General features: G+C 40.0%; 3 protein-coding genes across 3 annotated transcripts in view; all 3 read left to right on the forward strand.

Moving 5' to 3' along the window:
* The first annotated feature begins 9,317 nt into the window (after nt 1–9,317).
* LOC306880639 (uncharacterized protein) lies at nt 9,318–30,921 on the forward strand. The gene is made up of 8 exons (XM_079434287.1): nt 9,318–9,421; nt 10,755–11,069; nt 25,151–25,468; nt 25,551–25,619; nt 29,982–30,041; nt 30,186–30,266; nt 30,381–30,634; nt 30,770–30,921. Exons 1-7 carry the CDS (start codon nt 9,361–9,363, stop codon nt 30,434–30,436), a joined length of 960 nt encoding a protein of 319 aa, XP_079290413.1. The 5' UTR covers nt 9,318–9,360; the 3' UTR covers nt 30,437–30,634; nt 30,770–30,921.
* A 6,506-nt stretch (nt 30,922–37,427) lies between these two features.
* On the forward strand, nt 37,428–49,515 carry LOC306880631 (uncharacterized protein). The gene is made up of 10 exons (XM_079434274.1): nt 37,428–37,496; nt 38,478–38,792; nt 38,899–39,204; nt 41,900–41,968; nt 42,347–42,436; nt 43,786–43,875; nt 44,652–44,673; nt 44,805–44,873; nt 49,042–49,110; nt 49,286–49,515. Exons 1-9 carry the CDS (start codon nt 37,436–37,438, stop codon nt 49,058–49,060), a joined length of 1,041 nt encoding a protein of 346 aa, XP_079290400.1. The 5' UTR covers nt 37,428–37,435; the 3' UTR covers nt 49,061–49,110; nt 49,286–49,515.
* Nucleotides 49,516–70,440: 20,925 nt separating this feature from the next.
* Nucleotides 70,441–72,089, forward strand: part of LOC306878800 (obscurin-like) — an 11,158-nt gene continuing 9,509 nt past the window's right edge. Inside the window, exon 1 of the mRNA XM_079431335.1 lies at nt 70,441–70,510. Within this exon, the coding sequence (XP_079287461.1) occupies nt 70,450–70,510 (61 nt within the window). The 5' untranslated portion in view covers nt 70,441–70,449. The remainder of the gene's footprint in view (nt 70,511–72,089) is intronic.

The following is a 72,089-nucleotide window of genomic DNA, read 5'->3' on the forward strand; positions in this document are numbered from 1 at the left end:
GTGGTTAAAAAATGCACTGTAGAATCGATATTTTTATGTGAGGATCGATCCTTTCGATACAACATCAGTATCGAAAGTATCAATACTTTAGCATCGATCCACCCACCCCTAACAGCCGGTTTTAAAGGGTTAAACAGGACTAAAGTGTGTTTTTTAAGTATTGCAGCTTGAGTGTTACAGACAGTAAGTCATTTAAGATTAAAACCCTGTTTTTTCTAGGTTCCAGTGGAGCAGAAGTGACTCGTGTGTTCTGCAGTTCTGGTGAAGATGTGCGTCTGTCCTGTAATAATGCTCTTCCTGGCTGCACATCAACTACATGGAACTACATCAGACAGTCAGCAGCAGTTGAACTGATTAATTTAGGGATAAAGAAGAATAACACAGAGAGACATGAGAGACTGAGTCTGGGCTCTGACTGCTCTCTGAACATCAAGAAAGTCACAAAAGAAGATCGTGGATATTACACCTGCCAACAATATGAGAATGGAGTACAAGGATCTGATGCAGCTGTTTATCTGCACACTGTAAAAAAGTGATGTTGACTTAACTTTAAAAAATTTAGGAAACCTGTTGCCTTAAAATTATTAAGTAAATAATAATAAAAAACAATTCACTGAGAACACATGCTCCACTGAGAACTCCACTTACCGGCAGCCGCGGACGTTATTGAAGGCATCCTGAAGGTATCTGAACGTAAGGGATCGTCCCGGATGAGATCGTCAGGCGAAAGGTCATCATGTGGATAATTTAATTTACGGCTAAACTATTATTAATTATTTTTTTACTAATAGTTAGATTGGGCAGGCCTTCACAAAAGGGCATTTAATAAAAAAAAAAAAAAAAAAAAATTGCCTTGACAAAAGGGCACTTTGGGCATCAAGGGGAAAAGGGGCAGGTGCTCAAGCACCCACCGCACCCCCCTCTGCACGTGCCTGCACTTTCATAATTTGCGATATAAAGTAGCATTTTTTTTTTAAGGCTATCATATGCTCTCGCGGGCCACATAAAATGATGTGGCGGGTCAGAATAGGCCTGCGGGCCTTGAGTTTGACGTGTGATCTAGACTTTCAGTGGATGGACAAAAATAAAAAGAGAATATTAAACATTGATAACACTTCAGAATACTGTTCCATCATTAATGAATGAAACACAGGAACAAATGAGTAACACAATGTTGTAATAGTTTTACGTTCACATTAGTTCCCTGTAGTATAATGTACGATAATTTCTGAATTTTGTGACACTTTAAATGATATTGTTGTAATCATAGGGCTTCTTATCCTCATTGATCGAGCAAACCTCAGAGTGTGTTAAGAAAGCAGGAGGGTGCCCTGCATGTAGTCAACGAGCACTAGGTTGCGGTTCATGAAGGCATTAAATCTGTGACGCAAAAGGATCCCCTCAACATCTGGAAACACGCAGGCTTCTGATGACAGTGACTCAGATGTGGAGTTTGGATCCTCTTAATAAAGTATGCCTAGATATTTATCTATTGTGGTAATTTAGATCGTGTCAAAAAGTTGTGGGTACATGTCGTAACGTGTCCCGTGTTGGTCAAAGAGAGGTGGTAGATAGGCTCAGGACTCAGATATCATCCAAAGAGGACTTTTATTAAATGCCAGTGGAGAAGTAGGGCTATACACATTCACAGTAAGTGAGGGAAAAATATAATCAGAATTAGGAAACTAATCAAACAAAAAAATATACATTTTCAAAAATATATAGGAACTTAACTCAGTGTACCCTTTGCCATTAAACGACCAAAGAAAACAAACTGTTACAGGCAGCAAAATCTACATCGGACACTTTAAGCAGTATGCGCCCACCTTGTCCTCCCAAAGTTCATCTTAGACTGGTTTATATAGCCTAAGACAGACTCATTACACCTAAGACCAAACCAACTACAGGGGCACCAATATCAGAAAACTTAGAAGCTAAACACAAGCTCTTTTAACCATTTACATCCTTAAACATAAGCCCCCTCCTTATTAATAAAAACGGTTTAACCCAACTCCACAAGAGTCACAAGACCAGGATATGGTGAGTACACAGCATGCAAGGTAGCGGTTTACAAATGTACAAATAAATACAGACTTGAAATAATAAATAACACAACTACACCTCGTCTCTGTGTGGTTAATGAGAAAATAATGATAAGGGAACAGTAGTAGACATGACACGTTGCGATAACCACTGATGTGTGCACCTATCTGCAGTCAACACAAACCGCATGATATCTGTATTATACATTACCATTAAAGGATAATGAACCTAATAAACTACAACCTAGTCAACAGAAATGCAAAAACATTAATATCAAATGTAAAGAGATATACAACAGTTACTTGTGCAGACTTCACATGCTCCCGCCACCGCGGTGGTGATGATGTCACCCCAGCACCCGTCATCACAGTACATAAATAGCTGTATTCTGTATGTTAGACTCTTGAACTATAATGTTCTTCCAAATACCATAATTTTGAGCTTGTATGATACTTGGACATTTCCAATCTGACAACACTAGGTAGAGACGAAGCTTTGGGCAGGAAGTAGTGTGCTAAGCAGATAGGATGTCTTCTTCCTAGGGGTGGGCGGATCTATCCTAATATCGATACCAATGTTGGTATTGGTTTCAGATCAATACTAGCCACATAAGATCGATACTTTACGTTAAGTTTCTCTCTTATACACTTAATACATTGCTTAATGCATTTAACAAAGTGTAGACATGTCTGTGGCTGTATATGCTGGTCTTTTCACATCTCGTATGCAAACATTGTAGCTCCTCTCCTGCTATGCTGTATTTTGTTGTCATGCCATAATGTGACTCCAAGTGCAAACGCATACTTTTGTCTACAGTGAGAGATGGAACGTAGAAGTCTGAGCTACAAAAGAAAAAATGAAAAGGGGAGGAAGGAAATCACAAGTCTTTTTTTCTTTATAACACGTTTCTATGGGAGGAAAATGCTAAACATGACACAGTGCATTGCTTTGACTCCTCTGCCAGCAAAGTCCTTTTAGAAAGGCAAAGAATAGCCACGTAGCTTGAAGGTTAGAAGTTTGACTAAGTCTTGATAGTTGTTCAATGCTCGGCCAGATGTTAATGGCTGGAAGCGCGTAGCAGCGCGATCAGAGCAGGAGCCGAAGTTTCAAACAGCGCACGAGCAAGCAAAGAGAGCACTCCCCAAAGCTGGGTCTCTGTCTTGTAACGAGCTGACTTCAGTCCGCCCCTTTTGCTGTTTGATCCAATCACAAGTGTCTCTGTAGGGCGGAGCCCCGCCCCACACTGCACAGGTTTCCGTGCATAACTCCATTGCTGCATTATTAAATAAAATAAAGAACATATCCTAGCCGATTCCTATAAGTGTTTTAATCATACATTATGATGCGAGAGGTCAATTTTCATCTAAACCAAATTATTGCTGACGCAACTAGCTTTCATTCGAAATCAAACAAAGTATTTTGCATACCCAAAGTACATATATCAATTTGATCTATTACGCGGTTAAGGTATAGATTAAACGATCCTTAATTCTAAATAATCACACCAAGCATGTGAAACTAAACAATAGTGATCGGGAAAAATTAGACTTCAAAAGATTACAATAATACCATAGATTCAATAACACAGCAAGCTTAATTTCATGAAATACAACCTGAATATATATTGTAAATATATGGTAAATATTGCTTTTGAGTATATTGCTTTAATAGCAGGAACAATTATAATTAGTTCTTTTTGGAATCCTTAAGAAAGATTTGAGTCTTTTGAGAAGAAAAGGCGCGTTTCCTCCGAATGTGAGGAGGAGTTTGTGAAGATCTGGAGATTTCCTTAGCTGGGACGTCGGCTGTAAAACCGTCTCTCCTGGTTTAATAACATTAATTAATGTATGCGTTAATGGTCAGGAGATATCCGGGAGGGTTGGTGCTGGAGCCGTTCCAGACACCAAGGTCTTCGTCCTGTTTCTGGTTGAATTATGCTTAAGTGATAAGAAACAAACGTGAAGTCCTGTTTTATTCCAGATTTTTCCACACATATGTCCTGTGTTTTTAGGGGTCTCGTGAGACGTTAAGGAAAGCAGAGCAGGATGCTTGGGCGCAGTGCTGGTCGTTAATTAATTTTACGGCCACAGATAGTGAAAAGAACACATTTCTTTTCAAAACACGAGCAGGAGGGCTAAAGTTATTGCGCACTAATATTACGTCTGCTTGTACTCACTGCTGTTGTTTCTTTTCGTGTTATCAGAAAATAATACTTCTGATTAGGCCCGTCAAAGTTTAAATCCCATCTGATAAGAGCACATCCTTGTACGTCTCGCAGTGATTACGTATTAGGTCAGTAGGTGGGGAGTAAGCGGTCTTTTGTATTTAGCCTGGCCCACTTGTGATCCGATCGGGCAAAACACATATCAAGACCAAGTGTAAACAGGGCCTCAGTTGTGTTCTGAAGATGAATGAAAGTTATACAGATTTGGAACGACATGAGGGCGAGGGAAGGATGTGTCACGGTGCACACACGAGGGAGGAACCAGGAACACGCAGACGAGGATATAAACTCAAATAACAGACTTTAATCACGGCGGAGCTCAGGAGGCCATGGCGGGTGGTATTTGTGGCCGTGGCATCTTTCATCGGCCCGCCCACCCCACCCAGAGCTCTACTACCCCCCCCCCAAAATTTCCATGGGGAATCCAGGGGGTATCAGGAGCCCTCCGGGGCCAGACAGACAGGAACAGGGACAGGACAGGAACCCGATAGCCCTCCGGGGCTAAACTCACAGACACAGGAACAGGACAGGACCGGACAGGACCGCCCACAGGAACAGGAGCCCACCTGGGCTAACTCGGAAGTAGAGGCTTCTTAATGGGCATGACAAGGAGTCAGGGGCCCTCACAAGGTTCCCTCAGCAACCGCTTCCACTTCCGCGACAGGGGGGTCGACGAGTCTCCAGACGAGTCTCCATGGACAAGACATGACAAGGTAAGTTAAAATGTTCCTGTGGGCACAACAAACACAAACACGGCTCTCCTGGCCGTGACGTGTGGACTTGATCCACGGAGAGGATAATGGCGGCCGATGGGCATGAGTCAGCGGCAATCCGGCGGGCTTGAGTCAGCGGCAATCCGGCGGGCATGCAGTCAGAGGACACAAATATGGACACAAGGGGCAGGAACACATGACACACACGACAGAACCCTGACAGGATGACAGAAACCATTATTTTTAGGTGAACTGTCCTTTTACTTGTGATTACCAGATATCAGTTTGGGATATTTATTTCATATTAACTGTCTGTTTTACAATAAACTAGCCTCTTTATATTAATTCAGGATGATGCATGGATCTGTGTGCTTGCACAAAATTGAGAAAATGAAATAGTTTCTCTCTTAGATCATTCTCGTTAAATTATCCAGTTTCTTGAGGCTTTACTGCAGACTAATTAACTTACAGTTTGTGCTAATTAACAAAATAGGCAAAGACACTTGATGTGTTTATAACAATATGTAAGAAATAATAATTTGATGTTTGAACCTCTTGAGCAGCTGCTTTTAATAAAGATTGTAACATTTCATTTGTCAAAAATACATGTATGATATGTGTAATATTTCTATACCGGTATGGGGGATTAAAACCTGCTATTCATATCTATATTTCTCAGAACAGGTCCATAATAGACAATTCTATAATTACCTTTCTGTTGAATAGATGCTGAATGAAGTTTCAAGTCTCTCCTTCCGGTGTCCGTGCTAGTTCAGCCAGGTTCGGACCACTTGAAGCTCAAGATAAGGATTTATTCAGGTTCTGATAACTAGTTATTTAATAATTAATTACTTGGATAATATAATCACTATTTTTAAACCATGGAAAAATTGTAACACCCTGTACATCACATACACATTTGTGGATGTAGGTGTCTAAACCACACGCCTCGTATGCCTAGCAGGTGTGAACAACACCTTACGCCTCGGTTTTTAACTAAGTTCCATTCTGCAAATGCAAACCTACAAATGCTAAATGCATCCTCTTGTTAGCAACCGTCCTTTTGCAAAGCAAGCATAATAAACATAGCATTGATAACTTCAAAGCAATTCATATCTGTGCTTATCTTGTCATATCATATGACAAAAGCATTTCAATTAAGATATACATCATTAAATTCAAAAAGTCTGGCTGTGCTTAATGGGTACACTTTTGTGCCCTTTAAGCACACCCCTAGCTGTTCCGATTAAGCTCAAATCATATTTTATTAAAATTTTTTGTTTATTTTAAGAAAAAAAAATGTTTTAGCTACAAAGTCAATCAAAAAACCCAGAACACTAAAATCAAGCAACAATGCATTATGTTTGATCAGTTATATATTCATAGTGAAGTGTCATCTAAGCACATTGCAACATCTGTACTAGTCCACCTTCAGCTCAGTAACACATTCAAAAATCAAATCAAATAAACCAATAAAACATGTTTCATGGGGATGAACACAGAAATATAGTGTCTTAAGGATGGAATACACTACACAATGTTTGCTCTGATTTTCCACAGATTTACAGTCTGGAGAAGTTGATGCTAGATGCCAAAGATCAGAGCCAGTCTGTAGATTTGGGTTCACAGATTCCAGAGTGAACACATGGAGACCCATATCTCAGCGTGCAATGATCTGATTGACATGAAATTACAGGAGGTATATAGTAACAAACATACCAAAAAAGCAATATTATTATGAAATGAAACAATTGTATTTTTACGCTGTAATCCAAATCTTCCAAATCCATACGACTGCGAGGAACAGACCCAAATCCAAGCTTTTATTCAGCGATCTTCATCTCCATCCAAGTCCAGCGACAGTAAACACCAAATTCAAATGTTGCCACTTCAAGCGACAGGTTTTACGGCAGGATAATCGAACGCTCATTGGCTCTCGCCTGCATTCGTCACAGATTGTGACATGCCGTGTTTCAGGTGAGGTGTGTTTGAATGATGCAAGCGAGCCTTCACGAGTTCATGAGTGGATTGGGAAAATAAGCTGGATACTATTTTCAGTGATTATTCTGCTCTGTACCTCACACAAACCTACTGGATTCCGCCAGAGAGGACTGCGGCTGCAACGCATCGTCATTTTGATTAATTTTGGTACTGCTTTTGACATTTTTGCAATAAATGAATGATTAATTGCATTTATCGGTCTGTCATTTTTTCTTATACTGTACAGAAATAGTTATGTTTAAGTTTAAAAGTAGGAGTGGGATTAGCGACTATAAAAATATTTTTAATCCTAACGTTATATTGTTACTAAAATGGTTATTTTCCTGCATATTTCGGTCAATTGCGTTTTATATCCGCTATAATATGGGTTTAGGTTTGGGGGTAGGTTAATGGGTCTTAAAATATAAATCGCTTATTGATAAAATGATAAAAATGCATTTGATACGAATATCATAATGATATAGCCTAAATGTCAGGAGTCCGGGTTCTGCAGTTCTTCCTTTCTCCACCAGAGGTCACCATCTCCTGTCCTCCCTGACTCCATTCCCCTAACTCCACACACCTGTCGCATATCACACACACCTGTCACAAATTACACTCCCAGCTGTTCCCCATTGTCATGGACTATTTATACACCACACTCCCGCTGCTCTGTCTGGGTGAATTAGTTGCAATTTACTGTAATTGTTGGAGTGTTCGTTCATCTCTGGGGATATATGCATTGCTTATTCTGCTTTGTTTTTTGCCTTGTTTTGGTTTATTAAATATATCCTTACCTGCACTTGGACCCAGACTTTGTGTTTTCCACGGCGCTCTCTCAGTGTTCCGTGACACTTTTTATTAATTTTTTTTTAGCTAAAAACACAGCAATTTGTAGGTTTTAAATGTTTAAATACGTCTAAACGTTGTTTAAGCATCAATAAAAACGTGCAAAAAATTATGTTTTGTGCTTTTAAATGTTATGTATTAATACCTACGTATAAGCAATGAGAGCAGGCTGACTAAACACATTTGATTCATGTAATCAGCTCATTAATAAAGACTCCAAGAGCTGAAATGGTTGTTCCATTTAAAGGAAACATTCAAAATGTGCACTATTGGGAAAACCACTACTCAAATGTGCAAAAAAATTAATAAAATAAAAATAAAAAAGCTACATGCACAGAATCATGCTTTACATCTGGTTCATACCTGGTCCTGCATAAATGGTTTGTAGCAACTATAGCAATATGAAAGGAAAACCACTAAAAGAAGAAACTGGCAACAGAATGTGTGAGAATTCCCAGCCATCAGATTAAACTGGCTTCAGAGATGATCAGACTGCTCACTGTGGGTTGAACAAGTGTGTGTATACTGACTGAGATCTCACTCTCTGTAGTCATGTGTTTCATATCCTCAACAAACAAAAAACAAACTAGAAGCATGCCACAAAATAAAGAGGACAAAATACCATTAGTGATTAGAGGGAAAACAAACAAACAAAAAACCTAATGCAACTTTTGAAGCTCCTTAATAGACTTAATATAATATTGCTGATGAGAAAGTAATTATGGTCATTGAAAGGTATTATCACCCTGAAAATGTTACACTTAAATGTAATAAAGTTGTAAACATGAACAATGCACACCGCGATGCTAGCGGGGCTAACAGCATCAATAAGTGTAATCTGCTGAAAAAAACAACAAAAAACAGCTAAAACCAGCCTAAGCTGGTTGGCTGGTCTTAGCTGGTTTAAGATGGAAGTAGCTGGTTTTAGCTGGTCTCCCAATCTGACCAGGTAATGAAGTGGCCAAAACCCCTCTAAAACCAGACTGATGACCAGCTAAAACCATGTTGTTGTTTTTTCAGTAGATTATACTCAGAAAGATCGCTAAACATCAATAACATCATAAACACTGTCAAGGTAACACAACTGTGGTACACTGTAATAATCTAGGTAATTAACAATATACATCAAAGTACTTTGTCTCTTTCTCTTAAACATTGCAGCTGAGTGAGAGCACCGATGTGACTGCGGCGCTGAAGTAACTTAGTGAACAAGCTGTTACGTTAAAACCATACATGCTGTGAACACTGCACTACGTTATTTACACAAGTCATTACTGAAACATCACGCAGATCACAAGTTTTAAACTTAAAGAGGAAGAATTCACACAAGTTGCGTTTCAGTGGTCACTTTATAAATTAGAATCAAAAACACCTGCTTTGCACAGTATATATTTATAGATATGTCTTTGTCACACATATAGTGTGAGTGAAATGCAGCTAAATGGTCAGTTAGTGAGATCAGAGGAAGTTAACACCCACAGGATGAGCTGAAGATGTTTAAATGAAGAGATGTAAATATAGACTGAAAAGAAAGACGGACAGAAACAGAAAATGTCTGATAAGAGTCACATGTGTCTGCTGGGACTGATCCTTCTCTCTGCACTTCTCTCAGGTAAAGACACCTGTTTATGATCTATAAGATATGAAGTCAAATATCTGTATAATGTCAATATCCAGGCAATTAAAATTAATTATTTGAATTAATTAATTAACCCTTATAATGCACAAATGTAACATAAAAAAGAAAACAAATGTTTATTTGTTTTTACTGTAATTTATTTATTTTATTATCATCTCACAATATGGATCTGCATTCAAAAGGATTTTTGCAACTCAACATTTCCTGTAATTCCTTGAATAAATAATAATAATATTAATAAAGTCATATGTCTTAAAACAAATGTGGAAGCTAAATGGCAAAATAAAAAAAGAATATATATATATATATATATTTTTAACAGCCATCTTACCATTAAGTGTTTTTATTCCATCAGTCTTTCTTTACTTTAAATATTTAGCATCAAATAAACAATACAATGCTTTCATAAGCCCTATTCGGATGGTAATGGTTTCTCAGGGGGACGTAAGTGATTTTCACCATATACAGGGGGTAGTTAGTGATTTAATTGCCGTCTGAATCCACATCTCTGAGTTTACGAGAAGAAATCGATTCAAAACTCAGCGTTTAAACCCTTTTTGAACACTCCCGAACACCATAAGATAACTGTTGTACTTCGGTGTAATTTGCATACATATCTATTTCTGAAATGCTGGAAAGTATTTAAAAGAACAATATTCATAACCGCTCCACCACAGCGAGTGAGAGCAGAAAGGAAACAATCAAAATGGGTCTTTATTACAGCAGCAGCAGGTGTGCAATATATATATAAATATAATATGTGTATCACGTATAATTATATGCAACTATAACACGTCTATTTTCCTATTTTTAAACAGGAGATTTAAATCAAATAATAAATAGGATTATATATTATAAAATATGCTTGGAATAAGAATACATTCTACATAATAAGTATTTTTCAATACATTTTACACAATAATAAGAGTACATTTTTAAATAAAAGTTTATTTACAGCAGACAATCATGTGACTGGGCTCTGGTTCGCTGTGAATAAATCATCTTCTGAATCCATGAGTTTTATCACTGAAGTGATATGTACATTTATTTTTACAGACGTCCATATGAGAAACAATTACCGTCCGAATTGGGCTATTATAATAAAACTGATGAAAGAAATAAGGTTTGGGTTATTCAGCAGAGATTTGGGGGTTTGTGTGAGTAAGTTAACTTTTGTGTTCAATATCAGTTTACTCTGCTTGGTTCATTTTCTGTTTAAACAGGACACAAACAGTTTATTTAAACTGCATTTCATAATCAACTAATTAACCCACATTATTATTATTATTATTATTATTATTTGTAGGTATCAGTGGAGCAGAAGTGACTCATGTGTTCTGCAGTTCTGGTGAAGATGTGCGTCTGTCCTGTAATAATGCTCTTCTTGGCTGCACATCAACTACATGGAACTATAACAGACAGTCAGGGGCAGTTGAACTGATAGCTGGAGGGATAAAGAAGAATGACACAGAGAGACATGAGAGACTGAGTCTGGGCTCTGACTGCTCTCTGAACATCAAGAAAGTCACAAAAGAAGATTGTGGATATTACACCTGCCAACAATATGTGAATGGAGTAAAACAAGGAACTGATGCACCTGTTTATCTGCATGTTCTTCATGGTCAGTGTTTCTGTGAATATTATGATTATATGTTGAATTAAACAGTAATATTGTCGCTGAAAGACTGGAATCAGTCGTGTAATCTCTGTCTGATTCTCTGTTTCAGTCTCTTCATCATCCTCACAGTCTGAGATCAGATCAGGCCGCTCTGTGACTCTCTCCTGTCAGTTATATTATGATGGAGTCTCTTGTGATTATTTGGTTGATTCTGAGGGTATTGATCTGATCTGGGTGAATCAGGCTGGTGTGAATCTGACAGACTCCAGATTTCAGATATCCTCCTCAGGACAGTGTATCATGTCTCTGACTACAACACTCCTGAATGAAGATCACAACAGAGAGTGGAGATGTCAGGTTAAACAGAGCAATCAACTCAAGACCTCAGCCACATATACTGTCAAGTATCCAAGTAAAGTATTTATATTAACAATGAATTATCAGTAATTTAAATCTGATTGTAGTCTATAACGTATCTGAACATTCATCTTCAGCTCCAGCCGAAACAACGACAGCGTCTCCAGTCACCAGCTCTAAATCAACTGCAGCTCCTACACAACCAGGTACATAATCAGCTGTTAAGATCAATATTTACTGTTAGCTGAAGACCTCAGTCACATATACTGACAAGCATTCAGACAAGAAATACATTTATTTAATCAGTTTCAGAAGAATCTCTGATACAGAGACATGACGTGATGATTAATAATTTTATTCATTAACGACCAGCTGAAGGTTTATGGGCTGAAGATCACTCTGTTTTACTCTCATATAATAAGAGGTGCACAGTAGTGAAGTATTTCTACTTTACTCTAGTAAATTAAAGTATCAGTACTCTATTAAAGTGTTTTAAAGTTTTTCTCTATGGAAAACTTTTACTTCACTGCATTCATAATGTCGTGCTTTATAATTCACTGCATATATATATATATATTACCTTTAATAACTAAGAACATTAAACATAGTACTTTCTTGTGCTCAAGTAAATCTTTGAATAAAAGTAACTTTCATCAGTCTCTGACTTCAGTGCTTTGCACAAACTGTATCATTACACCTGCTTCTGCAGAGCAACACAGATTTAATCAGATTTGTGAAGAGAATGTAGTCCAGGGTCTTTTGATAGACATGGATCCATAATCATTTCTAGTACAGTGTGTTTTCTGATGTTCTACCTTTTAAAACAATCATGAATCATCAACATTAAACAGATCACTTGTAACATACAAGCCATGATCCAGCTTCCAGATGTAAATATGTATTTCTGCTGATAAACATGATCCATTTCTGCAGGAGGCTTTAAACAGTTCCTGTCATTAATCAGACTATCTGAGGCTATGAGGCTGTTCTCGCTAAAAAGCTATAATAATAATAATAATATTAACAACAATGAAACTATTTGAAAGTCAAACAGTGCTAAGATGTATTTTATAAAATATAGCGCATCAGATTCAGAACTAATATCTTCCTCCTTATACAGATAAAAATACTTCAGCTGCACAGAAAGGTATTTATATGTCTGACTCATCTCAGTGGTTTAATGTGACACTTATAGTAGTGTAGTGATCATTAGAATCAGTTCTAACTTTAGCTTTTAGGAAATCACTCTTAAGATTCGATATTTATATGATTAATTGAGATTAATCAGAATGTCCAATTTATACCTTGTTAACGATACCTTATTAACGACTTGTCCAGCAAGCATTAAAATCAGCATGTTATCTCTTAACAATTTTGTATATCTTATTCATTTAAGTTTATTTCACTACTCTAACACAATACTAAGCTAAACAACACAAAACAAAAGACGTAAACAAACACACACATTCGTTGCAATGAATTGTTTTGATCTGAAGAGAGTTTTAGGTTCTAATGCTCGTTTTCAACCTGAGGGAAATCACACATGCATGGAACTCTTCTATCTTTACTCTTAAAAGATAAATACAACCAGTTCAGCCGAGTCAGGAGATTTTGCCTTACTTTCTCGCTTTCAGTTGAGTTCAGTTGGTCCCGGTTCAGAAAAGATCGCGCGCTGATGGCGGCTTGGTAGGTTGCTGTCACGAGAATACTCTTCAGTGGTTGGTTGGCCTCGTTCTGACTTGATGACGCTCCCAGGAAGTTGGTTCAGTTTCTGAGGCTTTTAGATGTTAAAGTTCTTTGGAAGCTTGAGTCTTGGTCTCAGTTTACTGCTCAATCATGATGTTAAATGGCTGAGAGCGTCCAGCAAGGAGGGAGCTGAGCTTAAGCTTTCCTTTTCAATTTCCAACAACAACACAACAGACAGTTGAGTATCTGTTTTTAACGGGCCGATTTGGGATCTGCCCCCGGGCGACGGATTCTTCCTGTGGGGCTGAGCCCCGCCCTGCACAGCCCCTTTTCCGTGCATACATTATCTGTTCAGTTATTTATCACATGAAAAACTTATTGACAGCAGATTTCTAGTCGTATTGTAATCATGCATTGATGAGAACAAACAAATTTCATCCACACCAGCTTACTATTAATGAAATCAGCTTGCATCTGAAACCAAATACCTACGTATTTGATATGCACAAAAATACATCCTTTGTATTCATTACGTGGTTAATGCATCGATTAAACGATCCTAAATTCTACATAAACACATCCAGCATGTGAACTGAACACTAGGCAGAAGATTACAACAATATCATACGTTCCAATAACACAGTAAAGTTTCTACATGTCGTGACAACCTTAATATATGTTGTGAATATATTATATATAGTGTTTTTCCAGTATATTGCGTCAATAGCAGAAACTAGTATAAATTTGTCCCTGTAAGACACGTGAGCAAAGCGTCTTTGTCTGTTAGAGAGCAACAAGGAAAAGGCGCGTTCCCCTCTTGGGGAGAAGCACCAGGTCATGGGAAGGTCACTCTCGTGGGGATCTGGAGATTTTCTTAGTTGGACGTTGATCGTAAACACATAATTTTCAACGATACCATCCTTGAATTTACTGCCTTAATGGAGAGAGATTAGGGAGGGTTTCTGTGGAGTTTCTCCAAATGACAAGGTCTTTTCCCTTGTTCGACTTTATTTATGATAAATCCAGCCAAGCACTTAAAGTTGCTCTTCTCTAAAAGCATCCAGATGTCTTTTCTCCAATATATCCTGGTTTTTATGGCCCCAGGAGATAAGGGGGTTCGGAGCGAGCGGTGGGCTAGAATGGGATCCTTGCTTCAGGAATGTGTTGAAATTAGGTGTGTGTGTGTATCCTGGTTTCGACCAGATCTTACAGTAGCATTGATAATCACATAAGGTTTTTTTTTTGTAGACTATAATTTTGATGATACATGTGGCAACTTTATTTTTGAGCAATATTGCTTGTGCACTTTCCCATTGTGAATGGGTAACACATTTCTGTCTGGATATTTTAGATGGGTCGTGGGTCCTGTGTCTCACCTGATTGGCCGTTGAAGGCAACATTGCTCAAAAAGTTGCCCTGTGTATCATCAGCCTAAGAGAAGCCACTGGTCTTGTTTAATTTGTAGACCTCAAGCACTTGTTTTTCCTGTTTTCCTCTATTTGACTATGGTGAACTATACCATCAGCAAGAGCACTGATTCCAGTTATGCATATACTGTATGTTTGAGTGATTTCAGTGGTTTTATTCACATTCTGGGGTTCTTCTAGAATCAGTCTCTAAATATGCAGCTGATTTCTCCGTGGAGATGTTAGACAAACTGATCACAACTTTGACTTCATGTCATGAATTATATCTTTGATTTCAAAGAGGATGTTCTGCTGTTGTTTTCCTCTGAATCTGATTGTGTCTCTCTATAGTCTCTCTCCCAGTGATTGCTGGGATTGTTGCTGCTGCTGTGTTGGTTGTTCTGATTACTGCTGCTATTCTTTGGGTGATTCATAAAAAAAGAGCTGGTGAGTTTTCAGAGTTTATAAGAATTACAACAGACAAGTGTTTCAAAGTATCTGACTTAAAATATTTACAGAGAGGCACATCAGTTTCAGTTTTATCACAGGAATTTATTAAGAAGTGATGTTAAATATGTGATGTGATCAAATGTTTGTCTTGAGTGAACAATAATCAACGAACTAGCAAGAAAATGTATGATATTTGTTAGCATTATAATTCTTCTAGACTTTTGTAATTCATCGTTTGCATTCTGTGTTTTATGGTGAGTTATCATAAATATTCCCATTATTTTTCAGATAACAGAAAAGGGACTAATGACTCTGTGGTGAGTATCATGATGCCAATGACCCATGAGATCGATGCATTAGATATAAGTCTATAATCACTGCTCCAGGGCAGACTGTCTCAGTTATATGTGTACTTTTATTAGTCAACTTTTTAAATGCCACATATAACAATAAATATAATGGAACCCACTGATGCAATCATATCTTCAGCATGTTTCTGTTAATGTTTAGGAGCAGAAAGATGATGTGAGTTATACTGAGGTTGCCACATACTGTACAATCAGAGCCGGAAAGGATGAGGTGAGTAAAACACTTCCCTGCTCTTCTGTCGCTGCCACTAATGAATCCTCCTTCTCTTAACACCTAAACCAGTTTTATTCTTAGATGCAGGTCCTCTAAATTTCAGAGATGGGAAGTAACAAAGTACAAATACTTTGTTACTGTACTTAATAGATTTTTCTGGTATCTGTACTTTACTTCACTATTTAATTTTCTGACTACTTTTTACTTTTACTCTTTACATTTTTAAACAAATATTTGTACTTTCTACTTCTTACATTTTCAAACCAGGCTCGTTACTTTAGTTTTGATGGATCACCATTCGATAACAAATCTATGATACATCATGAATCGGTTCGTCTCGCACGTGAGTCTCCACCAAAACGTTTCTATCGGTTTCTATCGGTTTCTATCGGAGTAATCAATACAAGAGACTCGAGGATGGAGTGGATCAGAGAGGCAAAACTACTGACCTGTTCATGACTTCAAGTGCGGGTCAGGTTCATCTGTAATAGGCTGTAGTTTTGTGTTTGTTTACTTAGTTAAGAACTAAACAGCTAGTATCTCTTAGCAGTAGCAGCCAGATGATTAATAATAGTCTACTGTAAACTAAACTAAATTACTATCATCACTCAAAATACTGTATGATAAAGGACATCATTATTATCTACTGTAAAGTTACAGTAGTAATTTAGCAGACAAATAAAACACAAAACATAGTTTTATAATACATTTAGAGGTAGCCAGGACAGATAACAACACATTAATATTATTTTGAAAACACAACAAAACATACATTTTTCATATCCTGAAAACATTTCCCCATAAAACATGAACAAAAACTAGTTTAACAAATTAAGTTATTGGTAAGCACACAAACAGTCTGTCTCAGAATAACAACAAACAACATCAAAACTACATGTTTTTTTTTTTTCCCATTCACAATATTGGCAGTACTGAATTTTAGGTGCCAGCTCACCTTTTCCGAGTTTGAGCATTACCCGCTGAATGAAATATAAAGTGCTTTTCAGTCCAGGTGCAGGTCATAAATCAGTCTGAAAACAATGGACATAGAAGGCCTGAGACTGGTCAGTTCATCCATTAGCAAACTTTCTTCCAAGATGATTCCCGCTCTAGATGGGTTGAGCTGTGGACTTTCTTGATCAACGCTGAGGATTCTTACTGGAGTCTGTCTTGTCAGCTGCATCCTAACAGAGGAAGAAACAGATCGACAAAGACATTATCAAGTCAGTTAGATAATGCTGTTGTTAAATACTCCCCAGGTTAAGTGAAGTGAAGCGACATTCAGCCAAGTATTTAAAAAAAGCACACTTCCATAATGTACTTACAGGGCTCTATTTTCACACACTAGTTTTGTGCTTAATATAATTAACTTAATTTACATTTAGTATATGCTAAAAATTATTCTTTACTACTTCTTAATGTTTTCTTAATTTTCAACTTCTTATGTTATTTAAAAAAAATCGATATCGTTTTTTGACTATGGGGGCGGCATTATTTTATGTGCACGGTACATGTGACATCAAACAGTTGCAGTCAGTGACTGGCGCTTTTTACCGCAACAGGTACAAGAAAATTAGTGGAAAAAAGTAAACACACAAAGTGAGATGTAGAGAGATATATTGGAAAATGAAGAGACTGAAAAGCTCAATGGAAGTGAAGGTGCAATTCAACAGAGAAACTAATTATTTTGCCCAAAAAAAAGGCCATACAAAAAAAGGGTTATCCGTGGTTTCAGTATTTGTTGTGGGTGTATGGGATGGCCTGGATGAGTCTGAGACTTCCTTGCCTGAAATTTTGTCCCAGTCCTGCCCTGTTCTACATGGTAGTTGTTCAGTCACGATACATTCATTAGGTAACAAAATTTAAATGTAAGTTATTTTGTATTAATGTGTCAATATGACGTGAGGTCCAGTTACCAGCATGACACTAAAACAAGTTGTAGTAATGGGTATTTTTTACTTAAGTACATGTCAGAGCCCATACTTCTTTACGTTCACTTGAGTAAAAAAGCGTAGGCAGTACTTTTACTTTTACCAGAGTATTTTTAAACACGAGTATCTATACTTCTACTTGAGTAAAGGATGTGCTAAATTTGTATCTTGAGTTAAGCTCTAACATCATGCTGTGATGTTTGTGGGTTAACACTTGCACCTTGTTTGACAATATTTGTGATGTTCATTCAGGTTCATGATGAGGATAAAGTGACTTATTCTTCTATCAGATGAGCAACAGATGGACCTCAGGATGACTGCAGTCAACTTGAATTTGTGAACAAGAACCATCAAACCATCTAATATCAATCGTAGAGGAATATGAACCTTATATAACTAACTCCTAAGGGTTTCAGTCAGTCCTATTGTAAATGCTGTCTCTCGCATTTTAACAAACAATCCCAAGTGATGATCTGACTGTAATATTTTGGTCAAATTGCGATGTTTATTTCAAAGTAACTGTCTGCTTGTTGAATTAATGTTAGAGCCTTTATTATTAATTCTGGGTGATGCATCAAACTCTATGCTTGTACAAAGAAAATTAAAGAATTTATATTTACTTTTCTCTCTAAAGCCGAAACACACTGCACGATTTTCGTGAGACTGGCATCGTGAATGTCAGTCCTGTGTTTTGTTTCCCCCTCCTCCCGTGTCTCTACTTTGCCTTCCTGTTCCTGTCCTTATTAGTTAATTAGTCCCCGCGAATTCGTGCTTCAAGAGCGCCCTCCTGTGCCTGCTCCTCGCAGGTGGACTCCTACGTCTCCACTGGTCCCGTCCAGCTCTCCTACATCTCCGCTGGTCCCATCCAGCTCAGCTCCTAAAGAGCACCCCCAGGTGTCTGCGCTTCCAGAGCGCCCTCCCGTGCCGGCTCCTCGTACGTGCCCTCCTAAGTCTCCGCTGGTTCCGTCCAGTTCCGCGCTGCAAGAGCGCCCCACAGAGTCCGCGCTGCAATAGCGCCCCACAAAGCCCGCTCCGCAGTGGCTCCCAGGGGGTGACTTCCCCGAGAAACTTTTTTTGGGGGGGTAATAGGGTCACGGCCTGTGTGGCCGAGCCAAGGGCCAAGGCCACAGAACCCCTCGGGCGGCCCGAAAAAGTAAGGCCGTGGCCTCCCGAGTCCCCTGACCCGCCGTGGCCTCCCGAGTCCCCTGACCCGCCCTGGCCTCCCGAGTCCCCTGACCCGCCCTGGCCTCCCGTGTCTCCCGTCCCGCCATGGCTCCCAGAACGGGCCCCACTCTGGAGGCAGGTAGCCCTGCCCCCTGATCCCTGGAGGCCTCCAGAGCGCCCATCCCCCTCCCCATTGGATGGTGTATGGCGTGAGGACACGCCCTCCGGAGGGGGGCGTAATGTCAGTCCTGTGTCTTGTTTCCCCCTCCTCCCGTGTCTCTATTTTGCCTTCCTGTTCCTGTCATTATTAGTTAATTAGCCCCGTTTGATTAGTCCACACCTGTTCCTTGTTGATTTCCTTGTGTTTATAAGCCCTGTGTTTCCCTGCCCCTGTGTCCGGTATTAAACGTCATACGTGTTCGTCAAATCCCTAGCTCCTCATTCTGGATTTAATAAACCTGGTTTGGATATCTCCGTGTCTCCTGGCTTTCGTGTTCCGTGCTCCCTGAGAACTGTGACAGTGAAGCAATCACGGCGATTTCTGATTCACCAGGATTGTTTCACGATGCCAGTCTTTCACCTGTGACAGCAGACAATCGTGCAGTGTGTTTAGGGCTTTAGATCTTCTCATTAAATCATCTATTTTCTTGAGTGATTACTGCAGACTAATTAGCTGTCAGCTTGCACTAATTATGAAAACAGAAAGAGTTATGTTATGATTTATATGTTTATCACAATAAGACAAGAATATAAGAAAATTTGGTGTTTGAACCACTTGAGCACCTGCTCTCAGTAACAAGTGTAATAAAAAATAGGCAAAGACACTTGATGTAAGTGTTAATGTAAGAAATAATATGATGTTTGAACTGCTTGAGCAGCTACTTTTAATAAAGCTTGTAACATTTTATTTAATTTATCAAAAATAAATGTATGACGTCATACGTATATTTACAGTGAAAACACATTTTGTATGAATGCAAATATATATTGTTTGGCAAACTATGTAGACATCACACAGCAACCTGTGTTTGTGTTCAAGCCTTTAGAGGCAGGACATATGTTGACAGTGTCATATCTGAGTTTGTATAAATCTGTTGCTGGTAATCTGCTGAATAGTGTATACGCAGGGAAATACTGACAATATTTTACATTTCAGTAGCAGTTGTTTTCCAAACATGTTTCTGGATCCTCCACAACAGTGTGTACACTTTGTGTTTCTCACTGAAAGGGGAAAGGGAAGTGGTGTGTGGCCAAGTATAGTGACCCATAATCGGAATTTGTGCTCTGCATTTAACCCATCCAAGTGTACACAGTAGTGAACACACACCCGGAGCAGTTTGGGGTTCGGTGCCTTGCTCAAGGGTTTCACCTCAGTCGTGGTGTTGAGGGCGGAGAGAGTGTTGGTTATTCTCTCCCCTCACCTACAATCCCTGCCGGACCTGAGACTCGAACCCATGACCTTCGGGTTACAAGTCCAACTCTCTATCCATTAGGCCTACATAATGTTAAACAAGACTTCACTTTAAACCCTAAAATAACATTTCTGCAATCGTTTAACCTTTACTTGTCATGAAATGTTTACTTTGTCTACCATGTGCCACAAAAGGTGTTTTCTTTGACATGCTGTGAAATAGAACTATAAAATACACCAAAAACGCAACATTATTACTGTCATGAATCTGGTCTATGAACTTCCATTAACTCACTACCAGAGGTCACTCACTCACCACATGGAATCTGCTCATTAATAAAGACTCCAAGAGCTGAAATGGTTGTTCCAGTTAAAGGAAACATTCAAAATGTGCACTATTGGGAAAACCACCCAATACAAGTGGTATTGAACAAGTGTGGGCAAGCTAACGGAGATCTCACACTCTGTATTTTCACAACAGTACTAAAAGACAACGCAAAAGACAACGCAGGATCAAAGACAATGCCAAGGTTTCTAACATGATCACGTACGTTTGATGACAGAGCGCCAAGCTGCTTGACAATGCCAGAGGACACAGCTGTTGGACCAAAAAACATTATTTCAGTTTTATCATTATTTAGCTGTAAAAAAATCAAGTCCGTCCAGCATTTAATGTCCTGAAGACATGCAAATAGAGTAGACATAGAACAGTTATTGTTTTTAACAAGAAAATAAAGTTGAGTTTCATCGGCATAGAGATGATATGATAATTTATGTTTCTGAAAAATATAACCGAGTGGAAGCATATATAAGGAGAAAAAGAGAGGACCCAGAATAGAGCCCTGTGGAACACTGTAGGAAATTTCAGGCCGAGATGAGGAATAGTTCCCCAAATTCACAGGAAAAGATCTGTCCTTAAGGTAGGAAGAAAACCTGTTCAACACAGGTCCCTGAAGACCAGCTACTTGATCAAGTCTTTGAAGAAGGATGTCATGATCTATTGTATCAAATGCTGCACTTAAATCAAGCATGATTAAGATACAGCGAGAACCAGAGTCAAGGGAAAGTAAAATGCCATTAGTGACCTTCAACAGGGCAGTTTCAGTACTATGAAATTATCTAAACCCAGACTGAAATCTATCAAAAAATATTAAAAGTACTCAAGTAAGATGAAATTTGGGAATAAACTACTTTTTCCAAAACTTTTCAGATGACAGATAATATAGATATGGGTCTATAGTTATTCAGATTATGCTGATCAAGATGAAGTTTTTTTTTTTTAACAGTGGTTGGACTTTATCATGTTTAAAGGAGGCTGGTACAATTCCATTTGTTAAGGAGTTGTTGATAATAGCAGTAACAACTGGACTTAAGGCTGGAAAAACCTCTTTGAAAATCTGAGAAGGCAATAACATCAATAACATAATAAACACTGTCAAAGTTAACACAACTGTGGTACACTGTATTAATCTAGGTAATTAACAATATACATTGAAGTACTTTGTCTCTTTCTCTTAAACGCTGCAGCTGAGTGAGAGCACCGATGTGACTGCGGCGCTGAAGTAACTTAGTGAACAAGCAGTTACGCTAAAACCGTACATGCTGTGAACACTGCACTACGTTATTTACACAAGTCATTACTGAAACATCACGCAGATCACACGTTTTAAACTTAAAGAGGAAGAATTCACACAAGTTGTGTTTCAGTGGTCACTTTATAAGTTAGAATCAAAAACACCTGCTATGTACAGTATATATTTATAGATACTTCTTTATCACACATATAGTGTGAGTGAAATGCAGCTAAATGGTCAGTTGGTGAGATCAGAGGAAGTTAACACCCACAGGATGAGCTGAAGATGTTTAAATGAAGAGATGTAAATATAGACTGAAAAGAAAGACTGACAGAAACAGAAAATGTCTGATAAGAGTCACATGTGTCTGCTGGAACTGATCCTTCTCTCTGCACTTCTCTCAGGTAAAGACACCTGTTTATGATCTATAAGATATGAAGTCAAATATCTGTATAATGTCAATATCCAAGCCATTAAAATTTATTATTTTAATTAATTCATTAACCCTTATAAAGCACAAATGTTTATTTGTTTTTACTGTAATTTATTTATTTTATTATCATCTCACAATATGGATCTGCATTCAAAATGATTTTTGCAACTCAACATTTCCTGTAATTCCTTGAATAAATAATAATAATAATATTAATAAAGTCATACATCTTAAAACAAATGTGGAAGCTAAATGGCAAAATAAAAAAAAGAATATAAATATATATATATATATATATATATATATATATATATATATATATATATATATATATATATATATATATATTTTTTTTTTTTTTTTTTATTAACAGCCATCTTACCATTAAGTGTTTTTATTCAATCAGTCTTTCTTTACTTTATATAGTTAGCAACAAATAAACAATACAATGCTTTCATAAGCCCTATTTGGACGGTAATGGTTTCTCAGGGGGACGTAAGTGATTTTCACCATATACAGGGGTAGTTAGTGATTTAATTGCCGTCCGAATCCACATCTCTGAGTTTACGAGAATAAATCAATTCAAAACTCAGCGTTTTAACCCTTTTTGAACACTCCCGAACACCATAAGATAACTGTTGTACTTCGGTGTAATTTGCATACATATCTATTTCTGAAATGCTGGAAAGTATTTAAAAGAAGAATATTCATAACTGCTCCACCACAGCGAGTGAGAGCAGAAAGAGAAGAAAAGCACGTAAACATTTGAAGTGGGTCTTTATTATGGCAGCAGCAGCAATACAATTTTAAAACGTGTATTATAAACGGATATACACTCACCTAAAGGATTATTAGGAACACCATACTAATACAGTGTTTGACCCCCTTTCGCCTTCAGAACTGCCTTAATTCTACGTGGCATTGATTCAACAAGGTGCTGAAAGCATTCTTTAGAAATGTTGGTCCATATTGATAGGACAGTATCTTGCAGTTGATGGAGATTTGTGGGATGCACATCCAGGGCACGAAGCTCCCGTTCCACCACATCCCAAAGATGCTCTATTGGGTTGAGATCTGGTGACTGTGGGGGCCATTTTAGTACAGTGAACTCATTGTCATGTTCATGAAACCAATTTGAAATTATTCGAGCTTTGTGACATGGTGCATTATCCTGCTGGAAGTAGCCATCAGAGGATGGGTACATGGTGGTCATAAAGGGATGGACATGGTCAGAAACAATGCTCAGGTAGGCCGTGGCATTTAAACGATGCCCAATTGGCACTAAGGGGCCTAAAGTGTACCAAGAAAACATCCCCCACACCATTACACCACCACCACCAGCCTGCACAGTGGTAACAAGGCATGATGGATCCATGTTCTCATTCTGTTTACGCCAAATTCTGACTCTACCATCTGAATGTCTCAACAGAAATCGAGACTCATCAGACCAGGCAACATTTTTCCAGTCTTCAACCGTCCAATTTTGGTGAGCTCGTGCAAATTGTAGCCTCTTTTTCCTATTTGTAGTGGAGATGAGTGGTACCCGGTGGGGTCTTCTGCTGTTGTAGCCCATCCGCCTCAAGGTTGTGCGTGTTGTGGCTTCACAAATGCTTTGCTGCATACCTCGGTTGTAACGAGTGGTTATTTCAGTCAAAGTTGCTCTTCTATCAGCTTGAATCAGTCGGCCCATTCTCCTCTGACCTCTAGCATCAACAAGGCATTTTCGCGCACAGGACTGCCGCATACTGGATGTTTTTCCCTTTTCACAGCATTCTTTGTAAACCCTAGAAATGGTTGTGCGTGAAAATCCCAGTAACTGAGCAGATTGTGAAATACTCAGACCAGCCCGTCTGGCACCAACAACCATGCCACGCTCAAAATAGCTTAAATCACCTTTCTTTCCCATTCTGACATTCAGTTTGGAGTTCAGGAGATTGTCTTGACCAGGACCACACCCCTAAATGCACTGAAGCAACTGCCATGTGATTGGTTGATTAGATAATTGCATTAATGAGAAATTGAACAGGTGTTCCTAATAATCCTTTAGGTGAGTGTATATCGGTGTACAGTATATATATATATATATATATATATATATATATATATATATATATATCATGTATGATTATATACAACTATAGCACGTCTATTTTCCGATTTTTAAACAGGAGATTTAAATCAAATAATAAATAGGATTATATATTATAAAATATGCTTGGAATAAGAATACATTCTACATAATAAGTATTTTTCAATACATTTTACACAATAATAATATAATAATAATACAAATGCATTTTTAAATAAAGGTTTATTTACAGCAGACAATCATGTGACTGGTCTCTGGTTCGCTGTGAATAAATCATCATCTGAATCCATGAGTTTATCACTGAAGTGATATGTACATTTATTTTTACAGACGTCCATATGAGAAACAATTACCGTCTGAATCGGGCTATTGTAATAAAACTGATGAAAGAAATAAGGTTTGGGTTATTCAGCAGAGATTTGGGGGTTTGTGTGAGTAAGTTAACTTTTGTGTTCAATATCAGTTTACTCTGCTTGGTTCATTTTCTGTTTAAACAGGACACAAACAGTTTATTTAAACTGTATTTCATAATCAAGTCATTAACCCACATTATTATTATTATTATTATTATTATTATTTGTAGGTAGCAGTGGATTGGATGAGACTCATGTGTTCTTCAGTTCTGGTGAAGATGTGCGTCTGTCCTGTAATAATGCTCTTCCTGGCTGCACATCAACTACATGGCTCTATAACAGACAGTCAGCAGCAGTTGGACTGATTGAATTAGGGATAAAGAAGAATAACATAGAGAGACATGAGAGACTGAGTCTGGGCTCTGACTGCTCTCTGAACATCAAGAAAGTCACAAAAGAAGATCGTGGATATTACTCCTGCCGGCAATTTGTGAATGGAGTACAAGGAACTGATGCACCTGTTTATCTGCATGTACTTCATGGTCAGTGTTTCTGTGAATATTATGATTATATGTTGAATTAAACAGTAATATTGTTGCTGAAAGACTGGAATCAGTCATGTAATCTCTGTCTGATTCTCTGTTTCAGTCTCTTCATCATCCTCACAGTCTGAGATCAGATCAGGCCGCTCTCTGACTCTCTCCTGTCAGTTATATTATGATCAATATTATGATCGAGTCTCTTGTGATACTTTGGTTGGTTCTGAGGGAATTGATCTGATCTGGGTGAATCAGGCTGGTGTGAATCTGCAGACAGACTCCAGATTTCAGATATCCTCCTCAGGACAGTGTATCAGGTCTCTGACTACAACACTCCTGAATGAAGATCACAACAGAGAGTGGAGATGTCAGGTTAAACAGAGAAATCAACTCAAGACCTCAGCCACATATAGTGTCAAGTATCCAAGTAAAGTATTTATATTAACAATGAATTATCAGTAATTTAAATCTGATTGTAGTCTATAACGTATCTGAACATTCATCTTCAGCTCCAGCCGAAACAAAGACAGCGTCTCCAGTCACCAGCTCTAAATCAACTGCAGCTCCTACACAACCAGGTACATAATCAGCTGTTAAGATCAATATTTACTGTTAGCTGAAGACCTCAGTCACATATACTGACCAGCATTCAGACAAGAAATACATTTATTTAACCCCCTTAACTGTCACAAATTTACTTCAATATATTATGATTAGATCCTAATCTAATCATGACTAACTATATATTGTTGGAAAGGTCTAAGACTCCTAAATAGATATTTTACCACTGTTTGTTGTTAAAATTGTGTAGGAATAGTAATAGATTAATTTATGACAAGAGTGCACCTCAAAACATATACATCATAACAGAAGTTCCGACCTTTTCACTAAAAATATTTTTTTCTATCGTCTCGGTCTTGGTTATTGGACTCGCCAAATGTTCTTGTTGGTCTCGACCGAGTCCAGCATTATGCTTTTTTTCTCCTTCAAAACAAAACCATATTCGCATGTCGCGCCTAAAAACGCGTGGAAAAAGCTAGGTGCGCGGCTTTCTCCTTCTTTCCAAAGCACTTTGTAGCCTGTGCTCTATGCTCGCGCTCCTGTGACCTCTGCCATTGCTAAGGAACCATGACCTGTGCACTGCATGGAGACGTGGCGGTTTCAGCAAAGGATAAATGGATCTCCAGCACTGAAAATCCCTTGCAGTAGCTCTGCAACTAAATTTATTTAAAAAATGGCTATCCTTGTACAGCTGTGATCAGCTGTCTCTCCATATTGTATTAGCTTTCAATTTTGTTACGGGAAAGGATGAAGCTGATTGGCTGGTTCTGAAAAGTTTAGATGTTTCTAATTTAATTTTCTATCTGTTAGATTGTGTTTTATTAACGTCTACACCTACCCCAGCCCTAAACTTACTCTTTACAATAATTAAATAATTATTGTTTTTTTTGTTGGCCCTAATATGCACAGTTAATTATTCATTTATTTATCACAAGTAATCATCATTGCAAAAAAAAAAAAAAAAAACACTGTTATCACACATCGCAGAATTTCCTCATTTCGTGCAGGACTATTATTACAAAGGCAAAATCAATGCAAATCAGTGGATACATCTATGTTATACAAAATTATCAATACTGTTACACTATAATAAAAAGACTGAAAATGTGAAGTTGCTATATAGCAAATAATCCAGAGTGAAATGAACTCTCCTGGGAGTACATGTGAGACCACACTCAAGAGTGTGAAATAAGAGTGTTAAATTAACACTGAAGCAGAGTTAAAGTTAATGAGGTAATTAAGAGATTCTTTGAGTGGTGATTGACCATTATTTACTCTGCTTCAGTGTTAATTTAACACTCTTATTTTAACACTTTCATACTCTTGAGTGTGGTCTCACATGTACTCCCGGGAGAGTTCACTTCACTCTAGATTTTTTGCTGTGTACCTAAAGTAAATAAAGATAATTTGATCCTACAGCTCCAAACTTGGTCCTAGAGGGCCGGTGTCCTGCAGAGTTTAGTTCCAACCCTAATTAAACACACTTGAACCAGCTAATCAAGCTCTTACTAGACACACTAGAAACTTCCAGATAGGTGTGTTAAGCCAGTTGGAGCTAAAGTCTGCAGGGCACTGGCCCTCCAGGATCTAGTTTGAAGACCCCTGTCCTACAGAGTTGTTACTTTGCACATGCTTTTTGATCATTACAAATAATGCAAAATTATTTTCTTAGAATAGAAGATATGCTGTCTCTCGCATCACATACATTATCAATAATTGAGTATGTGGTCTTGAAGAGGATGCTTTTTCTCTCTCATTTGTACTCGGTCTTGACTTGGACTCAATTTTTGGACTTGGACTTGAGCCTCGGTCTTGACTCGGTCTCGACTAGTCCTGGTCTTGGACTCGACAAAGCTGGACTTGACTCCAGCTCTATGTTTTAGTAATCATCATAAGTTATATATATCATTTAAAAGCTTAAAACCTCAAAATTCATCTTGCGGAAACCATTTTCAAATAGGATGTTGCATTACAGTTACGTATAATCCAGGTGGGAAGACAAGACAAGGCAGGCAGGAATAAAATAATTTGTCTTTACTTTCAAACGACAACTAATGGTGCAACATATATAAATCACGGACAAAAACTGAACAGAAAGGATGGCTTATATAGTGCAGCTGACGAGGGATAAACAGGTGATGGGTGTAAACTAATCAAGGCTAATGAGTAAATGAAATCTAAACTGAACAGGAACAAAACCAAATACGGAAACTCAGAAACAGATAGGTAAAACAGAAAAAGACAAAACTAAAGTCCAAACTTCTAACATTACTCCCGTCTCGCGCCGCAACAGCTCTACCGGGGAGGGGGGGCACCCTATAGGCCAATACAGGACCGGGACAAAGGAGGTCTCCAGGGCGGATCATGGGGTTCCGGTGGCCATGGCGGGACTGAGGGCGTGGACGGCCATGACGCGAATCACGGAGGCGTGGACAGAGGGAGGAGCCAAGACGGAAGCTGGAGAGAGCTGGAGTAGGAGGAGCCGGACTAAACCCAGGCCGCAGTCCTTATGGTGGCCCCCGGTGGAGCTGACGGAGGGAGGAGCCATGGTGGAAGACAGGCTGATGACTCCAGGGAGCCGACCGACGGCAGCGGAGCAGGTGGAGGTGGAGCCCGAGGCGGCGACAGAGAGCTGAAGAGCCAGTGTGACGCCGAAGATCCGGAGGTCCAAGGCGGAGAAGATGGCTTCGGCGACCAAGTCTCAGGCGGAGATCTGGATGGCCGCAGCGGAGCCAGAGTGACAGAGGACAGAGGTGGAGCAGAAGGAAAGGAGGAGCCCAACAGAGCCGGAGGGATGAATGGATGAGGCGCAGCCAAAGGAGTGTAGTCCCGAGGTAAAGGTAGGGGGACGACTGACCAAGGCGGAGCCGGAGGGACGAGGGAGCCCGGTGGAGCTGGTGGACAGACAGGATCCGGTGGACACGAGGGAGCTGGAAGCCATGGTGGAGCCGCTGGGTCGCAGGATTGCGGCGGAGTCTGGGCCTCGGAGGCTGAAGGCGGAGTCGAGGGAACCTCCAGACTCAACGCCCATGAAGCTGGAACTGGGCAGACCGACAGCGAACCCACCCCGCAGATGGTGGGCTGAGGGTGAGCACTGGGGCTGACAGGATCCAGCCGAATGGGAAATTAAGACAGGGAATGACCGATCAGAGGAGGTGGGAGAGGTAGGTTGGGTGGTATTTCTTCCCAAATTGCGATAGCCGATGATGGACATACTTGAATTTCTGTATACCAGTCTATTAAATCCTTTAGATCCTCTTCTGACTCACCCTCAGCAGTGGCAGAATGGGCGGGGCTTTTCTTAGCCCCCGCAATCTCCACGGTAAAGTCCACCGTCACTTGCACTGTCGGCTCACGTACCTGGTCAGACTCATGAGGCTCACGCTCCGGGGCGATCGCCCGCTCTGGGCGATGGCTATCCCGAGGGCGATGGCTCGACGACCGCGGCATGCTCTGGCTCTCTGTCTGCGGTGGGCTCTGGCAGCTCCGTGTCGCGAATGGGTGTTTGTTGGAAGGGCTCTGGGTTGTCGGCACTCACATGTGATGACCCTGGGCTGGAATCCGCTTCCCCCAGGGTGGATGCTGATCCGGCGATCCACTGCGCGCAGTTGATGTAATCCTTCAGCATCCAGCACGGATCAGCTCGGGGCATTAGGAAGCGTATCTTGTCATCCAGCCCGCACCAAAATCCCTCCATTAGGGTGAGGTCATCACATGTGGCGAGATGGCAATGATCCACAAACTCTAAAACATACTCCTCCAGGTCATGTCCGTCTTGGAGTAGAAAAATAGTAGCCCCAGAAGCGCTGACGCTAGGGGCTACGTTGATTGAAGCTATTCTTAACGTCATGCTGTTTCGGTCCATGATTCTGTTACGTATAATCCAGGTGGGAAGACAAGGCAGGCAGGATTAAAATAATAAATCTTTACTTTCAAACGACAACTAATGGTGCACCATATATAATCACGGACAAAAACTGAACAGAAAGGATGGCTTATATAGTGCAGCTGACGAGGGATGAACAGGTGATGGATATAAACTAATCAAGGCTAATGAGTAAATGAAATCTAAACTGAACAGGAACAAAACCAAATAAGGAAACTCAGAATCAGATAGGTAGAACAGAAAAATACAAAACTAAAGTCCAAACTTCTAACTTTTTGTCTTAGAAAAGTTTACTCTTTGTGTTAGAAAAGTTAACTTCTCTGTCTTTTTGTGATTAAATAATGCAGTTTAGCCAAATGAGGATAGAACCTTTGTGTCCAAACACTGAGATGTCTTCAGCTGCTCACACAATTGCAGGCACTACACAACAACATTTGCATGTGTTACTGATGTCACATTATATTTGTACTGAACTAATATTCATGATCCACAGACGCAGCTCACACAGCATCAGAACCTGTGGTCTGTATGAATGCTGGATCATTAATCAGAGGTATGGGATGGCTTTGCTGCACTGAAACTATCAGTGGATTTATAAATGGTTTGTCAATAATAGTTCATTGTTCATAAGCGGTATACAGTTTGACAGATTCATTCTCTTCTTTCTCTCTGTTCTGTCCACACATCTGTCCTGCAGTGATTGTGATTATTGTTGAGATTGCAGTGTTTGCTGCTCCTACTGTGATTCTTCTTCAGATCATCTGTGTGAGAAGAGCTGGTGAGTTTTGAACATCACAGAACCTGAGGATTCACATTGATCTCTAACAATCTGAATCATGACAGTGAAAACAAGTCAGTAAATTGTTTTTATTGATTCATTTCATCTATTTAGGACGGAATAACTCTCACCACCAAAAGGAAATAGAGATGTCTACAGTTTTACAATGAAATGCCTTCAATAAATATACTGTAAATATTACAGCAAGATGTATTTGAATGTTTATGGACATTATAGATATTTGCATAAAGCTTTGAATGTCATTTTCCAGACAGGTACCTTAATAAACATGTATGGTATAATAATATAAATGGTAATCTTATTTTAATCTTTAAAATCAATTAAACTTTTATAAAAATAAATTAAATGTGTTAATAGTCCAGTTCAGTGATTCTCAAAGTGTGGTACTCAGAGGAATCACTCAATTAAATCAATTAATGTTAAAACGCAATACATTTTAATTGTGAAGGTTTTTTTTTGTTTTTTTTTACATTTAAGTACAGTACAGTTTCTATTTAACTTTTAGGTAAAACACATTTAAATGTAATAATTTAAGTATTTTCTTCACCTGTTTGTAAGCACAGTGCAGTGTTGATGTTCAAACTGTGTATTTAGAATGTTAAAGTGTCTGATAACAATAAATATTCTTATTAGGAATAAAACTGCCTCGTTTTTGAACTTGAAAATGTTACTGTCCAAACCTCTAAATATTTCCTCCATTCAAACTTTGTTTTTTAGATTATTTCACCTTAGCTGTGCTAGGTTGGTTTATATTTTTTATTTATATATTTTATATTTTTAATTAAGGTTAAAGTTTAGAAATCTTCTCTAGATTTACATGAATAAAATGTTTGATGTTCAATATGGAACTGACTAGTCATGATATAATGAGCCTATTTTGCATACTGATTTCCTCTTGGTCTTATGTATTTTCATGATGAATTGTGATTGGTCTCTTCCACTGTAAAAACAAAAGTGCTGTAAAATAATATTTTTTACAGTATGTTACTGCTATAATACCATGTGGCAACTCATTTCATTTGGGAAACCGAATGCTTCAAACCATTGGAGTTTAAAAAACAGTATTATGTCCTGTACCATACTGGGTTAAAATGAAAGGTGGTGGCAGCATAAGTGTTAGTCTACAATAAGCAAAGCTCATCAGTGCTCCTTAGTGGTGGATATAATTTATTACAGTATGTCTGATATACAGTATATAAAGAAACAGAAAAAAGATTATTCAGTACAGCTTTATTGTTGTGAATTAAGACAATACACGGGTACAAATAATGAGGAGTGAAACTAAGGAGTGAAATACAATGATTACATGTGAGAGAACTAATGATTTGACTGAAAACACTGAGAAGAGAACTGGGTATTATTCTGTTGATATTGCAGAGAAATGTTCATAAGCAGATGCTGCGGAAAAGTCAGCAATATATGATAATTCAGGCACTTTTATCTGCTTTTAATGGCCGTAACATCGTGTCACTGTCTTCAGCTGGTGTGCCCTAGACGGCCAGCAGAGGACACTGTGTTTTTGTGAGAGCACATGGCTTTTTGTGGTGTGTTTGTTTGGAGCCATGTGCTCTCTCCTGTCTATTGTCTGACTCTGCTCATCCTGTTACCTCATTATTGTTCAGTGGTTGCACCTGTGTTTCCCTCATTAACCTCTTTGTTTTCTCCCTACTTAGACTGTTTCTCAATTCCAAGAACAGACTTGGGGTGCTTCTCAATATCCCTCCTCGCTTCCTCACTCCTCCGTCCTCCATCCTATGACCCGGAAACCGATCGAGCTTAGCCATCTTGAAGGACATCTCAATTCTCTAATTGCGAGGAACGAGGAGTGAGGAGCCTTCCAAAGGAGCTATGAGCGAGGATACACAGGTGTATCCTATGCGGAAGTCTTTTTAATCGAAAAACCTGACGCACGTGTAAATTCTCCTCCCCCTTCTCATCTGTTGTAATAATTTTTAATTTATATTTTACCTTTGCAATTTAAATAAACCATACATGTCATATATTTCAACAGGGCATCTTGCTTTATTAATGTTTATTTTGAAAGTCTTAAAAAACAAACTTTAACAACATAAGGGCAGATCCATTTTGCGCAGCTGATGACGCTCTAAAGTGATGCTAAAGGGAGCAAGGATATATCATTTCACTTGATTCAATTCCTCCATCCTCGCGTCTTTTATGTGCATCCTTCCCTCGTATCCTGAAGGGGTGGAGCTAAGATGCGAGGAAAGGACGCAAGGAAAGGAAACGAGGATGCACAAATAAGAATTGAGAAGCACCCTTGTTTTCTCATGAAGCTTCCTTGGAAGGACGCAAGAACACAGAACGCATTCTTGTGAGAATTGAGATGTACTGCGTTCTTGCTTAACTGACCGCAGCGTCTTCTGGGATTTCTAACGGCTTGATTCTCTCAAGTCAGCACTCGATTCATCCTCGATATCAAGAACACATCCGGAAACTTTCATGCGTCCTCTGTACTTGTGTTCACATCCACTTGATATTGGAAGACCTGCTGGAGCTGGACTAAGAGCAGTCCCGCCACCTACATGTAACAAAGGCCACAGAGGTCGTCCCCGCTATGACATTTCATATGAGCAACTGTGCCATTGTCTGCGGCTTGGGTTTAACTGGCAGGGAATCGCATCCTCATTCGGAATAGACCGCCGCACTTTGTTCCAGCACAGGCAGTGTCTTGGAATCGGACCGTTGGGGTTTGCAGAACTATCTAACTATGAGTTGAACACACTTGTCAGACAGATTCTGCAAAGAACCCCAAATGCATGCGAGATCTACATTCTGGGCAGTCTCCGGTCTCGCTCCACCCGCATCCAGTGCTGGAGGGTGAGACAAAGTTTACACGAGATAGATCCTATTGGAAGGTCACTCAGACGCCGACGTGCAGTCAGAAGAAGAATTTATTCTGTGCAAACTAACCAACTCTGGTATGTACAAGTTATTAGGCTTGCTGCGATAGACGGAGTTGGCGGTGATACCGGTGTTAAGCCGCAACACCGGTTACTTCACTTGCCCACCGCGTCCCTCACCGTAATTTAGATTTTTTTTTTTCATAGTAATAAAAATAATTTAGTTCAGTTAGAGAACAGACACTACAATTAAAACTGAACACGGCTGCTCAATGCAACACATCGAGCGAACGACAATCGTGCACCACAGATCAGATTTCATTGAACACGTGAGGAGAGTGAGCCGAGGTGACTGACAGAAGAGTGAGGTGAGACAGACAAGATGGCAGAAGAGTTTCAAAACGAAATGTAAAAGTGCCTATTTAAATTTTGGATTTTGAAAAGCCTGTTGACCTGCCATTTATCTAAGGTGATATTGGAAGTTTTTTTTTTTTAACATTCGTTTCTCATTTATTTGGTTCCCCAGTATTTGCTGATTTTTATTTTATTTAAACTGTGATTTTCCCCCCAAGTGTAAATAAAATGCGCACGGTGCTTTTACAAGCAAAGGAAAGTGGGAAAACTCAAACGAACTAAAAACAAACAACTGCTCGATCCCGAATTGCCGCAAATTTGAGGAAAAGAGGGAGAACTCAAACGACCCCGCCACCACCACGGTGATACCGGTATTACCGGTGTTGTCACACGTCGATTAACCGGTGCGACACAACCCTACAAGTTATTTGACAACTTCATTAAAATATACCTTAAAATGAACTAATGTTAATTAATTAAATATGGTATTTATGTTGTAATATATCATCCCGCAAAAATCATGTAAGCAACACTTACTAAACGATGGTTAATTTCCCTAAGGGGCTATTCCACGTGATATTATAAAACAATTACAACATTACAATTAAACACTTAAAAATAAGCTTGTAATGAATTCTCTCTCTTAACCGGCATATAGACGGAAACCATAAACTGGTCAGATGGAGGCTGGTTTTCCATGGGTGTGTTGACGGATATAGCCGCACCATTATTTATCTTGACTGTCTGAACAATAATAGAGCATTAAGTGTTCTGTCTTTGTTCCAAGAAGGGGTTCAAAACTTTGGATTGCCATCAAGGGTTAGATGCGACCATGGCATGGAAAACATTGAGGTTGCACGTTACATGTTAAATAGAAGGGGACCAAATAGAGGAAGTGTCATTAAAGGCCGCAGTGTGCATAATCCACGGATCCAACGTTTATGGGCAGAACTGAACAGTTGTTTCATATTATTATTCGGACTTGTTTATTTTCATGGGGGACCAAGGTGTACTAGACTCTCTGTGTGAGCTTCACATATTTTGTTTGCATTTTATTTTCTTACCCCGGATCCAGAGGACAGTTAGGGAATTTAGGGACATGTGGAATAACCATGGACTGTCAACTGAAAGAGGACAAACCCCTATGCAGTTATGGCACAGGGGTATTGTTAGTCATATTGGAATCAACAACACAGCTATATCTGGTGTGTTAGAGAGTGAACATTTTGACATCAATGAAAACAGACCACCACCTGAACTACAGAGCAGGAATAATATAATAGTCCCTGAAAACATGTACAGGCCAAATGACACTACCATGGAAAATATTCTGGAAGCATTTAACCCATTACAAAACGATTGAAATCATGGAATTAATCTATTTTTGGCGCTTGTACAATTATTGGAAAGACAACAGGCTCGAACACAGTAAAAGTGCTTTATTGTGATTGTTCTGAATTAGAACTCCTAAACAAGTGTTGACAAATGTTGCATTAAGGCGATGCTTGCAAAAACTGCAACGGTTGAAAACTGTTAAATTCTATAGCTAAGGTTTAAACAAGTACTGCTAAGATTGATTCTAACATTGCTGAAAATTGTTTAACGTTTGGTCAGACTAAAACAAATGCCTCAATAAGAACACTTTGGCACAAAATTAAAACATCTTGGCATTTAAAAGTGTCTCTTACTCCTTGCCAAATCCCTGGGTATTATTAATGGCAAATTCCATGTTGCTTTTAAAAGCACCATATGTGCTATATAATGGCAGGCGAAGGCAGTTGATGCATCTATTTGCAACTGCAAATCTTTGTGGAGTTTCTGTGTCATGGTGAAAGACAATAGAGGGCTGAGGATGAAATCCAACTGGTGGGACCTGATCGGATCCTGTAGCAAATGCTAAGATTGCTCCAAGCCTTTGACTTTTATTCATTCTCAGGATATGAATTCTTGATATCAACAATTTAATTGTTGTGATTGTAAGATAATCGTGACTTTTTAAGTAAGCACTAGGGCTCGCTGTATTTACCAACTGTTTAGTGTTTTTTCCCTGATGTTTGTTCAGTTTCTGGTCATGAACTCTTGGTTTAGTCTTGCTATTCTGTCCTGAGTCTGCAGCACCTGGTTCTGCTGTTCTGATCTTCAGTGATTTGTGATTTGAGGGCAGCTGAGAGTGAGAAGCAGTAAAGACAGAGAGAGCAGACTAGAGACTCAACCACTTACAGTTGGGCAAAAAAGTATTTAGTCAGCCACCAATTGTGCAAATTCTCCCACTTAAAAAGATGAGAGAGGCCTGTAATTTTCATCATAGGTATACCTCAACTATGAGAGACAAAATGAGAAAAAAAAACAGAAAATCACATTGTCTGATTTTTAAAGAATTTATTAGCAAATTATGGTGGAAAATAAGTATTTGGTCAATAACAAAAGTTAATCTCAATACTTTGTTATATATTCTTTGTTGGCTATGACAGAGGTCAAACGTTTTCTGTAAGTCTTCACAAGGTTTTCACACACTGTTGCTGGTATTTTGGCCCATTCCTCCATGCAGATCTCCTCTAGAGCAGTGATGTTTTGGGTCTGTCGCTGGGCAACACGGACTTTCAACTCCCTCCAAAGATTTTCTTGAGATCTGGAGACTGGCTAGGCCACTCCAGAACCTTGAAATGCTTCTTACGAAGCCATTCCTTCGTTGCCCGGGCGGTGTGTTTGGGATCATTGTCATGCTGAAAGACCCAGCCACGTTTCATCTTCAGTGCCCTTGCTGATGGAAGGAGGTTTTCACTCAAAATCTCACGATACATGGCCTCATTCATTCTTTCCTTTACACGGATCAGTCGTCCTGGTCCCTTTGCAGAAAAACAGCCCCAGAGCATGATGTTTCCACCCCCATGCTTCACAGTAGGTATGGTGTTCTTTGGATGCAACTCAGCAGTCTTTCTCCTCCAAACACGACGAGTTGAGTTTTTACCAAAAAGTTCTATTTTGGTTTCATCTGACCATATGACCTTCTCCCAATCCTCTTCTGGATCATCCAAATGCTCTCTAGCACACTTCAGACGGGCCGGACATGTACTGGCTTAAGCAGGGGGACACGTCTGGCACTGCAGGATTTGAGTCCCTGACGGCGTAGTGTGTTACTGATGGTAGCCTTTGTTAATTTGGTCCCAGCTCTTTGCAGGTCATTCACTAGGTCCCCCGTGTGGTTCTGGGATTCTTGCTCACCGTTCTTGTGATCATTTTGACCCCACGGGGTGAGATCTTGCGTGGAGCCCCAGATCGAGGGAGATTATCAGTGGTCTTGTATGTCTTTCATTTTCTAATAATTGCTCCCACAGTTGATTTCTTCACACCAAGCTGCTTGCCTATTGCAGATTCAGTCTTCCCAGCCTGGTGCAGGTCTACAATTTTGTTTCTGGTATCCTTCGACAGCTCTTTGGTCTTGGCCATAGTGGAGTTTGGAGAGTGACTGTTTGAGGTTGTGGACAGGTGTCTTTTATACTGATAACGAGTTCAAACAGGTTCCATTAATACAGGTAACGAGTGGAGGACAGAGGAGCCTCTTAAAGAAGTTACAGGTCTGTGAGAGCCAGAAATCTTGCTTGTTTGTAGGTGACCAAATACTTATTTTACCGAGGAATTTACCAATTAATTCATTAAAAATCCTACAATGTGATTTCCTGGATTCTTTCCCCCCATTCTGTTAATTGGTTCAGAGATGATCAAACAGAAAACGAAGAAGAAAAACGACTACACAGAAAACACAGAAAAACTACTATGTATAGTATTTATTTATAGATGCGTCTTAATCACACATATAGTGTGAGTGAAATGCAGCTAAATGGTCAGTTGTTTCAGATCAGAGGAAGTTAACACCCACAGGATGAGCTGAAGATGTAAATATAGACTGAAAAGAAAGACTGACAGAAACAGAAAATGTCTGATAAGAGTCACATGTGTCTGCTGGGACTGATCCTTCTCTCTGCACTTCTCACAGGTAAAGACATCATATGATATATTAAATATTATAAAATATCTGTATAATGAGAAGATCCAATCTATTTAAAATTAATGTAAGTAGTTGTATCCAATACCATGTGTCATTGGTGATTGGTGATTTATGACCATCAGCGTTGATTGACAGATTATCATAATGTAAATGTGTACATGGTGACATCTATGACCTGATTTATGGCTCTATGCCCCACTCTGTCACCCTGACTGACATGACAGTAGGGTGTGTAAATCAAAGATCAAAACAGATGTTCGATTTGACTTTTGATGGATTTATGACTGGATTGACATCACTGTTTCATCAAGTGCTCAAGCAAATATTACTTGTGCCAATAAAGCAGCTAAAAACTGAAACAGAATTAAAGAATTCACCAAGACCATATTTCTATATGCGTCTGAAAAAGGTGCTATGTCCGGTCATGTTTTTCTTTATCAGCTCTATGTGTGTATGCTAACACCTCTGTAGGATCAGAGTTTGTCTATTAAAATTTTATCTATTCAACCTACAGATTAGGTTGAATAGATAAACTTTTAATAGACAAACACACACACACACGTAATGGTTTTATACTGTACAAACTGTATTTTCCATCACACTACACCAGCCTTACACATAAACCTACCCCTTACAGAAAACTTCATTTTGTAAATTTCTCACATAGAACAGAAAACTTTTAGTAAACCATTTCAAATAACATGATATCGGACACTGACTACATCACGGTTGCAAACAGATTGGGGAGAAGCTTTGGGCTCTGCTGACATATGATAACCTGTCAATCAACGCTGACAGGGGTCATAAATCACCATCATGTGATCTGAACTACTAACACCTGTTTAACACCAGTTTGGTCTGCATTGTTCATTTTCCACTTAAACAGGACTAAAGTGTGTTTTTTAAGTATTGTAGCTTGAGTGTTATAGTCAGTATGTCATTTAAATATTAAAACCCCCTTTTTTGTAGGTAGCAGTGGAGTGGATGAGACTCGTGTGTTCTGCAGTTCTGGTGAAGATGTCCGTCTGTCCTGTAATAATGCTCTTCCTGGCTGCACATCAACTACATGGAACTACATCAGACAGTCAGTGGCAGTTGAATTGATTAATTTAGGGATAAAGAAGAATAACACAGAGAGAGATGAGAGACTGAGTCTGGGCTCTGACTGCTCTCTGAACATCAAGAAAGTCACAAAAGAAAATTGTGGATATTACTCCTGCCGACAATATGTGAATGGAGTACAACAAGGAACTGATGCAGCTGTTTATCTGCATGTTCTTCATGGTCAGTGTTTCTGTGAATATTATGATTAAATGTTGAATTAAACAGTAATATTGTAGCTGAAAGACTGGAATCAGTCGTGTAATCTCTGTCTGATTCTCTGTTTCAGTCTCTTCATCATCCTCACAGTCTGAGATCAGATCAGGCCGCTCTCTGACTCTCTCCTGTCAGTTATATTATGAACGAGTCTCTTGTGATTATTTGGCTGGTTCTGAGGGTATTGATCTGATCTGGGTGAATCAGGCTGGTGTGAATCTGCAGACAGACTCCAGATTTCAGATCTCCTCCTCAGGACAGTGTATCAGGTCTCTGACTACAACACTCCTGAATGAAGATCACAACAGAGAGTGGAGATGTCAGGTTAAACAGAGAAATCAACTCAAGACCTCAGCCACATATACTGTCAAGTATCCAAGTAAGTTCAAGTTTAAATTGAGCTTTATTGTCATTCCGCTACATGTGGGGACATACAACCACATACAGTGGAATGAAATGTTGTGTCTCGCAGGACCACGGTGCTACATAAATACAGACATACAACAATGAAGTAAAAAACACTATAAACCTATACACAACTAACCTACCGACAGATTTTAACTATAAGTATACTATATATAAGTATTTACCCTATACAAACAAAAAAATAAAAGATAAAAACTACAAACTATACGAATGCTTCACATAAACATTTACTCTATACAAACTAAAAAAAACTAAAAGATAAAAAAAAAAACTATACGAATGCTTCACAAATACTGTACATGTGCAAAGAAAAACATTTTGAGTCAGCAGCTGGTTGGGGGACAGTGCAGGATGATTTGTAGTGCATGAGCATGTGAACATACATATATTGCTGAGTCTTTTGTGGGATTGTGTACACGCAGCAGTGTGTGTAAAGTGTCTAGTGCTCATAGAGGAGAGTGTGTTACTACAGGTGGTTTGTACAGGCCCACTCACCTGTGTGTAGCACACTTCCAATTGCACAAAAGAAGTTCCATACAGTTTTTTCTTTGGTGTGGTAAGGTTTGGGGTGGGGTGGGGGGTTCATGTTTCGGGAATTAGGGGTTTGCATAGGGTTTCAGAGGGGGTTTGAGTTCAGGGCTCTCACAGCCTGGGGGAAAAAGCTGTTGAGCAGTCTGGCGGAGCGGGCTCTGATGCTCCGGTACCGTCTTCCTGATGATAGGAGCTGGAAGAGACTGTGGGAGGGATGGGTGGAGTCCTTCACGATGCTGTTGGTTTTGCTGGAGCATTGTGTAAGGAAAATGTAGCATCTGCTTATGATCCTTGATGGTAATTGCGGCTTTGTCTTAAGAGACCCCTTTTAGCCTTTGACATTGGCTAAATAATTCACAGACCTGGCCCCACATTCAACCTTTATATGGGTGCTAAATTGCCAATGGCTGCCCCCACTGTCAAAAAGACGTTAGACAGACAGATCTGTTCTCTCCATGGGACTTCAAACACATTCCAGAGAACTAAATGACCCTCGATAGCAGACACCAGCTGGACTACCTCCACGAGCACAACACACATAACACACACGCATAGATACATTTCCTTTATTTAGACCATAATTAATCAGTTACAAAGGTATCTGGTATAGGCATGTGTTGTTTGTATGTTTCCTTATTATATTAGCCTAGTGACCACTCGTTATTTGTATTAGTAAGCTCTAAATGCTCATATTCAGGTGTATGAATGTATCTCTGGTTTAATATCTACTAGATGTCTCTTTCTTGATATCAAAATGATCTGCTCTTTATTTCTCAAACAATGATGTACACTGTGACCTCGTGAAATGCATCATACTATTCTTATGGTACTGTGGGAAGAATTACACCGATCGAGCAGAACAGTCATAAAACATGCAAACGAGGTGTCAAGTGAGACAAAGAAACACTTTCCCGCTGAAACTATGTGCCTTGGTATTGGTCAAACTGACCAAAGATGGGTGTAACAGGGTCAGACAAAACTTCTCCCACACCCAAAAGGCGACTTCTTATCTTTACCTTCGGTGCCCACATCACCGTGGAAACCTCGCAGAGTCCGAGCTTCTGGCAACTTTGAGCTCAGTAACTTTGGCGATTTAACTTCGGACCAATCAACCCGTGGCTGGAATAACGAAGCTTTCACTCCTAAAGGAGTTCATCAAGAATCTACGCATTATACCTGCAGCAGGACACTTTACTCAGCCTCAACAAACCAGTGCAAGTAACCGCTTGTTAACTATTTAGATGTGCTTCTAGGCTTCGACCTCTTTTGATTGAGGTGATGTAATTATTTGATGGTTCTAACAGGTTGTGTTTAGCTGATGTGCAAATCCTGCCGTTATGCTCTCTCTCTCTCTCTCTCTCTCTCTCTCTCTCTCTCTCTCTCTCTCTCTCTCTCTCTCTCTCTCTCTCTCTCTCTCTCTCTCTCTCTCTCTCTCAATGCCTTACTTCCGTTGGCATCTATGTTTAATGTGTGTATGTTTGTGTTTAGTTCAATGTTACATGTTCCCCTGTAGAGTAGTTTAATAAACATCCATATATATATTCACCCTTGGGTGTCTATGTCTGCAGCTCACAGAAACAAGGCTAATTTGCTACAAAAATGTGCAGGATGGAGGGGACAGGGGCACCGATGATCTTTGCAGCTGTGTTCACTGTCCGCTGGAGGGTCTTGCGGTCAGCAGCACTGCAGTTCCCGTACCAGACAGTGATGCAGCTGGTCAGCACACTCTCAATGGTGCCTCTGTAGAATACGGTGAGGATGGGTGGAGGGAGACTTGCTCTCTTCAGCCGGCAGAGAAAGTGTAGGCGCTGTTGTGCCTTTTTGGAGAGTGACATGGTGTTGGTGGTCCAGGTGAGATCCTCTGTGATGTGCACCCCCAGGAATTTAGTGCTGCTGACTCTCTCCACAGTCAAGCTGGCAATGTTAGTGCCACACCATTCAGCCAGCTGTGCCACTTCCTCTCTGTAGTGCGTTTCATCGTTGTTGCTGATGAGACCTACCACTGTTGTGTCATCAGCAAACTTGATGATGTGCTTGGAGCTGAACTTGGCAGTGCAGTCGTGGGTCAGCAGTGTGAAGAGCAGCAGGCTTTCTTTTTACAGCCTTTTTTTTTACAGCTCCAGCCGAAATAAAGACACCGTCTCCAGTCACCAGCTCTAAATCAACTGCAGCTCCTACACAACCAGGTACATAATCAGCTGTTAAGATCAATATTTACTGTTAGCTGAAGACCTCAGTCACATATACTGACAAGCATTCAGGTAAAAAATAACAGAAAAAAAAGTGATCAAATGTAGAAGACTCTGATAGAGGCGTGACGCTATGATTAATGTCATTGATTCAGGACAAACTGAAGGTTTATGGGCTGCAGCTCACTGTGCTTCACTGTTAAAAAAATAAGGCAGAAATAACTCTGTCATAATATATTAACACATTTAATGCCAAAACCTGCTACTGTATACAGTGATAATTGAACACAAACTATACGTTATTTAATGATTAAGTATGAAAATATGATATTAATGTTGAACATTATGATTCGTCTGAACATTCATCTTCTGCAGGTCTAATGGATTCAACACTGATTCCAGTCAGCAGCTCAAACTCTGAGAAGAAATCAAGCCAAACTACAGCAGCAGCTCCTACAAAACAAGGTCCATGATCACTGACACACTTCATCAGTCTCTCACTTCAGTGCTTTACTGGATAAAAACCACAAAAAACCACAATGTGTCATGACTATAATATATTCTTACAGTCTGTTGTCTGATGCATGAACGTTTAACTCTGAAAATGATTACACCACAAATGTAATACACAAGTTACATCTGTTTTGTGTGTTCTCACATCAGCTGCACACACTGCTGTAATTACCACACAACAAGATATTTATGCATTCTTTCTTATTCTTATTGTTTAATATGGCTATTACAGAGAACGAGCTTATTATAAACCTTATTTAATTTGTAAATCAATCACTTTCCCCTTTCAAACAAGAAATCAACATAAAAGCTAATGTAAATAAACTCTTTTATTATAAAAAGTGAATGAGGCATTAGGTTGTTCACATTAATTGATTAAAATCATAGTGAACATTGAAAACTGTACAAGTCCTTCATGTTAGTGAACAGACACCTTTCAGAACCATAACTAAGGGTCAGACTGATATAAAACTGCTCCTGACCGCAGCAGCTGAAGAAGAAAATAAAAAAATACGTTTGTAATGTCTTAATATTGTGTTCATGCAGTAAAATAAGATTTTTTTAATCTGTCCTCCATTGCATCAATTACATCAACATATACCACATTTACCCCAATTCCAGATACTACACCAAACTCCCTAAAACAAGACATGTGTGTACATCAATCTCTTTGTGATCAGAACCACATCAGTGGTTTTCCTAGAATCAGCATAAACTAATAATAAGTCTCTGTATAATAAGTCTTATTAAACTAATTACGTCTCAAATGTTTAGTTTTAATCATCTTTTCTATACTTCACTTTCTCATCTAATGGTCTTGTACATCAATTACAATCCAGAAACATTTAAATGAATGTTTATGTGAAAAGTAAATTTGTAACTCTGTAAAAGTAACTGTCAAAGAGATGTCATTCTCATTCAGACAATTCTAACCATATTGTCATTTAATAAACATATGAGATATATTCTGTTAGTGTGCAGATGCTTTCAGGACATATAAACAACTCTCTGTATGACATTATCCCTTATTGTTGAACTTCCTTGAACTACTTTTTTTTGTAAATCACGTTGGAGAAAAGTGCATGAATGCATACATGTAATGTTCAGTACATGAAAAAAGTGGCAACAATAATAACAAGCTCTGGTAGAAACTTTCAGTAAAAATCATCATCACTCATAAGTATGATAAATATGCATAATTACGCTGTTAAATGCTATTTACCATTTTATTTGTTTGTCAGTAGTTGTTGTTTTTATATCTTTAGTTAAACAGTAATATGTCTCTTAATGTGTCCCTCTAGACTCTTCCTCAGTGATTGGGATTGTTGTTGCTGCTGCAGCAGCTGTTCTTTCTGCTGTTATTCTCTGGGTCATTTGTAAAAAAAGAGCTGGTGAGTTTTTAATGTTTCCCCTGTTTTCTAACAACAGACAAACATTTCAAAGCATGTGACTTGAAGATAAAGCTGTCGTGTAAATGTTTTGACAGAATTCCTCTGATAAGTGAAGAGAAAACAACGAGTTATCAGAATAGAATTAATTCAGGACTATATACAAATAATGTATTGTCCCAATAGGGTGGTATTCATTTAATGATTTTAACAAATATAATAATTTAAACTCATTATGTTGTTAGAATTGCATAATGTTTTATACTACAAAACACTGAGATGCCAATATTATCTGCCACCATTTGCACTAAGTAAATGACAATGTACATCCTGGTTGGGTCAAATATGGATTAATGGCACAAAAATATAAATCACAAATGCCAACCCAATAATTAAATGTGAAAGAACTCTCAAAAAGAAGAGGCATTATTTAATTATATATAAACACATTGCTAAACAGGTTTGTGAACACAATCTAAAGTCTGAAATGTAGCAAGGATATAACAGAACAATCAAAGTCTTTTCCATAATGATTTTCTAACAACTTAAAACAAAATTACATCAGAACAATATCTGTCCTGCCTGCTGCTACTGAAAAAAGTGTCCCAATGCACAGTGAGCCAGGGTCCTTACCAGTGCACAGATTTGTCTACACAATATAGGCACTCATGAGCTATGGAGCTGATTGAGATGCACCGTCTGTGTTTTGTTCTGTATGTAATCATTAATATTCGTATTTCAGATAACCTATTCCTAATATTTCTATTTTTATATAACAGAAAAAGGACTAGTGACTCTGTGGTAAGTAACATAAAGCCAAAGACCCCTGAGGTTGTTCCATAAGCTGTAATATGTGCTCTCTTATTAGTCATGTTAGTTAAAGCATCAGCTAGATGACACGTTTGTTTCTTTGCACTGTTTCTTGTCTAAAGTTCACAGATAAGAGTAATGGAGCCAGTGATTCAGTCAGCAGTTCCATTCATCTTACTCCCAGCACTAATGTAAGATAACAATATGAAATATATTATTATATATTTTTATATTTGTGTTTGTCAGTTGCTGTGCTGATTTTCCTGTGGGTCGTATTGTACTGTAACATAGTCATGTCTGCTTAAGAGACCGTCTGAATCTCCCACCCATAATGCAAAATTGTAATCGTTGTCCAATCATGCATTCAGATGACTTATACATTTTAACATACAAAAAAATATATAAAACATGCATTTTAACATTGTAAAGGTTGTAGTAGGTTCACAATGTTAGACTTACTTTCGATGAGCTTTTGCCAATGCCTCCTTTTATATGAATACAGTAAACCATTATTTAAAAAATAATAATAATAAAAAAACTATAATTTCCTTCTATTTCAGAGGTTTTATTAGATGCCTAGTGGACAGACTGATTTACTACAGATCAGAATCAGAATCAGAAAGAGCTTTATTGCCAAGTGTGTTTGCACACACAAGCAATTTGTGTTGGTGTTATGAGCTTCCAGTACAGAAAGTACAAACATAGTGCAGACAACATATAATTAAGGTGATAAAGAACACTAATGAAGAGAATATACAATAATTAAGAATAACAATAGTAATAAAAATAAAAATATACAGAGAAGAGACATGACCATAGACAGAACTGTGAATGTGCATGTGTCCTATGTACAGATGAAGGTTTGATGAGTTATTTACAGATGTACAGTACTGGGGTGTGTTATGTGTTGTTCAGATGGGAGACGGCCTGGGGGGAAAAACTGTTATTGTGTCTGGCTGTTCTGGTGCTCAGTGATCTGTAGCGCCGGCCAGAGGGCAACAGTACAAAGAGAGAGTGAGCTGGGTGTGAGGGGTCCAGAGTGACTTTCCTAGCCCTTTTCCTCACTCTGGAGGTGTAAAGTTCTTGGAGGCTGGGCAGAGGGGCACCGATAATTCTCTCAGCAGTCCTAACTGTCCGTTGTAGTCTTCTGATGTCTGTTTTGGTAGCTGAACCAAACCAAACAGTTATAGAAGAACATAGGACAGACTCGATGATTGCAGAGTAGAACTGTTTCAGCAGCTCCTGAGGCAGGTTGAATTTCCTTAGCTGGCGGAGGAAATACAGCCTCTGCTGGGCCTTTTTCGCAATAGAGTCAATGTGATTGTCCCACTTCAGGTCCTGAGAGATGGTGGTGCCCAGGAATCTGAATGACTCTACTGAAGTCACAGTGCTGTTCATGATGGTGAGTGGGGGGAGAGCAGAGGGGTTTCTCCTGAAGTCCACTATCATCTCCACAGTTTTGAGCGTGTTCCGCTCCAGGTTGTTAAGACTGCACCAGACAGCCAGCTGCTCAACTTCCTGTCTGTAAGCAGACTCGTCACCGTCCTTGATGAGGCCTATGACTGTAGTGTCGTCCGCAAACTTCAGGAGCTTGACAGAGGGGTCCTTTGAAGTGCAGTCATTCGTGTAGAGGGAGAAGAGCAGTGGGGAGAGAACGCAACCCTGAGGGGCGCCAGTGCTGATGGTGAGAGTCCTGGATGTGAGTTTGCCCAGCCTCCCTAGCTGCTGCCTGTCTGTCAGGAAGCTGGTGATCCACTGACAGATGGAGGAGGGCACAGAGAGCTGTCTCAGTTTGTCTGAGAGAAGGTCAGGTATGATGGTATTGAAGGCCGAGCTGAAGTCCACAAATAAGATCCTTGCATAATTCCCAGGTTTGTCGAGGTGTTGCAGGATGTAATGCAGTCCCATATTGACAGCGTCATCCACAGACCTGTTTGCTCTATAGGCAAACTGAAGAGGATCCAGCAAGGGTCTAGTGATGTCCTTCAGGTAGGCCAGGACCAGTCTCTCGAGTGACTTCATGACCACAGACGTGAGTGCGACAGGTCTGTAGTCATTAAGTCCAGTGATTTTGGGCTTTTTGGGGACGGGAATGATGGTGGAGCGTTTGAAGCAGCAGGGAACCTCACACAGCTCCAGAGATCTGTTGAAGATTTGTGTAAAGATGGGGGCCAATTGGTCAGTACAGACTTTTAGACAGGCAGGTGAAATACTGTCTGGTCCTGGAGCTTTCCTAGATTTCTGTTTTCTGAAGACCCGGTTCACATCCTCTACACAGACTTTAAACGCAGGTAGAATGGTGGGGGAGGGAGTAAGGGGGGTTGCAGGGGGGGGGGGGGGGGGGGGGTGAATGTGTGAAGTGCAGATCAGAGCGGGTGCTGGGTGTCAGTCTGGCCTTTTCAAATCTGCAGTAAAACACATTGAGATCGTCAGCCAGTTGTTGATTCTCCACAGACTGTGGGGGTGGTGACTTGTACATGGTGATGTTCCTCAGACCAGTCCATACCGACGCCGGATCGTTGGCTGAAAGTTCTTTTTTCAACTTCTCAGAGTAATTCTTTTTAGCCACTCTGATCTCCTTTGTTAGTCTGTTCCTGGCCTGGTTATACAAGATTTTATCCCCACTTCTCTAAGGGTCCTCTTTGGCCTGACAAAGCTGTTTGAGTTTCCCAGTTAACCACGGTTTATCATTATTGAATGATAAGAATGTCCTGGTGGGGATGCATATATCCTCACAGAAACTGATATATGATGTTACAGTCTCTGTGAGTTCATCCAGATCGGTGGCAGCGGCTTCAAAAACACTCCAATCAGTGAGGTCAAAACAGGCTTTTGAAATCTTGCTCTGCGTCATTAGTCCATCTCTTAACAGTTCTTAATACAGGCTTAGAAGATTTTAGTTTTTGCCTATAGGTCGGTATGAGATGAACCAAACAGTGATCAGAGAGCCCCAGAGCTGCCCGTGGGACAGAGTGATATGCATCTTTAATTATTGTGTAACAATGATCCAATATATTACAGTCTCTGGTGGGACATGTAACGTGCTGTCTGTATTTTGGCAGTTCGCAGGAGAGATTTGCTTTATTAAAATCTCCAAGAATGATTAAAAAAGTGTCTGGGTACCTTTGCTCTGTTTCAGATATTTGTTTGGCCAGCTGTTGTATTGCGGCGCTCACGCACGCGTCCGGAGGCACGTACACATTCACGAGAATGAATGTGTACGAGATGAGATGTGTGTACAGTACTTAATGATACTGTCTTTAACATATTAAAGGCATAGTTCACCCAAAGATTAAAACTCTGTCTTCATTTACTCTCGTGTGGTTTAAAAATGTTAATACTTTGGGTTTGGAACCACAAAACTCATTGCCTAGACTGTCTAGACTTTCAGTGGATGGACAAAAATAAAAAGAGAATATTAAACATATTGGTAACACTTTAGAATACTGTTCCATCATTAATGAATACTACACAGGAACAAATGAGTAACACAATATTGTAAGAGTTTTACGGTCACATTAGTTCCCTGTAGTTTTTAGCATGTTATAATTACCTCTATCATCAGGGGGCGCTCTGTAGTCCGAGTTGCTTGTTTGCCAAAAGATGGTAGAGACAGTGTTGCCAGACATATGATAATTATTGTATTCTGTACGATGTACAATAATGAAAAAATCCCATAATGTACGATAATTTCAGAATTATCTGGGCTGGAGCGAGCTGCGGTCGGCGAGTTCGTTCTGGATCGGGGCAGGACACTCTCCAGTCACCGGATGATCCCTTCCCTCCAGCTGAGTCCGGTGGTGTCTGGGAAGTCCACTGGGTGATGGTAATTTAGCCCCGATCCAGAACAAATAGTTCAGCGTAGCGTCATCGAACCCCGTCCACACAGAGATCCTGGAAAACTCGCGTGCGAACTCCCCCAGTGGGAGAGCCTTATGGGCCAGGGCAGCAAGGTGATCGGTACGGTCTCAGTTTCTGTTACGGTTTTTAGTGGTTGTAGTAAATAATTAAAGGTTCAGGAGAGCGAAGTAGCATCAACACACTTGTATCTTTTATTAAACAACATTAAACTGAGACAAAGACAAGGGGAACACTGAGGACTTATAAAGGGACAGGAACAAAAGAGCAAACAAGATGATTAATACAAAACAGGTGAATGGAATAAACGATGATTAACTAAACTAGAACACGAAAAACCAAATAAGGGCAAACAGGAACTAAACGGAAACCGACATGTGACACCCAAACCCTGTATCAAGATATTTTAGAACATATGCACCTGTAATTAAGCTAATTTACAAAGTATAGGGATGGCTAATGAAAGCTTAATTTCTCATATTTTCACTGAATTCTGTTTAGGAGCATAACGATGATGTGACATATACTGAGGTTACCACACACTGTGAAATCCAGACCAGAAAGAAGGAGGTGAGTAAAACACTTCCCTGTTCTTCAGTATCAACTGATGCCATCTATCTTCTCTATTCTGTTTTATTCTTACTTGCAGTTCTTCAAAATCTTGAATTAAGCATTTATGCTGTATTAATTGTGGGTTGGAACTTCTGATCAACATTATCAACTTCTTTCCAATCTGCTCAATCAGGTTTATGATGATGATAAAGTGACTTATTCTTCCATCAGAGGAGCATCAGCTGGACCTCAGGATGACTGCAGTCAACTTTATGCCTCTGTGAACAAGAACCTTCACAAATAAGTCAAACAGTCTTTAATTATACAATTATAGTGAATATAACCGTATACAATTGACCCCATTGATTTCCATTTAGTGTCATTATAAATAATGTATTTCTTGTATTAAAGGCATAGTTCACCAATACATTACAATTCTGTCATTTACTCACCCTCAAGTGGTTCCAAACTCAGACTTTGGGTTTGAACCTATAAAACCCATTGCCTAGACTGCCTAGACGTCTAATGGATGGACAAAATTGAAGAGAGAATATTTTACACTCATTTGTCTTCTGAAGAAGTCCCTTTAAAAATTGCAACCCTAAAACAGGCAATAAGTACCACGAGATACATACTCTAGTCTCTTGTAGGAGGCATGAGGAATAATTGTTCATCCAATACTGTTATCATTATCATAATTGAGGTTGTTTGGACTATGGTGGTTCACATTTTATGTGCTAGTATTGTCAGTTTGATCTAAAGCCAACACATCTGCCCATGGGGCTGGACATTTGGGGGTGGATGGAGTTTATAAATCGCATCAAGCAGAGCAGATCCCCCTCAGTAGAAATCGCATTCCAGGGCCCGGGGCCTTTAGGGAAGAGCCTTATAGGCCTGTAGGCCCCCTGTACACAGTGTGCTTTACATTTATTTTGAGTTTAAAAATTGTGCAAATGATAATATTTGCATGTAAAACGGATAATATTATATTTAGTTGACTAAATCTTTGCATTCTTAACAAGATTTCTCTCTTGCAGGGTTTCACAGATCATTTTATGGTAGAACAGGAGTATCCAACCCTGCTCCTACAGAGCCACCATCCTGCAGCGTTTAGCTCCAACCCTGATCAAACACAGCTGAAAAATCTGACAAATGTCTTCAGGATTACATAAAAGATTATACATTGTTACATAAATGACATTATATGATTGTTTAGGGATGGCGCTAAACCGTGCAGGACAGTGGGCCTCAGTGGTTGGAATTGCCGACTCCTGAGGATGAAGATGAGACAGTTAAAAAATGTAAAAATACCAAAAATGTCTATGCCTCAACTTTAGGACACTTAGACATGTTATACATGCAGCATATTTTGAATATTCCATGTTTGTTTGCATTAAATAAAACACAGAATTATTGATGACTTGGGCTGTTTCTATACAGGCAACGCGACCTGAGAGATACAACTCATAAAGTCCAAAACATATCAAATATTACAAACATCCTTTTGAATATGTTTTGCTTAAGTCCAGATCAGTGTTAATTTTGGCAGGCATTTTTGATTTAGTCTTAGTCTTTATCTTGAGACGAAAATGCTTAATAGTCTTAGTCACATTTTTGTCATTTGAGTCTATCATAGTTTTAGTCTAGTTTTAGTCATTTGAGTCTTTCATAGTTTTAGTCTAGTTTTAGTCGACGAAAAGTCATTGCATTTTTGTCAACTTTTAGTCAAACTGCAGTTACCAACATTTATTTTGGTAGCTATTTTATATGTAGTAATCAAACAAAAACAGTCATCAATTCTTCTCTCTTTAGACCAAATCAATTAAGCTTAGTTATGAGAAATTTGAATCAAGGATTGAATTTGGAAAAACTGGAATAAATTTTCATTTTTTGGTAGAAATATAAATTAAACTCATTTTTCAGATACAGTAGGTTTACTTAACAAGTATACATTTATTTAACATCTTTTGGTGGTTAACATTTATGACAGATAATTAGGAATGCTGTCCATTTAAGACGGAAGGTATGTATGTAATAGCCTACTGACATACATTCAGTTTTCACCCACCTGTTTAAGCTCACTTAAACCATAACGGACTGTATTTCCGTGAGATACTCTACATGAGAGACATTTGGACTGCTGTGTGTGTATTTGAGCACTGAGAACTGATCGCGCGCTGTATGAGAACGTACTCGGTTACTAACGTAACCTCGGTTCCCTTAGATACGGGAACGAGTACTGCGTCGCTAGACGCTATGGGGAAAAACTCCTTTTTCTCCGAGGACTGAAGACTTTTTCAATCACGCAGTGTGACTGCACGGCCATTGGTTCGTGCAGTAATAAAAAACGAACCAATGGCTCGTCAGTGGTACTGCACGAGCCTATGGCGGCAAAGCCCGCCAGAGCCCACCAGAAGGGGCGGGGTCATCTGGCTATATAAGCGGGCGCTTCGCCATAGGAAAACAGGCCAATTCGACTGAAGCGACGACCTGAGTCGTGCAGCTGCATGGCATGGCATAGTACGCAGTACTCGTTCCCGTATCTAAGGGAACCGAGGTTACGTTAGTAACCGAGTACGTTCCCTGTCGATACTACACTCGTACTGCGTCGCTAGACGCTATGGGGAACAAATACAATCCCGCCATGCCATGAAGAGAAACGACAACCATAAAACTGGCCTTGAGCAGTAAGGCTCAGAGGGACCAATTATGAGCAGGAAGCATCCTGCAGGAGGCATGAGGACCGAACTCTTCAGAGGTCAGTCCAGCCTAGAAATCGTTTCAACGGTCATAAGTACAGCCTCAGCACCAGGAATGGGGCCAAGAGCGTTCTTGGAGAATCAGGCAATGCCTGAGGGGACCGCTTTAGGACGGCGAGGTCCAGCCGGCCGCCGCACAAATGTCTGCCATAGACACACCACTAGACCACGCCCAAGAAGAGGCCACGCCTCTCGTGGAATGAGCTCTCACTCCAATGGGGCTCTGGAGGCCCAGGGAGGAGTATGCTAGTGCGATAGCGTCAGCTAACCATCGAGATATTCTGTGCTTTGTGACCGGAGACCCCTTGGTGCGGCCGCCAAAGCAGACAAAGAGTTGTTCCGTCTGTCTAAATGACGTGGAACGCTCGATGTACATTCTCAATGCCCTGACTGGGCAGAGAAGGTTGAGCTCTTGGTCCTCCTCAGAAGAGGGGAGCGCAGAGAGCGTAATAACCTGGGCTCTAAACGGAGTGTAGAGCGCCTTAGGGACAGAGCCGTGTTTTGGTTTTAGGACGACCTTAGAGTCGTTAGGCCCAAACTCAAGACAGGCAGGGTTTACAGAGAGAGCCTGCAAGTCACCTACTCGCTTTACCGATGCTAGCGCTAGTAGCAGAGCGGTTTTAAGCGACACTGTTTTTAAGCTTGCAGATTGTAGTGGCTCAAAAGGAGGGCCCTTAAGGGCTCTCAGGACCGTGGGCAGGTCCCATGCAGGGACTGTGAGGGGTCGGGGCGGATTGAGCCTTTGAGATCCCCTCAGAAAACGGACAACCAGGTTGTTCCGGCCCACCGACTGTCCGGCTATAGGAGCGTGAGAAGCTGCTATAGCTGCCACGTAGACTTTGAGCGTGGAAGGGGCGCAGCCCTTATCCAACAGCTCCTGTAGATATGACAATATCACTGATATGTCACATGTTGTCGGGTCTTTACCGCGGGCTTGACACCAGGCGGAGAAAACCGACCATTTAGAGGCGTAGAGGCGTCTCATGGACGGGGCTCTAGCCTGTTCAATGGTGCTCAGGACATTCTCGGGGAGATCTACAGAGTCCCATCGAGTGCCCATAGATGCAGGTCCCACAGCTTGGGCTGGGGGTGCCAGATCGTTCTGTTCGCCTGGGAGAGGAGGTCTCGCCTCAGGGGAATAGGCCACGGAGCCGCTATTAGCAGCTGCGATAACTCCGGGATCCAAAGCTGGTTCTTCCAGAGTGGGGCCAATAGAAGCACCTTGTGCTTGCATTCCCTGATCCGCCTGATTACCTGAGGAATCAGAGCGACCGGGGGAAAAACGTAAAGAAGGAGGTTGGGCCATTCGTGGGCCAACGCGTCCTCGCTCTTCGAAAAATAAATCTGGCAGTGAGAGTTGTCTTTGGAGGCGAAGAGGTCGACTTCTGCCCTGCCAAAGATTCACAAGATTTCTTGAACCGTCTGTGGGTGGAGCATCCACTCCTCTGAGGGGACATTGTTCCGAGAGAGCATGTCTGCTCCTTGGTTCAGAATGCCGGGCACATGAGCTGCTCTCAGTGAACGCAAGTTGAGATGTGCCCATAGTAAGAGGCGCTCTGCCATCTCGAAAAGGCGTTTCGAGGTGAGCCCACCCTGGCGATTTATGTACGACACCACCGTCATGCTGTCCGAGCGGACTAGCACGTGGTGACCTTTCAGGACTGGCAGGAAGAACTGAAGAGCTCGACATACTGCTTCCATTTCGAGGCAGTTGATGTGCATTTGTCCTTCTGCGTTCGTCCAGGAGCCGAAGGTCGGTTTGCCGTTGCACAGAGCTCCCCAACCTGTGTAGGAAGCATCTGTTGTAACAACCTTCCTTCTGTAAACCAAACCCATTGTCACGCCTTGTTCGAACCATCGTAGGTTCCTCCAGGGGACCAGGGCTGACACGCAGGCCCGGTTCACCCTGACACGAATGCGTCCATGACGCCACGCATGAGGCGGAATTAGAGGTTTCAGCCAGTACTGAAGGGGTCTCATCTTGAGAAGGCCCAACCGAAGAACTGGCGATGCGGAGGCCATGAGGCCCAGCATTCTTTGAAACGATTTGAGTGGGTAGGAGGCTCCAATCTTGAAGGAAGCCGTGAGCTGCCGTATGGCCAGAACGCGATCTGGCGCGACTTTCGCCTTCATGCGGGCGGAGTTGAAAACTGTCCCCAGGAACGAAGTTCGTTGGCTGGGGGACAGGGAGCTCTTGGCTAAATTGATCCTGAGTCCCAAGTTCTCCAATGAGGAGGAGGGACCTGTGTGCTACCAGCTCTGCCTCTGACTGTGCCAGAATGAGCCAGTCGTCGAGGTAATTCAGGACATGGATTCCCATCTGTCTCAGAGGGGAGAGAGCCGCGTCTATGCACTTCGTAAAAGTGCGGGGAGCTAGAGCCAGCCCGAAGGGCAGGACCGTGTATTGATAAGCCACACCCTCGAAGGCGAATTTCAAGAATCGTCTGTGATGGGGGGCTATCTGGATGTGAAAATAAGCGTCTTTCAGATCCATCAAAAAGAACCAGTCCTCTGGGCGAATTTGCGAGAGGATCTGCTTCAATGTAGTCATTCTGAATGGCCGTCTCATGAGGGCGCGGTTCAGACGTCTGAGATCGAGGATGGGCCGGAGGCCACCATCCTTTTTGGGGACGAGGAAATAACGGCTGTAGAAGCCTGATTCGCTCTGAGCTGGGGGAACTATTTCTATAGCTCCTTTCCCCAGCAATTTCTCCACCTCGGCTCGCAGAACGTGAGCGTTGTTGCTTCGCACTAAGGTGTGGACCCTGCCGCTGTACCGCGGGGGTCCTCGAGTGAATTGAAGTGGATAACCTCTTTCTATAATCCCCAGAACCCACTGTGACACTCCGGGGATGGCCTGCCAGGCCTCGGCCCGTGTGGCAAGGGTGTTGGAATTAATTTGGGTGGAGAGTCGCCATGTGGGGACTCGACACACCTGTTAAGAGAAAATTATTCCTTTGAAAATGTTTGCGTTTTATTTTTCCTCACTATAGTAGTGATCGGCTGTGTGGGCACTATATAAATGGGCCCAGTTCACAACAGTATGTACACAAACATATTGCCGTCGACACACCGAGCTAAACGGGGTGTTCAGAGGCATGACAGAGGCCGTTTTGGGTGGCGAGTCGCCGTGTGGGGACTCGACACACCTGTTAAGAGAAAATTATTCCTTTGAAAATGTTTGCGTTTTATTTTTCCTCACTATAGTAGTGATCAGCTGCGTGGGCGCTATATAAATGGGCCCAGTTCACAACAGTATGTACACAAACACATTGCCGTCGACACACCGAGCTAAACGGGGTGTTCAGAGGCGTGACAGAGGCCGTTTCGCGGCGCTAGACTCAATGCTTCCATCAGGAGAGCAGTTAACTCCCCCGTGGGCGGGGTCTAGAGTCTGAACCTGACAGAGATAATCATAATGACAGCCCTTTCTATCAATCTGCCTAAAAAGATCAAACCACTCATTAGAAGAGGGGTGCTGATGATCCTTGTGTGTTAACACCCTGGCAGATCAAAAACTGATGCACGCATCCCATCAGATCCGTTCATAGCGGACGAGGGGAGGCAGGGCAAGACACAGACTGTCAGCTGTCAGATCAAAGCTGTATGGAGAGTGAAACACAGGGCTTTGGCCAGCGTAAATTCACTCAAGCTTGAACGCTCAAACCCGCGATTTGATATTTCTTCTCCGAGGTAACTGGGAGGGGAGAAATACGAGAGCAGGGGAGGCGGGGCCAACTTCGTGGAAGTAGTACAACCGCGAGCGCAGGAAGGACAGCTTAATAGTGAAAATAGCGCGAGCAGATCAAAGAGCTGCGAGAGGCGCTAATCCTTAGTGCAAACACACCGGCAGATCAAAGCGCTGTGTGTAGAGTGAAACAGACGGGGCTATGCCAGCGCGCAAAAATCACTCGAGCCTGCCCGCTCAGCCCCGCGATCTCTCAGTTTACAGAGAGTGAGAGCGGGGAAGGCGGGGCCAACCAGCGCAGTATTGTAAGATCTGTATAAATGGATTGTGCCACTCAGTGCGATGAGGAGCGCTGATCCTAGCGTGTTTAACACACTCCGGCAGATTAAAGTGAGCACACGAGATAAACTGACGTGCAATCACTCAAGCCTGATCGCTCCGCTCCGCGAGTTAAGTGTTCCTTCCTCCGAGGTGTCTGGGAGAAGAGGAACATGAAAGCGGGGAAGGCAGTGGCGCCTTATAGTGAGCGAATCAGGGGTGGCTTTCGACGAAAGCAGTCTGTTTGTGAGGGAGCAGCTTTAGCGACTCACACGCACACACAAAGCTGTCAAAGATAGCTTTCTACTCCGGTCCGCCCAAGAGGATATAGCCGCTCATGTAAGGAGGGGCGGTGATTCTCACGTGTAATAACACTGGCGGATCAGAGCGCTGCGGTAAGAGTGTGCACGCGGGCTCTTGAGCCGGCGTGGGATCACTCAAAACCGGTTACTTAGCCCCGTGGCCCTATCGTTTCATTCTCCGAGCTTGCTGAGAGAGAGGAAACGGAAGAGCGGAGCTGCCTTGCTAGAAGGCCAGCGAGTGGAGAAGAGCGAGACTCATACTCGACTGAGCATTCTGTCTCAATGAACGCGCAGTCTGTGTGGGCGTTGCCCACAGAGGCGAAGCGCTCACTGCCCTTCTGCATCGTGCAGAATTCCCTGCACGAGCCACACTCGCAGTGCGACATTTGCAACAACGTCGCTTGAAATTTGCTCTTTCAGAGAAATTTGATTTTAGACTCACCGGATGGCCGCAGGGGACGAGGCTGGCATCTGCACAGGTCGCTGGAGCGGCTCGAAGAGCAGGCAGAGCAGCGAGAGGGTGCAGAGTAAAAGGCAGCTTCTATCCGCAGCGAGGCGTTTCTACGGCGAGCGTCTTCCAGTCTCGAGTGTCAGCGAAGGGATGATCGTCGTCGCTGAAGGAGAATTGATCTGTTTTCCTATGGCGAAGCGCCCGCTTATATAGCCAGATGACCCCGCCCCTTCTGGCGGGCTCTGGCGGGCTTTGCCGCCATAGGCTCGTGCAGTACCACTGACGAGCCATTGGTTCGTTTTTTATTACTGCACGAACCAATGGCCGTGCAGTCACACTGCGTGATTGAAAAAGTCTTCAGTCCTCGGAGAAAAAGGAGTTTTTCCCCATAGCGTCTAGCGACGCGGTACGAGTGTAGTATCGACAGGGAACTGAAGAAGTGGAGCGTGCGCGAGAGAGAGCACTTCTATCAGCGCGTTTCCGCCTATCGCACCTTCACTGACTTTAAGTTAATCGACAATGAATTGTGACTCCCGGGAAAAACGGGACGTCTGGTCACCCACTCCCTAACCCTTCGGTTGCTGAGGCCATTGTTTCAGATCGCTATAGTTCGCGTTTTGGTAGCCTATCCGTCCACTGCGGCTGCCATACTGAGACTAGATATGCAAACGCCCCTTATCCAATGACAGAGACGCACATTTTGAAAGACAAGTCAGTTAACTTAGCCCATAGGATGTATTTTGAATGTCCGGTAGTCCTCAAATAACATTTTAGTCCCGTCTCGTCTTGTTAACGAAGACGCGCATAAATTTCGTCATAGTTTTTATCATCAGATATTAGTTTTAGCTCGTCAACGTCTCGTCTTAGTCACAGAAAAAAGGTTCGTTGACGAATATTTTTCGTCGTCGTCTTAGTCAACGAAATTAACACTGGTCCAGATGATGTAAAAAGTGACATGAAATAATTTTTTGCTGATCATTTTCCACTCTTGCCTGTTTTAGGGTTAATTAGCACAGACTGCTAGTTAATGAGTCTGCCGTAAACACTCAAGATCTAAGGAAAATATTTTCCATATCTGAGTTTGTCCAGATCTGTTGCTGTTAATCTCACTAAACACACTTGATTCATGTCATCAGCTCATTAATAAAGAGTTCAAGAGCTGAAGTGGTTGTTTTATTTAAAGGACAATGTGCACTATTGGGAAAACTCCAGAAACAGGTTTGGGAACCACTTTTGGAATTACTAAATTAATAAATTTAAAGGGGATGGGGGGGGGGGGGGGCGTGCACAGAACCACATACATCAGGTTCATCATTACTGTTCTTGCAGTAAACAAACCTGAATCAACTAATTTGAACTTTTTAGCTTTGCTGGCTATAACTTGAACTGAACATTTGATACATTGCACCACTGAAACTGACAGTCATAAATGGTTTGTAGCAAATATAGCATTATGAAAGGAAAACAACTTAAAGAAGAGGAACTGTCATCATAATGTGTGAGAATTCACAGCCATCAGACTAAACTGGCTTCAGAGATGATCAGACTGTTCACTGTGGGTTGAGCAAGTGTGTGTGTACTGACTGAGATCTCACTCTCTGTACTAATGTGTTTCATATCCTCAACAGCTCTCAGCTCTGAAAAAAAAAAAATAACTATCATGCCACAATATAAAGAGGACAAAAGACTGCCATTAGTGATTAGGGAAAAATAAAATAAATACATAAATAAAAATAAGGCAACTTTTGAAGCTCCTTTATAAATAGGCCGCGGCTATTTGCACTAAGTGAAAATAGCGATAGATGCTATTTACACTCAGTGTAAATAGAAATTAGATGCTATTTACACCAAGTGCAAATAGCATATTTTTTTAGTGACAGATGCTATTTACACTAAGTGCAAATAGCAATGGATTCTATTTACACTATGTTAAAATAGCAAGATTTTCTGCTATTTATACTACTTATTGCAAATAGTGGCAATTATCTGCACCTCAGTATTGTAGTACATTATAAAACAGTACGCAATAATAACGTACTGAGTGTAAATTATCATTTTAATTCAAATGTATTAATGGATGCCACCTTATTGGGACAATAAAGCCCTCCCTACACCTACCCTAACCCTACCTAATACTTTATTTTCAACTTTTTGATTATTTCCTTAATTTTTATTGAAAATAAATGCCTTTCTGATGTGATATGAGATTTGAAAAGGGAGAAAAAAATGTTTGGCAAAAGGTGGGATCGAACTCGGGTCGCTCGCGTCAAAAAGCATGCACCTTAACATCTACGCCACTGAAACTGAAGTTAAATTCGCTTCTATTTTTAATGTTGACTAACCCAACCACACGTTAGTGGGCGGAGTTAGTGTAAATAGCCTTTGCCAACAAGATGGGCTATTTGCACTTAGTGTAAATAGACACTCCGTTATAAATATTGCTGATAAGTAAATTATTCAGCTTGAATGTTTTTTGTATCGTCTTGTGTGTTTTGAGAGCTGGTGGATGGTTGAGTTATTGATGTAGATACATTGTATTCCCAGGGTTTTTTTTTTTTTTTTTTTAATAGATACAATTATACCGTATCAAGTTAGCAGTGTTGAGTTTCAGTGGTCACTTTATAAGTTAAAATCAAAACTCACCTAACTGCTATATACTACGGTGGCCGAGAGAGATCATCTTCAGAAAACATGCAAATAGAAAAAGCACCAGCAAATCAAGAAAAGATCTTCATCAGTTTGACAGCAGGTGCTGCAAATGCTCACAGCTCAAACAAATAAAGAATTGTATTTGCAGCGCGTTTCTTTGTTTGTTGTGAGCATTTGCAGCTGTGTGTTGTCAAACCGATGAAGATCTTTTCTTAATTTGCAGGTGTTTTTCTAATTTCAGCGTTGAACTCTCTCAGCCACCGTAATATCCAGTATATTTTATAGAAACGTCTTTTCTTTATCAATATTCATCTTATTTTTCATGTAAATTTGGACGCCGCCATTTTCGAACTATAATGTGTCAGATTTCCGGTAAAGCACTTCCGCTAATATTAGTTGTATTGTGATTACATAGTTTTGCGTCGACTGTGTAGATTTTACAGGCTAGTTAACTTTTAATATGGACTACAGAAAGACTGGCGTACTTTGCGCAGTTAGGGGGTGTCATAATAGCTGGTTCAAACGTAAAAAATGCCTGCAAGACATTTGTTTTGATCATAATCCACGCACAAGAGCTGAATGTGGATGTGGGGCACCCTATGATTTGCACGCACCTCCGAAGGGCGAAGAAGCTCGTCGGCTTTGGTTAAAAGCCTTACACTTAAAGAAACCACCGAAATTTCCATACGTTGAACTCCACTGATTTGACCGTGGTTCTAGAAATAATCAGTTGTACATTATTATTGTACCGTATTGTGTATATAAAACCACAAATTCACTGCTACTAATTTAGTAATTTAATCACTACTAATTTAATTTGATACATTCTGTAGTTGTTTTGAATTGTTCAGTGTGGTTTCCTCAATGCACAGACCATTAAATATACTATTTGTACACAAATATTTTTAAGATCTTATATTACTTTTTTCTCCCTGTATATGCACACACACAAACACAAATCATAATGTCAAGATGCAATTTATTTTGATCCCCCCCCCACACACACACTGAAAATGATACAGTTTAGCAGTGCTAGGTAAATAAACACCAATTTGTCACTTTTTCAAAACTCATGGAACAAAAGGAAACACATATTTAAGTTATTTTACAACTTATTTTGGATGCTATTAATCCGACCTAATGCTGCACAGTACAGTAATCAGTTTACGGATAAGGACCAAAAAATGTCATTACTAATTTAAAACTATCAACAAGTGCTCTCACAGATGAAAGAGATAAAACATGTCATCATTTGCAAGCTGAATGCACATTTGCGCCACTTTGACTTGCATTCACGTCTGCTTTTTAAAACACGAAATCGCTGTCTATTTCATGTACCAGCACTCGACCGACTTTTCCGCTGTGCCTCAGTGCTTTTATAATTCCGCATCGAAAACCCGTCTACTCCGAGCGACAACACAAAATAATTGAAAATGTCCTCATAAGTTATGGCAGGCCACTTTTTCATTTCATCCTCCCACTGTGTTATACACCGCGGGTGTGGTAAATATTTAGCATCACGGCGTTTAACAGTGTTCTCTGTGTGTTCTCCCCACATCGCTCCTTAGTCCTTACCTACAAGGTAGCGAAACGGAAGTCTAACACATTATAAGGAAGTACGTCATCGTATTTACTTCCGCGTTGCAAAATAAGGTGAATAGTGTGAGTGAAATGCAGCTAAATTGAGTTGGTGAGCTCAGAGGACGTTAACACCCACAGGAGGAGCTGAAGATGTTTAAATGAAGAGATGTAAATATAGACTGAAAAGAAAGACGGACAGAAACAGAAAATGTCTGATAAGAGTCACATGTGTCTGCTGGGACTGATCCTTCTCTCTGCACTTCTCTCAGGTAAAGACACCTGTTTATGATCTATAAGATATGAAGTCAAATAAATGTTTGCTGTCAGCCGGAAACCTCCTATTGGTTGTTGGTATTATGGCTTTATTGTATACAGATACATTTATATAAATGGTAAGTTCACAATAAGGTTCAGTAGTTAACATTAGTTAACTAGTCTAGTTAACATGAACTAAGAATGAACAATACTTCTGCAGAATTTATCTTAATGTTAATATCAACATTTACTAATGCATTATTAAAATCAAAAGTTGTTTGTTCACATTAGTTAATGCACTGTGACATGAACTACCAATGAACTAACATTAACAAAGATTAACAAATACTGTAATAAATGTATTTTATACATTGTATGCTCATGTTAAATAATACATTAGCTAACACTAATGAAATAGTATTATTATTATACTGGTATCTGGTTCGCTGTGAATAAATCATCATCTGAATCCATGAGTTTATCACTGAAGTGATATGTACATTTATTTTTACAGACGTGCATATGAGAAACAATTACCGTCCGAATCGGGCTATTGTAATAAAACTGATGAAAGAAATAAGGTTTGGGTTATTCAGCAGAGATTTGGGGGTTTGTGTGAGTAAGTTAACTTTTGTGTTCAATATCAGTTTACTCTGCTTGGTTCATTTTCTGTTAAAACAGGACACAAAGAGTTTATTTAAACTGTATTTCATAATCAACTCATTAACCCACATTATTATTATTATTATTATTATTATTGTAGGTAGCAGTGGAGTGGATGAGACTCGTGTGTTCTGCAGTTCTGGTGAAGATGTGCGTCTGTCCTGTAATAATGCTCTTCCTGGCTGCACATCAACTACATGGATCTATAACAGACAGTCAGCAGCAGTTGGACTGATTGAATTAGGGATAAAGAAGAATGACACAGAGAGACATGAGAGACTGAGTCTGGGCTCTGACTGCTCTCTGAACATCAAGAAAGTCACAAAAGACGATTGTGGATATTACATCTGCCGACAATATGTGAATGGAGTAAAACAAGGAACTGATGCACCTGTTTATCTGCATGTTCTTCATGGTCAGTGTTTCTGTGAATATTATGATTATATGTTGAATTAAACAGTAATATTGTAGCTGAAAGACTGGAATCAGTCGTGTAATCTCTGTCTGATTCTCTGTTTCAGTCTCTTCATCATCCTCACAGTCTGAGATCAGATCAGGCCGCTCTGTGACTCTCTCCTGTCAGTTATATTATGATCGAGTCTCTTGTGAAACTTTGGCTGGTTTTGAGGGTATTGATCTGATCTGGGTGAATCAGGCTGGTGTGAATCTGCAGACAGACTCCAGATTTCAGATCTCCTCCTCAGGACAGTGTATCAGGTCTCTGACTACAACACTCCTGAATGAAGATCACAACAGAGAGTGGAGATGTCAGGTTAAACAGAGAAATCAACTCAAGACCTCAGCCACATATACTATCAAGTATTCAGGTAAGAAAATACATTTATTTAACCCCTTAACTGTCACAAGTTTACTTCAATATATTATGATTAAATCCTAATCTAATCATGACTAATTATATATCGTTGGAAAGGTCTAAGACTCCTAAATAGATATTTTACCACTGTTTGTTGTTAAGATTGTGTAGGAATAGTAATAGATTAATTTATGACAAGAGTGCACCTCAAAACATATACATCATAACAGAAGTTCTGACCTTTTCACAAAAAAATATTTTTCGTTAACTTTTTCCTGATCACGTTTTAGTAATCATCATAAATTATATATCATTTGAAAGCTTAAAAGCTCAAAATTCATCAAAGTTGCCCCGTGTATCATCAGCCTAAGAGAAGCCACTGATCTTGTTTAATTTGTAGACCTCAAGCACTAGTTTTTCCTCTGTTTTCCTCTATTTGACTATGGAGAACTATACCATCAGCAAGAGCACTGATTCCAGTTATACATACACTCACCTAAAGGATTATTAGGAACACCTGTTCAATTTCTCATTAATGCAATTATCTAATCAACCAATCACATGGCAGTTGCTTCAGTGCATTTAGGGGTGTGGTCCTGGTCAAGACAATCTCCTGAACTCCAAACTGAATGTCAGAATGGGAAAGAAAGGTTATTTAAGCTATTTTGAGCGTGGCATGGTTGTTGGTGCCAGACGGGCCAGTCTGAGTATTTCACAATCTGCTCAGTTACTGGGATTTTCCCGCACAACCATTTCTAGGGTTTACAAAGAATGCTGTGAAAAGGGAAAAACATCCAGTATGCGGCAGTCCTGTGGGCGAAAATGCCTTGTTGATGCTAGAGGTCAGAGGAGAATGGGCCGACTGATTCAAGCTGATAGAAGAGCAACTTTGACTGAAATAACCACTCGTTACAACCGAGGTATGCAGCAAAGCATTTGTGAAGCCACAACACGCACAACCTTGAGGCGGATGGGCTACAACAGCAGAAGACCCCACCGGGTACCACTCATCTCCACTACAAATAGGAAAAAGAGGCTACAATTTGCACGAGCTCACCAAAATTGGACGGTTGAAGACTGGAAAAATGTTGCCTGGTCTAATGAGTCTCGATTTCTGTTGAGACATTCAGATGGTAGAGTCAGAATTTGGCGTAAACAGAATGAGAACATGGATCCATCATGCCTTGTTACCACTGTGCAGGCTGGTGGTGGTGGTGTAATGGTGTGGGGGATGTTTTCTTGGCACACTTTAGGCCCCTTAGTGCCAATTGGGCATCGTTTAAATGCCACGGCCTACCTGAGCATTGTTTCTGACCATGTCCATCCCTTTATGACCACCATGTACCCATCCTCTGATGGCTACTTCCAGCAGGATAATGCACCATGTCACAAAGCTCGAATAATTTCAAATTGGTTTCTTGAACAAGACAATGAGTTCACTGTACTAAAATGGCCCCACAGTCCCTGGATGTGCATCCCACAAATCTCCATCAACTGCAAAATGCTATCCTATCAATATGTGCCAACATTTCTAAAGAATGCTTTCAGCACCTTGTTGAATCAATGCCACATAGAATTAAGGCAGTTCTGAAGGCGAAAGGGGGTCAAACACAGTATTAGTATGGTGTTCCTAATAATCCTTTAGGTGAGTGTATACTGTATGTTTCTGAGTGATTTCAGTGGTTTTATTCACATTCTGGGGTTCTTCTAGAATCAGTCCCTAAATATGCAGCTGATTTCTTAGTAATCATCATAAATTATATATCATTTGAAAGCTTAAAACCTCAAAATTCATCCTACGAAAACCATTTTCAAATCGGATGTTGCATTACCATGGAAACGGTACTTTAAAATCTTTTAGCAGACCCCCCCCCCGCCCCATGTCATATTACAAAATGTATTACAGTCTTTTAGAATCAAAACTTTTCATAATCTTGACAAAATGCATATCGTTGGAAAGGTCTGAGTCTCAAGATTTCATATTTGATGGTTTTTGATAGAAAAAATGTTTAGAGAGAAATTTATACACTTGTGACAGAAAAATGGATTTAAAAAATCAATGGAGTTTGGATCGCACCCGATGGCTGTTTTTGGATTGGATTGGATTCAATTTATTGTCATTGCACATGTAGGTACAAGGCAACGAAATGCAATAGAGAAGAAGAAATACAGCATAACATGAGGAAGGAGAGGAGAAAAAAAAGTGTCCTCGCACTGCATTCTTGGAAGAGAACGCAGCGCGAGAACAGACAAAAAACCTCGGCATAAAGCACAGTCAACACAGGAACATAACTTGCATAGTAATCCTAGTTCAGACGAAACAGCCATCCGGCCAGCCGCCAGTACAGCGCAAACCCACGGACCCGTTAACGCCTGACAGGATGAAGCGACGAAGGCGTGGGATGGGGTTAGGGAGGTGTATGAGTTTGTGTATGTGTAAGTTCGTGTGAGTTCGTATGCCTTGAAATCCGTTTCGCCAGCACTCCAAACCAGTCGACTCAGTTCGCAGGTTGTGATGCGACATAGCAATTGCCATGGAAACGTCCTTGGACAGAGCACAAGCGCCCGACAATAACAAGGTGTTTTTGGGAGGAGGGAATGGAAGAAAGAGCGTCTCCCTGCAGTATTCACCGGAGAGTTGATACCAGAGCGGCCTTGCCAAGCCGATCTGTTGTGGGAAGCCGGAAAGAGATAAGATTGTTTTGTCTTAGTGCGAACAGCTGTCTTCCAGTTTCACAGCTAATTCTCATTGTCCATTCTGATCTCCATGTCCGTCGATTTTTCTTTCCAAAGCCGAGAGCTTAGCCGTGATTGAATCCATATTGCGGTTAATCGCCTCAGTCTCCGAGGCGACCGCTCTGCCCACAGACTCCATCATGACGGGCAGCCGTGAGAGGTTTTGGACAGCCAGTCCCGTCTCCTTAATTTTCTGATAATTTAGGGCAACGCCTAATCCAAATAGCAGAAACCCAGTTATCATTGTTCCGAATAAGAAGATGTCTTCAATGTCCTCCACGGAGAGAGCCGCTAGACACACGACCCGCCATCTCTCCCATGCGTCCATCGTGTAGCCAGCAGCAAACGTCCCAGCGGGACATTCCGGTTCTCCAGATCCCGCTTTCCTAGTCGAGAAGATGGTGTCAATTGCATTTAGAGACCAGTTGATCAGATCCATAATTTCGGTTTTGCAAATAGTGCAGCGAGAGTCTCTTAAGAGGACAGGACAATACAAGAGAGCAAGCAGGGAAGTTCAGGAGGGAGGGAGGGAAGAAAAATGCGACCGCCTTCGAACAGAGCCAAACGAGAAATGATTCTCGTATACATACAAAAACATATTTTGTGGTATAACAAGAAAATTGCATAGGAACCTCAATTTATTTATTTATTTATACTGTACCAACTTCAAATTTCGGGGGGAAAAAACAAACATATTTAGACACGTGGCTTTAATTTGATATCAATTTTGGATTAAAACCTATTTTGTCAAATATTGTTTTATATATAAAAAAAATAGTTCAGTACATGTTCTTTACAGTAAATTTAAACTTTTTTATACTTTCATTTTTGTTCTGCTGATTGCCTTCTTTAAAAACAAAGTGTTCATGAATTATAACAATTCAAGTTTGAATACTGCACTTTCATGTCTATGTTCAACAAAAATGAATAAATAAGAAACACACACACAAAAGGGGGGGGGGGGGCAGTTAAGAGTTGAATCAATTTCAGGAGAGTCTATATGTCACTGATTCAGGACAAACTGAAGGTTTCTGGGCTGCAGATCACTGTGTTTCTCTCTCATATAAATGAGGTATAGATAGCTTCATGTGTTTATATTGTAACCAGCACTGTTTCTGATCAAAAGGGGTTCCTCAGTAAAGTCTTACTTCTATTATCACTGAACAGAATTCAGGAGGCAAGATCATCAGTGATGCCTTCATAGATACACTTGTCTTGTCTTCACCTTAGTTTCTTTAAATAGAAAGCAAACATGTCTGAAAACATGTGCCTTTGAAAAACTGCAAAGTATTAGCTAATTTTTAAAATTGAATGCATGACAAAGAAACACCATCTAACCTCACATTTATACATTTATGTCTGACTGTGTTTCTCCTCCTTGTCCTTAACTGTCTGTGTCAGTTATAGCTGCCTGAGTCTTACTCGCAGCTGTTAGTATATTTGGGGAAAAATTAATTAATTAACTACGTTCTGAACATTCATCTTCTGCAGGTCTAATGGATTCAACACTGATTTCAGTCAGAAACTCAAACTCTGAGAAGAAATCAAGACAAACTACAGCAGCAGCTCCTACAAAACAAGGTCCATGATCCCTGACACACTTCATCAGTCTCTCACTTCTTTGTCTTTTTGTGATTAAATAATGCAGTTTAGCCAAATGAGGATAGAACCTTTTGTGTCCAAACACTGAGATGTCTTCAGCTGCTCACACATTTGCAGGCACTACACAACAACATTTGCATGTGTTACTGATGTCACATTATATTTGAACTGAACTAATATTCATGATCCACAGACGCAGCTGGACTATTAATCAGAGGTATGGGATGGCTTTGCTGCACTGAAACTATCAGTGAATTTATAAATGGTTTGTCAATAATAGTTAATTGTTCATAAGCGGTATACAGTTTGACAGATTCATTCTCTTCTTTCTCTCTGTTCTGTCCACACATCTGTCCTGCAGTGATTGTGATTATTGTTGAGATTGCAGTGTTTGCTGCTCCTACTGTGATTCTTCTTCAGATCATCTGTGTGAGAAGAGCTGGTGAGTTTTGAACATCACAGAACCTGAGGATTCACATTGATCTCTAACAATCTGAATCATGACAGTGAAAACAAGTCAGTAAATTGTTTTTATTGATTCATTTCATCTATTTAGGAAGGAAGAACTCTCACCACCAAAAGGAAATAGAGATGTCTACAGTATTACAATGAAATGCCTTCAATAAATATACTGTAAATATTACAGCAAGATTTATTTGAATGTTTATGGACATTATAGATATTTGCATAAAGCTTTAAATGTCATTTTCCAGACCGGTACCTTAATAAACATGTATGGTTATTTACACAGGAATCATAATATAAATGGTAATCTTATTTTAATCTTTAAAATCAATTAAACATTTATAAAAATAAATTAAATGTTTTAATAGTCCAGTTCGGTGATTCTCAAAGTGTGGTACTCAGAGGAATCACTCAATTAAATAAATTAATGTTAAAACGCAATACATTTTAATTGTAAAGTACAGTACACATTTAAGTACAGTACAGTTTTTATTTAACTTTTAGGTAAAACACATTTAAATGTAATAATTTAAGTATTTTCTTCACTTGTTTGTAAGCACAGTGCAGTGTTGATGTTCAAACTGTGTATTTATAATGTTAAAGTGTCCAAACCTCTAAATATTTCCTCTATTCAAACTTTGTTTTTTAGATTACTTACTTTACTTACTTTACTTTTGTCATTTAGCAGACGCTTTTGTCCAAAGCGAGATTATTTCACCTTAGCTGTGCCAGGTTGTTTATATAACTGAATCTTCTGTAGATTTACATGAATAAAATGTTTGATGTTCAATATGGAACTGACTAGTCATGATATAATGAGCTTATTTTGCATACTGATTTCCTCTTGGTCTTATGTATTTGCATGATGAATTTTGATTGGTCTCTCCCACTGTAAAAAAAAAAAAAAAAAAGTGCTGTAAAATAATATTTTTTACATTATGTTACTGCTATAATACCATGTGGAAACTCATTTCATTTGGGAAACCGAGTGCTTCAAACCATTGGAGTTTAAAAACTAGTATTATGTCCTGTACCATACTGGGTTAAAATGAAAGGTGGTGGCAGCATAAGTGTTAGTCTACAATAAGCAAAGCTCATCAGTGCTCCTTAGTGGTGGATATCATTTATTACAGTATGTCTGATATATATAAAGAAACAGGAAAAGGATTATTCAGTACAGCTTTATTGTTGTGAATTAAGACAATACACGGGTACAAATAATGAGGAGTGAACCTAAGGAGTGAAATACAATGATTACATGTGAGAGAACTAATGATTTGACTGAAAACACTGAGAAGAGAACTGGGTATTATTCTGTTGATATTACAGAGAAATGTTCATAAGGAGATGCTGAGGAAAAGCCAGCAATATATGATAATTTAGGCACTTTTATCTGCTTTTAATGGCCGTAACATCGTGTCACTGTCTTCAGCTGGTGTGCCCTAGACGGCCAGCAGAGGACACTGTGTTTTTGTGAGAGCACATGGCTTTCTGTGATGTGTTTGCAGGGCCAGATTTATGCACAGGCATTCTAGGCACGTGCCTATGCTCGCTCGTCCAGGGGGGGCCCAAACACAATGAAGAGAGATATATATTCTATGGGCAATCTACAACAGTAAAGAACCAAAACCCCAGAAGACAAATATAACAACCAACACACTGTAAAGAATTTCTGGGATTTCACAGCATGCAACTGTAACATTTCACAGTAAATTACATTATTGTCACTTTACAGGCTTTTACTGTGATTTTCACATTATAATACCGTATTCGGGAATTTTACTGTGAAAATAATGTATGCAGAGCAGTTACAGGAAACTACTGTGAATTCCTTCCATTTTCTCATCTGAATCTGATCCAATGTGCACTATTGGGAAAACTCCAGAAACAGGTTTGGGAACCACTTTTGGAATTACTAAATTAATAAATTTAAATGGGGGGGGGGGGGGGGGGTCGTACACAGAACCACACTTTACATCAGGTTCATCATTACTGTTCTTGCAATAAACAAACCTGAATCAACTAATTTGAACTTTTTAGCTTTGCTGGATATAACTTGAACTGAACATTTGATACATTGCACCACTGAAACTGACAGTCATAAATGGTTTGTAGCAAATATAGCATTATGAAAGGAAAACAACTTAAAGAAGAGGAACTGTCATCATAATGTGTGAGAATTCACAGCCATCAGACTAAACTGGCTTCAGAGATGATCAGACTGATAACTGTGGGTTGAGCAAGTGTGTGTATACTGACTGAGATCTCACTCTCTGTAGTCATGTGTTTCATATCCTCAACAGCTCTAAGCTCTGAAAAAAAAAAAAATAACTATCATGCCACAATATAAAGAGGACAAAAGACTGCCATTAGTGATTAGGGGAAAATAAAAATAAGGCAACTTTTGAAGCTCCTTTATAAATATTGCTGATAAGTAAATTATTCAGCTTGAATATTTTTTGTATCGTCTTCTGTGTTTTGAGAGCTGGTGGATGGTTGAGTTATTGATGTAGATACATTGTATTCCCAGGGTGTTTGTTTTTATTTTGTAATAGATACAGTTATACCGTATCAAGTTAGCAGTGTTGAGTTTCAGTGGTCACTTTATAAGTTAAAATCAAAACTCAACTAACTGCTATATACTACGGTGGCCGAGAGAGATCATCTTCAGAAAACATGCAAATAGAAAAAGCACCAGCAAATCAAGAAAAGATCTTCATCAGTTTGACAGCAGGTGCTGCAAATGCTCACAACACAAACAAATAAAGAATTTTATTTGCAGCGTGTTTCTTTGTTTGTTGTGAGCATTTGCAGCTGTGTGTTGTCAAACCGATGAAGATCTTTTCTTAATTTGCAGGTGTTTTTCTAATTTCAGCGTTGAACTCTCTCAGCCACTGTAATATCCAGTATATTTTATAGAAATTACTTTTCTTCATGAATATAGTGTGAGTGAAATGCAGCTAAATGGTCAGTTGGTGAGCTCAGAGGAAGTTAACACCCACAGGAGGAGCTGAAGATGTTTAAATGAAGAGATGTAAATATAGACTGAAAAGAAAGACGGACAGAAACAGAAAATGTCTGATAAGAGTCACATGTGTCTGCTGGGACTGATCCTTCTCTCTGCACTTCTCTCAGGTAAAGACACCTGTTTATGATCTATAAGATATGAAGTCAAATATCTGTATAATGTGAATATCCAGGCAATTAAAAGTAATCATTTGAATGAATGATATAGCTTATAAAGCACAATTGTAACATAAAAAAGAAAACACAACCAATTTGGCAACATAATCAGTATCAAATACAGGGCCGGATTGACCTCAAATTGTGACATAGACAAAATAAATGTTTGCTGTCAGCCGGAAACCTCCTATTGGTTGTTGGTATTATGGCTTTATTGTATACAGATACATTTATATAAATGGTAACTTCACAATAAGGTTCAGTAGTTAACATTAGTTAACTAGTGTAGATAACATGAACAATACTTCTGCAGAATTTATCTTAATGTTAATATCAACATTTACTAATGCATTATTAAAATCAAAAGTTATTTGTTAACATTAGTTAATGTACTGTGACATGAACTACCAATGAACGACCCTATTTTCATTAACTAACATTAACAAAGATTAACAAATACTGTAATAAATGTATTGTAATGTAATACTGTAATGAATGTATTTTATACATTGCATGCTCATGTTAGATAATACATTAGATAACACTAATGAAATAGTATTGTATAGTGTTACCATACAGATGTATAGGCCTGCAGATAGGCTACATTTATTTGCATCGTTGCATGTGTTATTATAATAAAATAAACATTTCACCAAAATCAAGTTCAAATACGAAGCTTTTGACCAGCGAATGTTTTTTTGTTGTTGTTGTTTGTTTTTTTCCTGACTCGTGTCCTGTTTTCCCCAGTTTTCTGTCATTGTGTAGGCGTTTAGTTTTTTTCTGTTATTTGGTCAAAGTATGATATTATGAAAGAATCAGCGCTTCACACTTCTTTGACGAGAGGCGGAGCATTAATGACGTTTGATTGACAGTTTGAGGAGCCAATGGCGTTACGAGCTTTAGTGGCGTCACTTGTACTGATCCAGGATCAGTGATCTTTAGCTGTTATGGGGCCAAGATGGCGGTGAGATAGGAGGAGGTGTTTGAAGTGTCGTCAGGAAAGTTTAAGGTTCGATGATAGTACAACCAACATAGCTGACATATTTTACATAGAAGAACAAATAAAAAAAGAACAGAAAAAAAAAACAACTATTAATTAAACTCGCAGTCTGAGCCGAATTTATGGGCAAGAGAAAAAATAAACAAGCTCCCGTCGTTAACGTGTCAGTGTCTGCACTTGAGCCGAAGATGGATCCTCTTCAAAGTACCTGTAACGTTACGGTTGAGTCCACCTCTTCAGCTGAGAACAACACATTGATGAGTGAAGACCCAACAAATGACTGGTTTAACTCTCAACCCAAAATGTGTGATTTGCAACTCCTCTGCCTGATACTCCCGTTAAGCCAAGTCAAAAAAAGTCTAAACGAGAATGCAGTGAACATGATGACAATTCAGATGAAATTTTGACTGCAGTTCACGAGCTTTCTGGTAAATATGACAAAATGTTCCAGAAGATTTCGACAATTGACAAGACAACTGGCGTTACAGCAAAGCAAATTGAAAGTTTGTCTTCGATCGTGCACCAGCTTGT

The sequence above is a fragment of the Barbus barbus genome (genome assembly GCF_936440315.1).
Source record: "Barbus barbus genome assembly, chromosome: 2".
In the NCBI taxonomy this organism is placed as follows: Eukaryota; Metazoa; Chordata; class Actinopteri; order Cypriniformes; family Cyprinidae; genus Barbus; species Barbus barbus.

What these genes read in the sequence shown, in the direction of transcription:
- LOC306880639 (XM_079434287.1), top strand. Translation starts at nt 9,361, where the DNA reads ATGTCTGATAAGAGTCACATGTGTCTGCTGGGACTGATCCTTCTCTCT. An exon ending in ATATAGTGTCAAGTATCCAA is followed by an intron (nt 25,469 to 25,550) that starts GTAAAGTATTTA and finishes ATTCATCTTCAG; the next exon opens with CTCCAGCCGAAACAAAGACA. An exon ending in TGCAGCTCCTACACAACCAG is followed by an intron (nt 25,620 to 29,981) that starts GTACATAATCAG and finishes CATGATCCACAG; the next exon opens with ACGCAGCTCACACAGCATCA.
- LOC306880631 (XM_079434274.1), top strand. Translation starts at nt 37,436, where the DNA reads ATGTCTGATAAGAGTCACATGTGTCTGCTGGGACTGATCCTTCTCTCT. An exon ending in TTATCTGCATGTTCTTCATG is followed by an intron (nt 38,793 to 38,898) that starts GTCAGTGTTTCT and finishes TCTCTGTTTCAG; the next exon opens with TCTCTTCATCATCCTCACAG. An exon ending in AGCAGCTCCTACAAAACAAG is followed by an intron (nt 42,437 to 43,785) that starts GTCCATGATCAC and finishes GTGTCCCTCTAG; the next exon opens with ACTCTTCCTCAGTGATTGGG.